At 37.4% G+C, this 72,089-nt stretch overlaps 1 protein-coding gene and 3 long non-coding RNA genes across 5 annotated transcripts; 3 read left to right on the top strand and 1 right to left on the bottom strand.

Moving 5' to 3' along the window:
* Window positions 1-18,843: 18,843 nt before the first annotated feature.
* Window positions 18,844-20,072, bottom strand: LOC126604505 (uncharacterized). Its single transcript, XR_007616673.1, has 2 exons — window positions 19,601-20,072; window positions 18,844-19,392 (listed from the first exon to the last, which is right to left on the bottom strand). It is a non-coding gene; the product is annotated as an uncharacterized LOC126604505 (long non-coding RNA).
* Window positions 20,073-42,916: 22,844 nt separating this feature from the next.
* On the top strand, window positions 42,917-48,013 carry LOC126604504 (uncharacterized). The gene is made up of 4 exons (XR_007616672.1): window positions 42,917-43,078; window positions 46,045-46,227; window positions 47,272-47,327; window positions 47,784-48,013. It is a non-coding gene; the product is annotated as an uncharacterized LOC126604504 (long non-coding RNA).
* A 13,193-nt stretch (window positions 48,014-61,206) lies between these two features.
* LOC126604500 (probable WRKY transcription factor 13) lies at window positions 61,207-66,433 on the top strand. Its single transcript, XM_050271775.1, has 3 exons — window positions 61,207-61,844; window positions 62,021-62,266; window positions 65,782-66,433. The coding sequence occupies exons 1-3, from the start codon at window positions 61,453-61,455 to the stop codon at window positions 65,957-65,959; spliced, it is 816 nt and encodes a 271-aa protein (XP_050127732.1). The 5' UTR covers window positions 61,207-61,452; the 3' UTR covers window positions 65,960-66,433.
* Window positions 66,434-66,766: 333 nt separating this feature from the next.
* Window positions 66,767-68,981, top strand: LOC126604503 (uncharacterized). Of its 2 annotated transcripts, XR_007616671.1 has the most exons (3): window positions 67,018-67,426; window positions 67,839-67,997; window positions 68,305-68,981. It is a non-coding gene; the product is annotated as an uncharacterized LOC126604503 (long non-coding RNA). The 2 variants fall into 2 exon arrangements; XR_007616670.1 differs by having other exon boundaries at window positions 66,767-67,426; window positions 67,839-68,981.
* Window positions 68,982-72,089: the final 3,108 nt, after the last annotated feature.

The raw sequence follows: 72,089 nt of genomic DNA, 5'->3' as shown, positions 1-72,089 counted from the left end.
AAGCTAAGCGAGCAAGAAAGAACGAGGTACGGAATGCCAACTATGATGGGAGAAACCAGCGGAAATGAGGGCTCCACTACTTCAGATAAACCCCCACCTTATAGGCCACCCCCGTTGATGAATAAAAGTGGAGGAACTAGTTGGAGGAAGCCCGAACCAAGGAGGGAAGCAAGTACGGGCAACGATCGGAGCCCAAAAATCGAATCTGCTCTCCTCGGGCATAATGATATTCTAGCTACTCAGCAGCTGAGGGAGGAATTAGCTGAGTTGAGAAGGACGGTTGCTCAAAATGCTCAACCGCGAGCTTGCCTAGTGTTCAGGATCACTTACCAAAAACCTTATCCTGAATATATTGACGAGCTAAATCCATTCCCTCTCAACTTCAAGATGCCCGCATTCCCAACATTCACGGGTGAAGACAGCAATGTGTCCTCTAGGGACCACATTTTCAAATTCTCCAATCATTGTGTGGCATATGAGGACAACCCGAATTACAAATTGAGATTGTTTGGGAATTCCTTGGCAGGGTTAGCATCTCAGTGGTATTCTCTATTGCCCCCTAACTCTATCGCCAACTGGGGGCAAATGGAGATGGCTTTCCATGAACAGTTCTACAGAATAGAACCAGAATTGACTATCAAGGACCTAGTTGAAGTCAAACAATACGATCATGAGTCTACTGAGGACTTCATGATGAGGTTCAGGAAAACAAGGATGAGATGCCAATTTCCCGTCAACCAAGCGCAGCTTATATCGATTGCTCAAAGGGCTTTGAAATTACCTTTGAGGAAAAGATTTTATGATGCACAGTTTAATGAGCTGCAAGAATTGGTAATTGCTGCCACGAAGTATGAGAGGCTGTTGCAAGAAGAGCAACAGGTGAAGCACACTTCCAAAGTTCCTCCTTTTTACAAAAATAAGGCTGCAATTCATCGGGTGGAAGTGGGAGAAACCAGGCCAGAGCATGAGGGTGGCCGTGATGAAGAGGACGTGGACGTGTGTGCCGCTGAGATGACCACACCTTTCAAGCCATTGACGGTAAAGGGGCTAGTCCAACCTGTCAAGGATCAGAAGGTCGTAATGAACGATGGTGGTTTTGTCCCCATGAAACCACCCAAGTATCAGAGTTATTCATTCGATCTATCCAAGGCACCTGAGATCTACGAAGAACTGGTATGGGCAAGAGTAATCTTGCCCGACAATGCCAAAAAAATGCCTAAGCCGGAAGAACTCAGGGGGAAAAAGTATTGTAAGGTGCACTATACCTTCAACCATTCCATAGTTAATTGTGTCCAGTTTAGAGATTGGATACAAGATCTTATAGTGAAGGGGAAGCTGTTACTCGACTCGCCCCAAGCCAGTATGATGGTAGATACTAACCCTTTCCCTGAGGCTCCTATCAATATGATCAACCTCATTTTACCAGAGCCAGGGTCACCATTTGGTACTGCAGGGAAAGGAAAGGGCCCAGGGTGTCCCAGCACCTCTACATAAATAAAGTGCCATGAAGGGGATCAAGGGACCAAGATCAGGTCCTCAGATTGGTATTATCAGGGGAAGGAGAAGAAAGCAAATAAGGGGGGCAAAGAGCTGCTCAAAGTCAATTCAAAACAATACCAAAGAGCAGAGCAGGAAGCAGATTACATAGTCATTCCAATAAGAAAAGAGTTACAAATCATCCTATTCTAAAAAATTTACATCTTCACATAGGGTGATTATTCGAGAATGATATGTTTTCATAATGGCAAATATCCTACTGGGTTCGGCCAAAACAGTATGGTTATTTACAAGTTGAGACCGGGCACGCTCTAGCTCCGAATTTAACTTCTCCACTCCCTCAATTTGATTTTCAAGGGTATCCAGAAGAGTCGCTTGTTCTGCTTTAAGAGCAACCAATTGCTCCTCCAGCTGTTGGATTTTAGAAGTAACAACTCTGACCCTTTCTTTTGTCTGCAAGCTTTCTTCCATCAACCGATCAACTTGGGTAAAGGTGCTTGATTCTTTCTCCATGAAGCATTTTGCCTGATTAGCCTGTCTGTCCACTCTCTGGTATTGTTCCCTAAGGGCTCTCAGGTTCTCAAAGAAAGATAGAAAAGAATCATGTTGAGGTTTTGATAGCCGACCGGCTTTGAAAGACTCAGTTATGATCTTTTCAAAATCACAAAGAGCCTTGAGGCTGAAGGACTCGCTGTTGCTCTGAAGAAATGGGGGTAACTGAAGATTGTTTTGAAGATTTCAACCGTGTCTCAAGCCGTCCAAGTGCTTCGAACAGTCTAGGCAACTTAGCAGGGCTTGGAGATGCGAAAGAATGAGGATCCTGCACTGCAGCTTTCTCTGATGAAGGAATGCCCATTGAGGGGGCAATCTCTGCCTGCCCGATCTGCTCAATTCCAGAAGGGGGAATCGCAGTACCTCCAGAAGATGAGTGAGGATGGGAGCACTTTGATTTACGGACCAGATGGGGGGAGGGAGTTTCTCTTGGAGCTTGCTGCAGAAAGCCAAAAGACCAGGTCAAGACAATTTGAATATAGTTTGAGGCAAAAGAAGATTTGGAAAAATGAAACGTACCTGACTCAGCCCTGGGGTTTCACCAGGAAGAGGACTAATTCCTGGTTGGCGGGAAGATTCCTCACCACCAGCAGGAGAGTGATGAGCTGCACCTGAACCTATACCATTGCCCTAGAGGTACCCAGAGATAGCAATAATTGTCAAAAAATAGAGCATAAGAGAGAGAACAAGAAGAGAATACTCCCATACCTGAGTTTGGTCTTGAGGAGGAGAAAGAGGTTTATCAACTGTCGGGCAAGCAAATACCCGCGAAATTGCTACCTCTGAAGCTACAGGGATCTCAGGAACTATGGGTTCATTATCTAAAATCACTATTGAAGGGGGTGGTTTATATACTGGAGAAGGCTGTGGAGAACGTGAGTAAAAGTTAGTTAGGAAGCAATGTGCAGAAGTTCAATATGGAATATGTGACTCACCAAGTTACTGTCCTCATCCACGAAGTGCAGCATAACTCCTGTGGATGGATCGAATTGTGAAGAAGGGGAAGAGGTCATAGACCTCAGAAGAGGGTCGTGACAAGGCAAGGAAGCAGATGCTCCAGCCTAAAAATATTCAGACATTAGGTCCAGAAATTGGAAAGTTATTTAAGAATTAGAAGAGAAGAAAAATCACCTCTGAAGGGTCGACCTGGGAAGGAGGTAGGCTTGTCTCTCGGGCAAATTGTGGAGAGGCTTCGGGCGGAGAGAGCTTTTCTTTTCTTGCGACCTGAGTCAAATAATCAGATTTAGAGTTATATGAGAGCAAGAAGAGGCCTAAAGAAAAATATATAAATCATACCTCAAGTTCTCTGAGGGCAATATTTTGCAGTTCTTCAGCCTTTTTGAGCATTGCAGCTCTTAGTGGTTCCTCCTTAGAAGCAAGGATTGGTCTTTTAGATGCTTGGGGTCCTGTTTGCCGGTAAATGAGACAATTAGATAAAGGGGAAAGGTAACAGTTTGATGAAGAAAAACAGAAACTCACTTGAGGATTGTTGCTTCTTTCTGACTGCCTCAGGAACTGGAGCAGATAGGGCTGATGACTTAGGAGGAGCAATAGTTCTTGCTCTCTTACTTTTTCTAGTAAGAGTTTGTCGGGTGGTTTTGGGTAGAGGTACTGGATCAGGATCTGAAGTCTTAGTCACGGCCGCTTTCTTTCGCTTAGGCGCTTTAATAAGTACCTCGAGTGTTTCTCCAGCTCCTGAATCCCTAAAGGATTCTGAAGCATCTGCACCCTCCCCAGCTTCTCGTCTCCCAGCCTCTACGGCAGCTCCATGAAGAATTGCAGCATCAGCAGAGTCATCCTCGGATTCAATGACCTCCGATTCAACATCCACTGGAGCTGCAGAACTCAGCAAAAGTAAGGATAGAAGGATTCCAGAAAGGAAGCAAAATCAGATTAAAAGAGAAGTACCTATCAGAAGTGATCGATTCTTCTCTTGGATCATCTCCTTCCAATTCTCAAGTTCGCCCGAGCCAGGGTATGACTTAAGTGAAAGTTGGCTGAAAAGGCGATCGTGAGTTTCTTTCAAATCTCCTCCATACTTCTTAGTCCATTTGTCTTCCCACCAAGAAGAGAAGAGCGAGGTGCACTCAAAATTGAGAATGATGGACTTTCGGGCCGCTTGACTCATTACGTCAAGACTACGTCGGGCAGCTCGGAATGTCACTTCAGATGGAGTTGGTAACCGGAATGAAGTGCCACAATGGACAGAGTCGAAGAACGGGACAGGAATGGCCTGTCTAAATCCTAACTGCCTGCTGCAAAAATTAGGATGGTACACTTCCAAGCCTCGGTCATATCTATTGCCTCGAACTCCCCAGGCCAGATCTCTCGATTGAATGCAACTAATAAATTTCTCCCTGCAAAAGGGGGTAGCATCCTCGCCAGGGGCATCTTGAAAGACTTGGTCAGAAAACCAAGGATATCTTCTCAAGACCGACACACCCCATTCTAAATCTGATCGAGTCCTACAAACTCTGAAGAAATAGAAGCAGGCAAAAGTGGAATGATCTATAGGGGCAGCTTCAGCCAGGATTCGGGCAGGGGCCACTCCCTCAGGGAACTCCAGATTAGCAGCCCGAAATTCTGGAAAGTACCATTGAAGCCAAGTTTGTATCATCCATATAGGTCCATTCAAGTTGGTCTCAAATGGCTCACCTTGAGTCATTTCGAAAAGAAGATGATAAAGATGGGAAAGAAGGAATGGACCTGTAGCTATATCATCAAAGTTGTGGAGAGCTTCTACTAAGGGGATCCATTCAACCCTCACCCCTTTAGATTTGTTGGGGAAGATGTGCTATTTGAGCCAGTACAAGAGGAAATACATGTGCTCCTGATCTTTATCAACCCGAGGTGAGCCCACTCCAAAATTCTCTTTTACGAAGGGGATGAATCCTTTGAAGAAGGTCCCATAACTCTTGAAAGTTGCAGAGTTATAGTTCAAAGAGAGGAAGGCAGCAGATGAACTGGAGCTTCCAGTAGAAGAGGACTGAACCCAGTCTTGAGTGACGTCCACTATCCTGCCCGAGGGCCTTAAACCGAAAACTTGAGCCATGTCAAGAATGGTGGGAGACATGGGGCCCAAACGAAAGTCAAAGGTATTCGTGCCCGAATTCCAGAAGAGGAGGGCAGAAACAAGCAGTTCGGTCTTGGGAATAATAAAGGTCTTCGAAAGCATGATTAACTCATAAATCCCATTATTCATCCATTTCCTCTTAAAAGTAGGCTCTAAATCATCAATCCATTGAGCCCAGGCAGGATCATTCATCAGAGGAAAGCCTCGACGATATGATGACCATTTGGAGGAAGAGATGCCCGACCTAGCTGAGTAGGGATTTGGGGAAAACCAATTATCTCTAGGCATGTTGCTCTCCACCACTGGAGGGACCCGAGAAATCCAGGCGGGACCCAATGATTGTACCCCATGCGCCTCAAAGAAAAGCTCGGAATGCAGACCTGCCCGAGGGCGATGCAGCCCATTGAGTAGACGACGCAGAGTGGCGATTCCTTCGCCAGATTCGTAAGAGGGTTGGGATTGGCTAGATTCCGCAGTCATTTGAGGAAGTTCGAGAAGGGAATACCAGGGAAGATGACGAGGGCGAAACCTTAGAGAATGATTTCTTGCTGTGAATACAGGGGATCGAGGAGTTCAACCGCAAGGTGTTCGTGGGTTTTATAAAGAGCTTTTTCAATCAATATTGGCACCTGGAATTCTAGGCTAAATATTGATTTAAGGGGGCACTGTTTGGATTAAAAGTTAAATTTGGGCTCAAGAAAGGAGCTGGCCCGAAAGGAGGCCCAAAGGGAAGATAGTCGAAGCCCAGTCGAAGCCCAGAAGGCAGAAAGGGCCTTTTCTGACTTGGTGCAGCTCATGAAGACCACTTGCTTACCTACCCAAAGGCCAAGTGGTATAGACTGATCAGCTACACAGCCCATAAAGTACTTTATGATGGCAGTCCATGTAAAAAAGCCGATGAGTCATCACCCTCAAACCGCATTCGGGCAAGGCCGCTGCTACATAAAGCCAAGCCAAGTTGTCTATATAAGAAGAAGGAGAAACCAGGAATAAGGACACTCAAACAAACAAACAAACAAAAGCAAAAACTCTGCTCAAAACCAGATTTGCCTTCAAAACAAAGCTGTAGCCAGCCTTCATCCATTTCGGGACAAGCCTTCATCCCCCTCGGGATAACCCTCTCTTCAACCCTTTGTAATAGCTCTGCTACCTTGTTCAACCTTGCTGTAGTATCGATTCATTTTTTTTGTAATCTCTATCTCTCTCTCTAAGCTTTCAGACCTTTGACAAAACTACAAAGATAGGAACCTGCAAGACGAGAAACCTTACCCGATAAGGTTTAACCTTGCCCGACCTTCTTTGCTTTGTTTTTGTCTTTTCAATATGTTGTATACTTCCAGTTATATGCAAGTTATTTCTAGCAATATGACTATTAAAAGGCTTTCTCAGTACTTGAATCCGATTTGAATATATCGTCAGTGTTCAAACCATATCCAAGTCCTAAGCCCTCGGGCATGTAAATCTGATCAGTTAAAAGTCCTTGGCCTCAAGGCATAAAAAAGAACCTTATGTGGACTTAACCCATCCACGACAATCCTTGATAAACGAGAAGTCCGAAGTTACTTGGGGCGCAAGTAATCAACCTACCCTCTAGTTTTCCTTCTATTATATCATGATTACTATAGAAAGCTTGAGCATGGAATGGATTCTAATGGAAAGCCTCAAGGCCTACACCTAAGGCCCCATAAAGGCATCCATTTGGATTCATTCCGTTCAGCGATCTAAAGAGTCTAAGTATAGGAATGAACTCTGATAGGAAGCCTCAAGGCCTACATCTAAGGCCCCACAAAGGCACCTATTTGGGTTCATTCTACTTCTTGGACTCGGGTAATCAGAAGTATAATAGTTAGAAAACTCTGGCAATCACGAGAACAAATATGATGTGTTCAAGCACCGGTTTAGTTATTGATGGGAAGCCTCAAGGCCTACACCTAAGGCCCCATAAAGGCATCTGTTATAACTAACACGGTTTCTTGGATACATACATACATGAAACTAAAGCGATATCCATTTTACATCTACCATGCTAAAGATGGCAGTGGCACGCCTGAGCACCTAAATGTTAACCTTGATAGGAAGCCTCAAGGCCTACACCTAAGGCCCCACAAAGGCACCTCTTAAAGTTAACGCTGTCCTTCGCTTTCAGCCTTGCCCGAAGAGCCTTGCCCGAAGAGTCTTGCCCGATGAGACTTGCCCGACAATGCCCGACAGCGAAGCAGAAACCCGACAGCAGCCCTCAAACCGACGCCAACCTCCAGGGGAGCTGTGTGCTCGTCGGCCAGGAGACATCCCCGACGGAAATTCCTGACGCGAACAGATATGCCCCTAGACATACTTGGACCTATTAAGCAAATTTCATCTCCTCCTCATCAGTAAACTCAATAGCATACCACCTATGCCCGAAGTGATCCACGTAAAATATGGGTTCTTAACTTTAGCTCCCCAAGTTAATCCCAACTTCCACTTAATGGTCCTAGCATTTAAATGCTTTCCCACCAGCTTACCCATAAGAACTCTAATCTCTATATACTCTATATTAAGATTGGAATAAAGGTTGGTGGACACTCTAGTAACACCATTTTCCAGAGTGAAAGTGCCACAAGCACGTTCAACAACCACAAGGGGCTCACCAGGGACAGGGTTGGCAACTTGTTAGCCCAATAGGGGATTCTCGGACTGGTTGGGATATGGGCATGCCTAGAGGAAAAGGCTTCCTATTGGGAAATGACCATCATGGTTAAAAAGGAGAAGTTCAAGGAAAAGATTGAATTAGCTTAATGAAACTTAAGCTAAAAGACCAGAGTGTTGGAAATGTGCCCTAAAGCCAATCATATGATGATACTTTACGGACATTTTACATGTTAAACTAATCTAGTTTAACTATAAAGGGCAAAGATTATTGTTTGAGCCGTCTCATATAAATGTTATATGCTTAAACGATAAAGTCCAAGGAATATGTGATTGGAAGAATGTAATCTAATGAAGTTAGATTCATGAGACCATTCTTTCGTATACACATCCTAAATGTTCCTGATCATAGGATTGCCAATTGGGCATTGACAGTCCGTCAAGATCGGTACGTGCTATGTCTTCTCTCAGGGAGAGTGACTAGTCTTGAGTCATTGGTGTGTGTGACATCAAGACAAGTACGTAGGTGCTCAGTAGAGAATGAGTTCACTGAACGCGATCAACGAAAAGTTCTCATACTCATGTCACATGAGAACTCATGTTTGGGATAATGCAAATTAGTCCTTTGACCTGAGGCATCACAGTTGTCTTGTGGTTAAGTCCTTGATCTTTGATTATGTCAAAGTCACCCCATCGGGGTGTCCACGGCATCGTTGGGGTTAAGCCACTTAGTCATGGAGGCAAGTGAATGCGCAACAAGGGATCTCTAACCTTCAAACCGTTTGAGGGAGAATACTCTATGATATGATTTAGAATCTCTGGCCAGAGTATGAATGAGATTTAGAAAAGTCGTTCTAAATCACATTCAAGGAAATCATATAAGCACACGAATCACATTGGATAGTAGACATGAATAAATAAACTATCAAACCAAACAATGTGGTCAGGAGTATTAGATTAGAGAAAGACCGTATTACATTTGTAATCCCAAACTGAATAGGTTTTCTCTACCTCTTCTGATTAGCTTGGGTAACCATGATATGCTGCAAGGTGTCACTCATGGTTTGTGGAAGCCCTAAACGTGTGTAATCACTAAAGGGAGAATTGAAGTAAGTTTCAATTCACAATCGATGTAAAATGGTTTTAATCGCCCACTGCCTCGCTAAAAGGAACCTAATGGATCGCACACCGTGTAAGGAGGAGATTGAAGAAACAATGGAGATGAGTGAGAATGATTAAATGGTTTAATCATTTATTTATGGCAAGGATTAATTAATATGTTAATTAATCAAACGAATAAGTTCGTTAAAGCCCTCGGGATAGTTTTGGACCTTAAGGCCCAATGGGCTTCGAACGTCAAGCCCATTAACTTAAGTTGTATGACAACTTAATGAATAATGATTCACAAAGGCCCAATTAGTCCAAAATATCCTAATGGCCGGCCATATTGTTTAGGGTAGTGAACTTGGACTTATTTACAAGTTTGCCACTCAAATGAATAAAGGTATAAATATGACTTTATAGCCAAAATTCATTAAGGGTTTGTTTTGGAGAAAATTGGTGAGAACTTGTCTCTCCATTTCTCTCTAAAGAGGCCGGCCACCTTGGGGGGTGCATCTTGCAATCCCACTACTCCAAGGTCACTCATTTCTTCTTCAATCTCTCCTTGGTGAAGAGACTTAGAGGTTCTCAATTTTGGGAACTTGGAGAAACCTATTCTTCCATCCAAATCCATAGATTTAAGATGCAAGGAATGAAGGCCCTCTCTTTGGGTGATTAGCCTTTGCTTATGCAAAGAGGAATCTACAAAGGTAAAAATTTCAACTCACTATGTTTTGAGTTGAGTTTTGGTTCACCAATCTACTAGGCTTTGAATTTCATGGTTAATGTTTTGTTTTTAAGTGCATGCAAGCATGATTCCGCCTTTAATTGTTAATTGCATGCTTATCCTTCACAGAGCCTACAAATACTGAACAAGAAGTTGCTCAAGCTACCCCAAAAGTAGTAAGAAAACAAGAACTAAAGATATACAGTCACACACAAGCACCAAAGCATAATAAATAGCAAGTAGCTAAATCCAATCTAGCAATTAAACTTAGCTTGCTCAACCTCGAAAATCAAAAAATAGAACCGCAAAAACACGAAAAACCTATCTATCGCATCCAAGAAATCATGATTAAATCTAGAATCTATAAACCCAAACAAGAACTAGAGACTAGGGATGGGCACAGTTTGGTTCGGTGCGGTTTTGAGTGAAACCGAAACCAAAACTAAAACCCTTTGCCGTTCGGTGCGGTGCGGTTTTGAAGCCAAAACTGAAATGAAACCAAACCGTTTGGTTCGGTTCAGTACGGTTTCAAACGGTTTTGGTTCGGTTTTTTAAAAAATAATTTATAATTTAAAATTTACACATATCTATACATAAAACGATCTTCTTTTCTCATGATACATTAATTAATGAACTTGCAGCAAAACAGCAAAATATTTGCACCAAACTGTAGTAAGAATATAAGAAGAAAAACAACATTTTTTAAGATTATACGAAGTTGTTATAAGAAAAGAGAAGGCCTTAAAAGTGGCAATGGCCTAACATTCATTTTTTAACAAGAATTCATGGCAGTTTGTGATGCAGGACAAACCAAGGGAGTCTCAGGGAGACGGGGGATGATAACCTGGGATTCACTCAACCAGGGGTAACGAAGCTCGCTCATGTCGCTAATCGTGGATTCACTCACATAACCAAGCGAAATGCTTGATTAGGGAAGGAGAAATCACTCACTTCAATTGCACAAAGCAAAATATATTTGAATTCATTCAAGTCTGCCATTCAAGGCTCTCTAGTACAATATTTATAAGCATTTACAAATTAATAGACCTCAAGTTTCCATGACACCCTTACAACTCCCAAAATAACTTAACAAATTCCTAAGTAATTAAAATACAAAACCTTTGTTATTCCAAAGCATATTAATGGTTTGAAATTGTTTTCTCTAAGTCTTCCTCCCGCATCAGTTTGCCCCCTTCCCACCTTCAATGTGAGAGATTTCAAAGTTCTCAGAGGTTTTCATGGAGAAAAGTGAAAGTGATTGTTGACTCTCTCTCTCCCTCTCTTAAAAAACGAATCAGCAATGTATGGACATTGATATAATTAAGCATTTTGTACCAATACAAATTGAGGTTCCCACTTCCTCTTATTGTATCAATACAAACCCTTTCTCTGTCTCTCCAGAAAGTTGATGTATTGATAATAGTTAAGCATTTTGTATCCTAGGGTTGGAAAGGAATGACATTTTAGTGTGATTGAGTCCATACTAGATGTATGGACTCTAAAAAACAATCAATTAAAACATGACACTTAATTTTAGGTGGGGTTTTCAAAAGCCAAAACCGAAACCAAACCGTTTCACTACATTGCGGTTCGGTTTCAAAACCACAAAACCGAACTATTCGGTGCGGTCTGATTTGGTTCGTGTTTTGGTTTCGGTTTTTGGTTCCAAGTGCCCACCTCTGATAGAGACCATTTAGTTTCCCACTAGCTCTATAATTAACACAGCCAAATTTGTACAAATAAAAACCAGGACTTACCTCGAACGCCCATCCTAGGGAGTCACCCAACTCACGGCAACGGACGAGGAATTGCATCAACATCAACTAATAACTTCTTGGGTATTCCTCCAGCCTCTTCAGATTCACAATTCTTTATTTCATGCAATTGCTCATTCTTCTTCCATAATGATGCGAGTTATCCACCCTAGAAATCTCTTCACACAAAAGGAATCGATTATGTGCAAAAGTCGAACCATCTAGCCCTAATTTTCTACTGCAACCAACACTAAGTGAAACTTTCACCCACCCTATTTATCAAACTAGTTAACTGATGCGAAAATTACTTGACACACAAATTAAACCCTCTTTTTGACAATTGTAGTATAGATGTAAGTAGGGTATCGTTCTAGGCCGGGGATTAGGAGGGATTGCTAATCTATTAAATTAACTTAAAAATATTAAATAAGACTCAAGGACACAAAACTAGGCTAAAAACTCTAATAACTCGAAACACACTTAAAATAACTCAAAATAATGAAAACAATTAAATTAAACACTAGGAACTGAAATGGACGGAAATTAAATTAAAAGACTAACAATAAAGAAAACTAACTAAATAATATAATTTAATAATGGATGGGTGTTTGGTTTTGATGAAAAGTAAATTAAACTTAATTAAATTACAGAATTGATAAAAACATAAAATTAAGGTAAAATGATAAATGACGGACTAGTTAGAGGGTTCTTCTCCACACATGACACATAAGCAACCTAAATTGATTTTCAGTTGTTCTTTCAATAAATTGTGAATCTCAATACTCCAGATTAACCGTGAACAGCACTTTTTTAATCTTCAAGTTTTCCTTAAGTTATTGAATTGGACGGGAAAACGCATACAACAATTCAAAACATTCTTCAAAAGTCCCCTACGTGAAAAGCACAATAGAGATACAATCAAAGATCATTAAATTTTGTGAAAACTATAAGCATTGACGAGGCATTCGTAACTATGAAAAGCATGATACTCTTGCCAAGAATTTACTTAACGTGATTGTGACTAGCAACCTTTACTACTTGTGAAAATAAGTTCATAACGATTAGGTGAAATTCACTTATATTCTAGCATCAAATTCATGCATGTAAATTAAGCGTGCACTCTCAACCAACATACACAAATCAGTTTTTATACGAACGGATAAGTAAATTGAAATCACAACTTATGAAATCACAACCGAAGGTAATCAATTCATATTACAAATATATTCATGGTTTCGAATTAACCTCTAGCCAAAATAAATTTAATTACACATTATTAAAATAGAAATAAAATAGAAGTTTGGAAAGATTAAACCGAAAGAAGGTGATCTGTTGCGTTCGTGCCCGTGTGAACTGCGTCCCTGTTGACCTTCTCTCCTTCCTGCGTCTCTGCGAGCTGCCCAAAGGGCAGCCCCTTTCTCCTTCCCGCTGCTCCCTGGACTCTCCCGCCTTCTGCTATTCCACGCTGCCCAAAGGCAGCCCTTTCACTCACCTCTGCACGTCAACTCATGCTCAAGCTGCCAAATGGCAGCTTTCTTTCTTAACCTCTCTCTTCAGTCACGCTGCCAAGGCAGCGTCTCTTCTCCCGCCTCTGTCTCTCTGACCTCGCTGCCCAAGGGCAGCGATCTCCCCAATCCCGTGCGCACTCTGCGCTTATTCCCCCGCAGCTTCTTGCTGCTCTCTTTTCACGCTGCCCCAAAGGGCAGCTCTCCCCCCTCCTTTCTTCACGGATTTCCACTCTTCTCTGTCTCCTCCTCCCAGCTGCCAAGGGCAGCTGTTTTTATTCTTCTTCTTTCCAGCTGCCAAGGCAACCTTTTTCTTTCTTCTTTCTAAAATTATTCCCCCAGCTGCAAAGCAGCTCTCTTTCCTTCGCTGGCCCTGTGCTGCACGTCCTCACTCCTTATTTTATGCGCCCCCGCTGCTGCCAAAGCAGCATCTGCCTTTTTGTTTTCTGTTTTTCTATTCCATCTTTTCCCGCATACTCCTGCCTTCCACTCCTCACGTTTCCACCTTGGATTCCTTTCTTTCCAGCTGCAAAGCAACTTCCTGTTGTTTTCAGAAGTGAAGAATATGGGAGTCAACGAGGTAAAAAAAATATAAATCATGATGCTCTCTTGCTCCCTCATTGACCGACTCTCTCCATTTCTTTTGTTTATGCCGTGACATAATTCTACCAATAATCCATGACAGAATGAGAACGACTAGAGCAATTTTTGACGAATTTATTATTTAAAACTCATTTGTGCTATTTTTATTTTCTTTGCATAACAAATCCTATAAACACAAAAATAACGTAAATAGCTCAAAAATGTAAGGAACTAACTAAGAAAAGACGAGTGAATTTAAAGTAAAAATATATATAAATATGATCCGATCAAATACCCCCACACTTAACTTTTGCTAGTCCTCGAGCAAAACAAAGAAAACAAGAACAAGAAGTAACAAGAAAAACATTAGCTTCCCCCTATGTGACCCTCATGAATTTCATTTAAGAAAACAAATCATCAAGAACCATAGCTAGCACCAAACACATTAATCCAAGTTCATCTTCCTAATTCAAATATTAGCAGTAATCTTTGAATCATCCTTGAAGTGTAGTGTGTGAGATAGCCATGCTAATGCAATTTCAAGTTTTTATTTTTAAAATCATCATATGCAAACTAGCGACCTTCTCACTGAATATTCACTCAATCACACATGTGTTTAGTTTTAATGTGTTTCGCTCAAAGAATCAAATGTGAAATTTCTACTATAAGCTTGCATAAAGATCTCATCTCCACAATCATAATTGCAAAACTTAAATCAAGAGGACTTTTATTGGATGTAATGAGGTTTAGGGAGAGGGTTATTGAAATGAAAGAATAGGAAAACACAAGTTCCAAGCTACATTGCAAGCAATTCTTTTCTTTAGATTCATAAAAACTCAAGCTCTCCAACGATTCTTCTAACACCTCCAACCACACCCTTAACTGAAACTTTAAAAACTTTTTATTTTCTTTTTATACAATCTTTATCTTTTCTTTTTTTTTTTTTTTTTTTTTTTTTTAATTCACAAACATGAAATACCCCCACACTTATTCTTTTGCCAAACATCTTCACAGTATTTCACAAACGTTTCTCATAAGACAATCTCGCATTGCTCGCTTGGAAAGGGTAAGGAAAAATGTTTCAGGTATAAGGGTAGACATATCTGGTGATAAGAAATAAAAGGCTCAACAAACACGGCTCAAATTGGCAAACTAATGATATCATTTTTCTTTGGGAAACATGGTTATTTGGGCCATAGTGGTAAACCTAATGCCTCTATCATTTCCAAGTTCATGCAATCAATGACAAACATTTCGAAAGATCGTTACGCAAGTTCTAGAGATGTATCTCACATAAGTTCATCACACATGAAAGAATAGGAGTGTATGAAAAAAAATGCACACACTTTCAATCGGCTCAAAAACTCACATAGGATGTATATGGTCACTAAATTCACATATGAAGCTTTAAGTTATACTTTAGTTTCACATTAACAAGGCTATGTGCATTTGGTTTTTCAAAGATGGTCAAACATGTACAAAACTAACAAGAGAATTAGGAATTTCATAAAACACATGTTAACTAAGTTCTTGATAATCGTGATTCAAATTTGATCTAATTATATCATTGGGTAGGGAAACTAACAAAAAATCTAATTCAAAACAATAAGGGAAACAAGACAATATTTTTGGATTTTTTTAAATTTTCCGATTTTTTTTTTTTTTTTTTTTTAAGAAAACAAAAACTAACAACACAGAAACAAATGAAATTCTGGAGATTTCTACCCCCACACTTAAACTTGACATTGTCCCCAATGTCAGAAAACACTATAATGCAAATAAAAAAAATAAATAAATAAAAAATAAATAAATAAATAATAAGAAACAAAATAACGCAATTGGACTGAAAACTTCCCTAATTTGCAGTAAAATCAAGCGATGACCCCCAAGCTAAAATTCTGCAATCAACTTCAAGGGTGGAAAGAACCAAAAGTTCCTGCAAAGAAAAGAAATAATTCAGTTAAGTACGCAAGAAAATTAATTAAAAAAAAAATTGCAAACGAAAAATTGAAAATTACGATAAAAGATAATGAATAAAACTAATAAGTAATCATTGGTCGTGCTTGTTGACTTTCCACAGCTTTCCTCTTGAACGGGGTGACACTTAGCTTTTTACTATTTGATGATATTGTACGGCGGAGCTTTGCTCTTTGGTGATTTTGCAGTTCCTTATTTGTTCTCCAAACAGATGTGGCAGCTTCTCTTGTTCTTCATCTCAGACTTCTTCCGCTGGGATGATTGCGCAAGCTGCATTCTTCTCTGCTTGTTTCCTCTGCATGGCGGGCAGGCACGAGGTAGAGGTATTGGTCTGTTTCTTTCTTCAATCTTTCCAAGTGCCCACCTCTTGCTCTCTTTCTCCTTGTCCTTAGTTGAGGATGAATCAGCACGTTGTCTCCACATGCTTCGAGGTATCATCTTCACTTCCCTTATAAGTGAGAAACAAAGCGAAAGCACAAGATGATGAGTACTCGAGAGCAGGTGCTGGCTGGAGAAAGGACAGGGAGAAAGCATGATATGAGATACTCTTGCTTTCAACCTTCATGATATGAAATACTTTTGCTTTGAATGGGTTGTTCGCAGAAGTATCCCAAGGAATGAGGAACACAGAGTAACTTAGGAGGATTCTTTGGGAATGCATTTTCGGAGATGAAGAAGTGTTGAGAGGGTGTGCTGAGAGAGTGTGCTTTTGCTGTGGAAGGCGAAGGTAGAAACTTATAGGACTTGTCTTCACAACCGGAACTGTTCTCTCACTCATTGTCGGCAGCCGGTAGATGGATGAATAGTACAAATTACGCGCTTTCTGACAAATCTGCCCGTAATTTCCGCAAAGCAGATTCCTCATTGATATCTAGAATCGGCGCTTTGAGCTCTGAGCATCGTCGATTGTAGAGGTAGCATGTGACACGTGCGGATAAATCTGGAAAAGAAGATTTGCCCGTGGGTTGAAGCCCAGCTTTTGAGAAAGCTAGCGTGTCTTTGACTGTTGAATTTCCCTCTTCGATTTCTGAATTGGTGCTTCGACAAACTGCCCGAGAATTTCGCAAAGCAATTTTGCGTGTGACAAGTGACGACACGTCTGGACAAATTGATCTTTTGAAATCCGGGGTTCGGCTCGTGGTTTCTGAGCAAGCCCAGCCTTTAAGAAATGAAACGCCTCTTTTGAGAAAAGAATCCGGCTTTTGAGAAAGGAGCCCCGACTCTTCGATTTGCGAGAGGACGCTTCATCGACTTCTGAGGAGCGCCTCTTTGATTTCTTCCTTTTTATAGAGGCGTTAATCTTGCTCCACAACACACTTATCCCTCCAGTAAACACTCCCTTCTTGCACTTCCGAAATCTTAACCTGTCCGATCTCTTCTTTCTCAACACCACCTCTGAAAAATGTCTGGCCCTTCTGATCGTCGTTTTGACTTGAACATTGGTGAAGAGGCAGCTCCGCCTTCACCAGACAACATATGGCGGCCATCCTTCATATCCCCTACCGGTCCTCTTACCGTGGGGGATTCGATGATGAAAAATGACATGACTGCTGCGGTGGTGGCCCGGAACCTTGTCACCCCTAGAGATAACAGACTGCTCGCTAGGCGGTCTGATGAATTGGCGGTTAAGGAGTCTCTGGCTCTTAGCGTGCAGTGTGCCGGTTCCGTGTCCAACATGGCCCAACGCCTATTTGCCCGAACCCGTCATGTTGAATCGTTGGTGGCTGAAATACAGAGTCTCAAAGAGGAGATTAAAGGACTCAAGCATGAAAATAAACAATTGCACAAGCTTGCACACAATTATGCCACCAGCATGAAGAGAAAGATTGACCAGATGCAGGACACCGATGGTCAAATTTTACTTGATCATCGGAGGTTTGTGGGTTTGTTCCAACCGCATCTGCCTTCGTCTTCTGGAGCGGCACCGCGTAGTGAAGCTCCAACTGATCAACCTCTGCCGCCTCCTCCTTCTGTGGCCCCGCCGACTGCTGAAGCCCCGCCTACTACCGAAGCACCACCCGACCAATGAATACTATTAGTTTACATTATTGTAAAATATTTGTACTTTTTTTTTTTTTTTTTTTTATGTATTTTTTTTTTATTTTTTTTTATTTTTTAATATTTTTTTTTTTTTTTATGTATTATTTTTTTTTTTTTCATTAATTTTAAATTTTATCTTCTTTTTTTTTTTTTTTTTTTTTTTATATAAGTAAATTAATGTAAAGAGACTTTGGTTAACCTTCCCCCACACTTAAACTAAATAACACAAACTCACAGAAATCAACCAAATAACACAACTAACTAAACAAAACAAAATGAAAGCAGTAAAGATAAGGGTGGAAGAATGCAAAGCTGATTGGGTTAGTGATTCCAAAGTCTCCCTTCGTTGAATGCTTGGGTTGCCTCCCAAGAAGCGCTTGTTTTAACGTCTTTAGCCGGACGCATCTTTCCTTTAAATTTCCCTCGGCTCCATTTGAACCTAAAATCAAAGAAAGAAAAATAAATCAAATATCAAAAGTAAAATACACAAACACCAATATAAACATAAACAAAAACAAAAATAAAAGGATTAGCAAAGTTGCTAATCCCCGGCAACGGCGCCAAAATTTGATGCGAAAATTACTTGACACACAAATTAAACCCTCTTTTTGACAATTGTAGTATAGATGTAAGTAGGGTATCGTTCTAGGCCGGGGATTAGGAGGGATTGCTAATCTATTAAATTAACTTAAAAATATTAAATAAGACTCAAGGACACAAAACTAGGCTAAAAACTCTAATAACTCGAAACACACTTAAAATAACTCAAAATAATGAAAACAATTAAATTAAACACTAGGAACTGAAATGGACGGAAATTAAATTAAAAGACTAACAATAAAGAAAACTAACTAAATAATATAATTTAATAATGGATGGGTGTTTGGTTTTGATGAAAAGTAAATTAAACTTAATTAAATTACAGAATTGATAAAAACATAAAATTAAGGTAAAATGATAAATGACGGACTAGTTAGAGGGTTCTTCTCCACACATGACACATAAGCAACCTAAATTGATTTTCAGTTGTTCTTTCAATAAATTGTGAATCTCAATACTCCAGATTAACCGTGAACAGCACTTTTTTAATCTTCAAGTTTTCCTTAAGTTATTGAATTGGACGGGAAAACGCATACAACAATTCAAAACATTCTTCAAAAGTCCCCTACGTGAAAAGCACAATAGAGATACAATCAAAGATCATTAAATTTTGTGAAAACTATAAGCATTGACGAGGCATTCGTAACTATGAAAAGCATGATACTCTTGCCAAGAATTTACTTAACGTGATTGTGACTAGCAACCTTTACTACTTGTGAAAATAAGTTCATAACGATTAGGTGAAATTCACTTATATTCTAGCATCAAATTCATGCATGTAAATTAAGCGTGCACTCTCAACCAACATACACAAATCAGTTTTTATACGAACGGATAAGTAAATTGAAATCACAACTTATGAAATCACAACCGAAGGTAATCAATTCATATTACAAATATATTCATGGTTTCGAATTAACCTCTAGCCAAAATAAATTTAATTACACATTATTAAAATAGAAATAAAATAGAAGTTTGGAAAGATTAAACCGAAAGAAGGTGATCTGTTGCGTTCGTGCCCGTGTGAACTGCGTCCCTGCTGACCTTCTCTCCTTCCTGCGTCTCTGCGAGCTGCCCAAAGGGCAGCCCCTTTCTCCTTCCCGCTGCTCCCTGGACTCTCCCGCCTTCTGCTATTCCACGCTGCCCAAAGGCAGCCCTTTCACTCACCTCTGCACGTCAACTCATGCTCAAGCTGCCAAATGGCAGCTTTCTTTCTTAACCTCTCTCTTCAGTCACGCTGCCAAGGCAGCGTCTCTTCTCCCGCCTCTGTCTCTCTGACCTCGCTGCCCAAGGGCAGCGATCTCCCCAATCCCGTGCGCACTCTGCGCTTATTCCCCCGCAGCTTCTTGCTGCTCTCTTTTCACGCTGCCCCAAAGGGCAGCTCTCCCCCCTCCTTTCTTCACGGATTTCCACTCTTCTCTGTCTCCTCCTCCCAGCTGCCAAGGGCAGCTGTTTTTATTCTTCTTCTTTCCAGCTGCCAAGGCAACCTTTTTCTTTCTTCTTTCTAAAATTATTCCCCCAGCTGCAAAGCAGCTCTCTTTCCTTCGCTGGCCCTGTGCTGCACGTCCTCACTCCTTATTTTATGCGCCCCCGCTGCTGCCAAAGCAGCATCTGCCTTTTTGTTTTCTGTTTTTCTATTCCATCTTTTCCCGCATACTCCTGCCTTCCACTCCTCACGTTTCCACCTTGGATTCCTTTCTTTCCAGCTGCAAAGCAACTTCCTGTTGTTTTCAGAAGTGAAGAATATGGGAGTCAACGAGGTAAAAAAAATATAAATCATGATGCTCTCTTGCTCCCTCATTGACCGACTCTCTCCATTTCTTTTGTTTATGCCGTGACATAATTCTACCAATAATCCATGACAGAATGAGAACGACTAGAGCAATTTTTGACGAATTTATTATTTAAAACTCATTTGTGCTATTTTTATTTTCTTTGCATAACAAATCCTATAAACACAAAAATAACGTAAATAGCTCAAAAATGTAAGGAACTAACTAAGAAAAGACGAGTGAATTTAAAGTAAAAATATATATAAATATGATCCGATCATTAACCAAGGAACAACTAATAAGTTAGAATTTGCAAGAAAACACCAAATGGCTATGAGAATTGAACGAATTGGAGTAAACCCTAACCCTAGAAGTTTTCCGCTTTTCCACTCTCATTCTTTTTTTTTTCTTTTTTTTAATATAATTATTATATAACCGTCGTACATAATTTATGTGATTATATAAATTGAGTAAATTGTAGCTATAATTCTTTAACTTTAACTCAATTGGAGCAATAGTCCCTCAACTAAAAATATATTACCATTAGTCCCTCAACTCTCAAAACGTGTAGCTATGGTCTCTCAACTAAAAATTTATTACCATTGGTCCCTCAACTTTAATTCAACTAGAGAAATGGTCCCTTAACTTTAACCAAATTGTAGCAATGATCCTTCCAACATAACTCGTTTTGACCAATTTTTTGACGTAGTTGACGAAAATAACTATAATTACACACTTTAATGAGTTGAGGGACCCTAATTATATAAATGGTTATTCCAACATAACTTATTTTGACAAAATTTTGACGAAATTGATGAAAATGACTATAGCTACACATTTTGATAAGCTGAGGGACCAATAATAATGGATTTTTAGTTGAGGGACCATTGCTCCAATTTGATTAAAATTGAGGGACAATTGCTACAATTTACTCATATAAATTTAATATAAATATTATAAATGTCTAGTTAATAATTGTATTAAATATATATAAGTTCATATTTATATCAAAAGGTAAGAAAGTGAATATATATATATATATATACACACATATTCATATCAATATAAACGTCAAGATTATACTTGTATTGAATATGTATAAGTTCAAATGTATATCAAAAGGTAAAAAAATGAATTAAATATATATAAGTTCATATCTATATCACTAGTACAGAAACATGTTTGCGCGACGGAGCAAATTTCGTCGCGCAAAGTATGTGTCATATCTCGACCCGGGCCCCCACCACATCCAGGGTTCGACTCCGCCGTAGCACGATATTGTCCACTTTAGGCCCCGACCACGCCCTCATGGTTTTGTTTCTGGGTACTCACACGAGAACTTCCCAGTGTGTCACCCATCATGGGATTGCTCTCGCGCGAACTCGCTTAACTTCGAAGTTCTGATGGAACCCGAAGCCAGTGAGCTTCCAAAAAACCTCGTACTAGGTAAAGATGGGAATATACATATAAGGCTTACATGATCCTCACCCCTGGGCGATGTGGGATCTTACAATCCACCCCCCTTAGGGGCTCGACGTCCTCGTCGGCACACTTCCAGCAAGGGATTGACTCTAATACCAAATTGTCACATTCCGGCCCGGGCTCTCACCACATCCCAAGCTCAACTCCGCCATAGCACGATATTGTCCGCTTTAGGCCCCGACCACGCCCTCACGGTTTTGTTTTTGGGAACTCACATTAGAACTTCCTACTGGTCACCCATCATAGGATTGCTCTCGCGCAAACTTGCTTAACTTTGAAATTCCAATCGAACCCGAAGCTAGTGAGCTCCCAAAAGGCCTCGTCTTAGGTAGAGATGAGAATATACATATAAGGCTTACATGATCCTCACCCCTAGGCAATGTGGGATCTTACAGTATGTTTGTTCAACGCTAAACACAAAACATCGCGTAAACAGTCTTTGCGACGAAGATTAGCGTCGTGCAAGATTTTGGCTCCAAACCAAGAATGCTTTACATTTTTTCCCCAACATTGCGTGACGTAGGTACACCTTCGTCGCGCAAAACAACATAGTCGCGCAAAGCTGTTTTGCTATAGGGGAATTGTCAAGCTGAAATTATGATTTAATACAGTTTTTAAATTAAAATGTTGTTACCTCTTGGTCAGATTGGTTTATTTATGCATTGTGACGCCGCGCAAGGTATTTTTTTTATAAAAAAAATTATTATAAAATTTATTGAAAATGTTACCTTACTCCTTCAAATTCAATTTTTTTTACATAAAACCCACAATAATATATTTTTATAACAAAAACCTGACCCGAACTACAATAAATTTAAAGCAACTTAATAAATATACATACCATTCAATTTCTTAAGTGTTATACGTACAAAATAAATAAATTTGAATGTACTTAATAAATATATATACCATTGAAATTTAAATATACTTAATAAATATATATACGTGCAAAACAACTTTGTGTGACGTAGGTGGCGTTGCGCAAAGCTGTTTTACTATAGGGGAATTGTGAAGCTGAAATTATGATTTAATGTAGTTTTAAATTAAAATGTTGTTACCTCTTGCTCAGATTGGTTTATTTATGCATCTTTGAGTTATGAATTTTATTGAGATCCATTTAATTAATATTTACATTCACGTAAACCAGTCTACATATGTTGTTGATACTTGGTGGGGGAGGATCACTATCTTCATTTACTTTTCATTGATTCATTTTTTTTTTTTTTTTTTAAAGCTTTCATTGATTCATTTATGTTTGAGGCGACGTGAACGATGTACCGGAAGTGAGGCATTTATGAAAAATAGTATTCATATGTTAAATAGCCACTTTGGCAAGCAAAGTTTTCAGATGTTAGGTTTTGAACACAATTATTTTTAGAACTCATTGCCTCTAAGTTGTTTATTTGAATGGGTTTTAACTTTTTCCTAAGTAACTGTTGGCAACTAGCAGATATTAACATCCACAATTTGATTTATTTTTCATAAATTAACGATTGAATTAGTTCATTGTATTCATATAGGATCAAGGAGTGTAGCTGTAAAAAATCATCAAAATCGGAGTTAAAACTACGGTTAAATCATGATTTTTCATTTATAACTGTCGAAAAGGATTGTTCCGTTACTTAATCTCTAAATGTTTGTTTTTTGCGATTTTTTTGAATATGCGATCTCGAAGTATATACAAACAAGTTTGATGGTTGAATTGTTGAAATTAGTTTGTACAATGCATATTCTATCAAAACGATAGATTCATGAACACTTGGAGTTTATTTATACTTTCATTAAGTATAGCATAAGATTTTGTGGTATCCACTAGTGTAAATATTTTAAATTCAAGATCGAAATAGTTCATTGTATTCATATAGGGTCAAAGAGTGTAGCTGTAAAAAATCATCAAAATCGGAGTTAAAATAACAGTTAAATCGTGATTTTTCATTTATAACCGTCGAAAGGTTTGTCTCGTTACTTGATCTCTAAATGTTTGTTTTCTGCGATTTTTTGCATAAGCGATCTCGAAGCATGTGCAAACAAGTTTGACGATTCGATCGTTGAAATTAGTTTTGTACAATATGTATCCTATCAAAACAATAGATTCACTAACAATTGAAGTTTATTTATACTTTCATTAAGTATAACATAAGATTTTGTGGTATCCACTAGTGTAAATATTTTAAATTGAAGATTGAATTATATCATTGTATTCATATAGGGTAAAGGAGTGTAGCTGTAAACAATCTTAAAAATCAGAGTTAAAATAATCGTTAGATTGTGACTTTTAAGTTTATAACCGTCGAAAAGGTTTGTCTCGTTACTTGATCTCTAAATGTTTGTTTTTGGTGATTTTTTGTATATGCGATCTCGAAGCATATACAAACAAGTTTGACGGTTGGATCGTTGACATTAGTTTCGTACAATGCGTATCCTATCAAAACAATAGATTCACTAACACTTGGAGTTTATTTATAGTTGTATTAAGTATAACATAAGATTTTGTGGTATTCACTAGTGTAAATATTTTAAATTGAAGATCGAATTATATCATTGTATTCATATAGGGTAAAGGAGTGTAGCTGTAAAAAATCATCAAAATCGGAAAATAACAGTTAAATCGTGATTTTTCGTTTATAACCGTCGAAAAGGTTTGTCTTGATACTTGATCTATAAATGTTTGTTGTTTACGATTTTTTGCGTAAGCAATCTCGAAGCATATACAAATAAGTTTTACGGTTGGATTGTTGAAATTAGTTCCATACAATGTGTATCCTATCAAAACGATAGACTCACTAACACTTAGAGTTTATGTATACTTTCACTAAGTATAACATAATATTTTGTGGTATCCACTAGTGTAAATATTTTAAATTGAAAATCGAATTAGTTTATTGTATTCATATAGGGTCAAGGAGTGTAGCTGTAAAAAATCATCAAAATCAGAGTTAAAACAATTGTTAAATCGTGATTTTTCATTTATAACCGTTGAAAGATCTCTAAATGTTTTTTTTTTTTTTGCGTATGCGATCTCGAAGTATATACAAACAAGTTTGACGGTTGGATCGTTGAAACTAGTTTCGTACAATGCGTATCCCATCAATTTCAATGGTATATATATTTATTAAGTAGATTTAAATTTATTTATTTTGTACATATATGACACACCCCGATCCTAGAATCAAGGCATGATGGCCGTCACATGGGCGTGACGTAACCAAAAGTGCAACGCAGAAGCAATAGGTAAGAGAATTACGAAGAAAGAAAAACCAAATACTAGCAATAATATCCAATTAGCATGCTAAAGTGAATTTAAGTGTGAAACACACATATTCAGAGCATAAGTAGTAGGTGCAGTAAGTAGGACCATAACTAAATTACAACACCCGAAGGTGAGTCCTACATTTATGTAGTCTGTCAGTACGCCGTAGAAATCCTCATGGGCCACCAACGCTGCTAACTAGAACCTGGAGGGGCGCAAAACAAAATTGAGTGGGTCAGTAAAACAAAGCCTTTTGAAAACATTTCAATTAATAATATTCTAACCCCTCGCTGTAAAACCTGTATACTTTCCCAGAAAATAACATAATATACATATAAATCTTCATATATCTCAAATCACCAATCTATATCAAAACCAGAAAGTATGCCATGTTATAAATGTCAATAACAGAATAAGGATGCATCAATATAACAGGTGAAATAATGAATCAACCGGAGACCCTGCAGCTGGTCCTGTACGGTTAATTCTAAAGCTCAATATCCAATCCAACCAGAGTCATTGCAGTGACCTGTACGGCGCTACTCTGCACATAAATCGGAACTACCTAAAGTAGTCTGTACGATAAGAAAGGTGTAAGAATACGCTCTAGTGCTTCTCTCATCAACAACTGTATAATAATCTAAAATCACCTACAGTCGGAACCACTCTATAGTCTGTACGACATGTCGGAACCCTCTCATGGTCTGTACGACATGCACCTACTTCGATCCAAGCTGAGCGTGTGGTGCGGGGTGAATAATATAAGCACTAACACCAGGGGTGCATGTTTGAGCTCTCAACACAATTCACATCATCAATAAACCATATGAATAACATAAAACTCACCTGTGCGTCCACAACACCAATTCACATATATGCATCAAATACTAATTCATATATTTCATATAATATGCATGCATGGCATTTTAAAACATACTTTCATTTATTTTCAATTTATGGGAAAAATCAATAGTATATAGGTAAATACAGAAAATACTGCCCACTCACTGGTAAGTCGAAGGGTCGTAACCCCGTGATGTCCTTGAATGTGCTCGTCCTCGGGATAGGTATCACCTATATGCGAAACAACTATAAAAACGTTTATTAAAGCACATAACCAACAATTCGAAATAACTTCTCATATGATGCTCAATTTGGGTATATGAATATACCACAGTGACCTACTTGACGTCACGGACGTCGAGGTATTTTTATAAAAAAATTTTGAGGCCGCACGCGCCGGGAGGGGCACGGACCCATACGCGTCACCTTTTTCCTCCAGTCGCCGGACTGGTTTTGCCGGTCGCCGGAAAACTGGAGATTTTTCAATCTCCTTGTTCTCTGTCATTTCTCAACCATTTTTCACGCATTTTATATCAAAATGAAGCTCTAAGCATGAAGAATCACGTTGTACTAGTTTAAGGTTCAAAAACATACGAAATCTCACCAGAGAAATTCCAAGAAAACCGGCCAACTTCGAACCCGGCGATCCTTTCGTCCAAAACTTTCAAACTAAACACTCCGAGCTTCATTGGGACCTCACTAAGCTCCCTGTAAGCTTAGAATTCCCTGAAAGTCAACAATTCACGTGTGAATGAATAGTGACATCAAACTGGGATTCGGATTTCACGTGATTTCGAAGGTTCTAAGTTCCAAAAATGGTACCATTCAACTCAGGAGGTTGCAAGGATGAAGAAACTCACCTTATTGGCGTCGATCTGTGATGTTTTGAGGGATTTTGGGTTCTTGTCCGTACGGTTCGAGAGAGAGAGAGAAACTGAGAGGGAAGAGAGAGAGCACGGGATATGAGAGAGAGAGGAGTCTGATAGTGAGGGTATATGGTCCACCTAAGTCCCTAACCACATAAAAATAATGCATACAATTTTAATCCAATTAAATTTCTAAAACTTAGAAAAGTATGCCCTATTTAAATAATATGTTGTTGGAAATGTGCCCTAAATCCAATCATATAATGATACTTTACGGACATTTCACATGTTAAACTAATCTAGTTTAACTATAAAAGGCAAAGATTATTGTTTGAGCCGTCTCATATAAATGTTATATGCTTAAACGATAAAGTCCAAGGAATATGTGATTGGGAGAATGTAATCTAATGAAGTTAGATTCATGAGACCATTCTTTCGTAGACACATCCTAAATGTTCCTGATCATAGGATTGCCAATTGGGCATTGACAGTCCGTCAAGATCGGTACGTGCTATGTCTTCTCTCAGGGAGAGTGACTAGTCTCGAGTCATTGGTGTGTGTGACATCAAGACAAGTACGTAGGTGCTCAGTAGAGAATGAGTTCACTGAACGCGATCAACGAAGAGTTCTCATACTCATGTCACATGAGAACTCATGGTTGGGATAATGCAAAGTAGTCCTTTGACCTGAGGCATCACAGTTGTCTTGTGGTTAAGTCCTTGATCTTTGATTATGTCAAACGTCATTCCATTGGAGTGTCCACGGCATCGTTGGGGTTAAGCCACTTAGTCATGGAGGCAAGTGAATGCGCAACAAGGGATCTCTAACCTTCAAACTGTTTGAGGGAGAATACTCTATGATATGATTAAGAATCTTTGGCCAAAGTATGAATGAGATTTAGGAAAACGTTCCAAATCACATTCAAGGTAATCATATAAGCACACGAATCACATTGGATAGTAGACATGAATAAATAAACTATCAAACCAAACAATTTGGTCAAGAGTATTGTATTAGAGAAAGACCGTATTGCATTTGTAATCCCAAACTGAATAGGTTTTCTCTACCTCTTCTGATTAGCTTGGGTAACCATGATATGCTGCAAGGTGTCACTCATGGTTTGTGGAAGCCTTAAATGTGTGTAATCACTAAAGGGAGAATTGAAAGTAAGTTACAATTCACAATCGATGTAAAATGGTTTTAATCGCCCACTGCCTCGCTAAAAGGAACCTAATGGATCGCACACCGTGTAAGGAGGAGATTGAAGAAACAATGGAGATGAGTAAGAATGATTAAATGGTTTAATCATTTATTTATGGCAAGGATTAATTAATATGTTAATTAATCAAACGAATAAGTTCGTTAAAGACCTCGGGATAGTTTTGGACCTTAAGGCCCAATGGGCTTCGAACGTCAAGCCCATTAACTTAAGTTGTATGACAACTTAATGAATAATGATTCACAAAGGCCCAAACAACCCAAAAATACCCCAAGGCCGGCCATGATGTTTAGGGTAGTGAACTTGGACTTATTTACAAGTTTGCCACTCAAATGAATAAAGGTATAAATATGACTTTATAGCCAAAATTCATTAGGGTTTGTTTTGGAGAAAATTGGAGAGAACATGTCTCTCCATTTCTCTCTAAAGAGGCCGGCCACCTTGGGGGGTGCATCTTGCAATCCCACTACTCCAAGGTCACTTATTTCTTCTCCAATCTCTCCTTGGTGAAAAGACTTAGAGGTTCTCAATTTTGGGAACTTGGAGAAACCTATTCTTCCATCCAAATCCATAGATTTTAGATGCAAGGAATGAAGGCCCTCTCTTTGGGTGATTAGCCTTTGCTTATGCAAAGAGGAATCTACAAAGGTATAAATTTCAACTCACTTTGTTTTGAGTTGAGTTTTGGTTCACCAATCTACTAGGCTTTGAATTTATTGGTTAATGTTTTGTTTTTAAGTGTTGGAAATGTGCCCTAAAGCCAATCATATGATGATACTTTACGGACATTTCGCATGTTAAACTAATCTAGTTTAACTATAAAGGGCAAAGATTATTGTTTGAGCCGTCTCATATAAATGTTATATGCTTAAACGATAAAGTCCAAGGAATATGTGATTGGGAGAATGTAATCTAATGAAGTTAGATTCATGAGACCATTCTTTCGTAGACACATCCTAAATGTTCCTGATCATAGGATTGTCAATTGGGCATTGACAGTCCGTCAAGATCGGTACGTGCTATGTCTTCTCTCAGGGAGAGTGACTAGTCTCGAGTCATTGGTGTGTGTGACATCAAGACAAGTACGTAGGTGCTCAGTAGAGAATGAGTTCACTGAACGCGATCAACGAAGAGTTCTCATACTCATGTCACATGAGAACTCATGGTTGGGATAATGCAAATTAGTCCTTTGACCTGAGGCATCACAGTTGTCTTGTGGTTAAGTCCTTGATCTTTGATTATGTCAATGTCACCCCATCGGGGTGTCCACGACATCGTTGGGGTTAAGCCACTTAGTCATGGAGGCAAGTGAATGCGCAACAAGGGATCTCTAACCTTCAAACCGTTTGAGGGAGAATACTCTATGATATGATTTAGAATCTCTGGCCAGAGTATGAATGAGATTTAGGAATGCGTTCCAAATCACATTCAAAGTAATCATATATGCACAAGATTCACATTGGATAGTAGACATGAATAAACTATCAAACCAAACAATGTGGTCAAGAGTATTGTATTAGAGAAGGATCGTATTGCATTTGTAATCCTAAACTGAATAGGTTCTTAACCTCTTCTGATTAGCTTGGGTAACCATGACATACGGCTAGGTGTCACTCATGGTTTGTGGAAGCCCTAAAAGTGTATTATCACTAAAGGGAGAATTGAAAGTAAGTTTCAATTCATAATCGATTTGAAAGAGTTTTGATCGCCCACTGCCTCGCTAAAAGGAACCTAATGGATCGTACACCGTATAAGGTGGAGATGGATGAAACAAACTAAATGAGTAAGAATAATTGAATAGTTTAATTATTTATGGCAAGGATTAATTAATATGTTAATTAATCAAACGAATAAGTTCGTTAAAGACCTCGGGATAGGTTTTGGACCTTAAGGCCCAATGGGCTTCGAACGTCAAGCCCATTGACTTAAGTTGTATGACAACTTAATGAATAATGATTCACTAAGACCCAAAAGCCCAAACAACCCCCCATGGCCGGCCATATAGAGAAAGGGTAGTGAACTTGCTTTAATTACAAGTTTGCCACTCAAATGAATAAAGGTATAAATATGACTTTATAGCCTTTTATTCATTAAGGGTTTGTTTTGGGGAAAATTGGTGAGAATTGTCTCTCCATTTCTCTCTAGAAAGGCCGGCCACCATGGAAGTTGTAGCTAGCCATCTATTCTTCCATGGTCACTCATTTATCATCCATGCTCTCCTTGGTGTAGATCCATCCAAATCCATGGATCTAAGATGCAAGGAATGAAGGCCCTATCTCTTGGGTGATTAGCCTTTGTTTAAATACAAAGAGGAATCTACAAAGGTATATATTTCAACTCACTTTGTTTTGAGTTGTTTATTGGTTCACCAATCTACTAGGCTTTGAATTTCTTGGTTAATGTTTTGTTTTTAAGTGCATGCTAGCATGATTCCGCCTTTAATTGTTAATTGCATGCTATATGATGTTGCTTAAATGAACATGTTTTCACAAAATTTTCCTTCAAGTGGTATCAGAGCCTAGGTCTAGTAGTTGGTGAATCCTTTTGGGTTTTGTAGTTCATAGTTTGTTATTTAAAAGTTGTAATATGTTACAAGCTTTATTCTTGTTTTTTGAATGTAAATTTTGCTAGAAAATTTGCCATCTCAAATGTTGTAGATGTAGTTCATATGAGCATGAATATTGGAGCTAAAATTTGGTGCCATGACTTTGGGGATTTTCGGCCAAATCCAAAGGGTGGATTTTTGGGTTCTTGTTTGACTTGTTAAATGTGTTTTCAAGTGACTTTTGGAACCCTTATGTACCCTAGTTTGGTTAGATGTTATTTCCCTAAAGTTTGAATGGTTTTGGAATGTTTTTGGGTGAAAAAAGTTCATGGAAAAATTTTGGGTTTTTCATGAATGTTCTTCATTGTTCTTGACATTTTTGCCAAGAACAAAAAGGTTTGTGTTTTGATTCAAAGTTTTGATTTATTACATAAAGTTTATGTTTTATGTTTTTCAAATGTTTTAATGCATAAGATATTTATTTGAAGGGTGATGGAAATGGTGATGGGTGTGTAAGGATTAATTTCCTTTCACACACACCACTTGCACCACTTGTTGCTTTATGTCAAACTACAAATCAACACACACATCACTCCATTTCTTCTTCCAAAACCGGGCCTCCCTCAAGTGGGAGTACTTTTGGGGCTTTTATGCAATTACATAAAGTTTTGATACTTTTGTGTATTTGCACTTTGGCCCAAAAGTTTACGTTTTTACGTTTAGGTCCAAAAACGCTAAAGGACAAATTGTTTTGATCCTTTAATGAAGTTTTTGCATTGATTAAATTTTGGGTTCTAATGTAATTACATGAAGTAGTGGACTTTTGTGTCTTTACAAAGTGACCCCAAAAGTTTTGCAATATAGCCCAAAAGTTGAGGTTAATTGCTTTATAGCCCAAATAAGTTGTGGTTATTGCATGATGGCCCAAATTAGGTTGAGAACAAAATTGTTTTGTCTCTTTAAATGAGAATTGGATTTTCATTTTGTTTAGCTCCATTTAAATCAATTTTATGGATACAAAAACCAAATGAAAATGTTGCATTCAATTTAATTAGTTAAAGTGTTAATTAATTAAAGGGTGATTATGAACCTAAGCCTAATATAATTGAGCTATGTGATAGGCCGTTTCAAATTTGTTTGAACCATGGGAATGTGTAGATTAATTTTGGTTGTAATTTGATTTGATCAAATGTTGTAAAAGGGCTTAAGCTCTTCTTTACTTTAAAGTAATTTGTTTTATGCAAATGTTGTAATGAGCATAAGCTCACCTTTACTTTGAAGTACTTCTTTCTTGCTTTATTTGATATGCATGAAAATGAAGTAGTTGGGTCCAACGCCCCTAAGACAACACGCCTTAATGTGATTAAACGCGTAACTAAAATCAATCACCATCCCTAGACCGAGATTCAACACAAGGCTCGTGTTGAAACTAAACCAAGGTTCATAATCATCCTAAGGCCCTAAGGCAACTATATAGTCCATCAAATGAATGCAAAGTTTATGTTAGTAGTATCATATACTCTTGCTTTAAAAACCGTTTTATAAGCATAGTGGGAGTATTATATACAACTAAAAACAATCACATGGACCAATAGTTGTAATAGGACCAAAATAGTTTTAATAGAGATTAAAATGTATGTTTATATGTGATGAGACCTAAAACCCTCAACCAAACCAATATTAAGTTGAAAAGCGTGAGAGTGCTTTGAACACTCTTTCGTGGCCTTCCACCGTGGTAGGCTTCAATCGTTTGTGACTCATACAATGTATTCGTCTAGTTCTGGGGTTGCAAAGTATGTGCTTACATTCAGGAGAAGCCTATAAACATATGATGAAGTGAAAGTAGGCAACGAGTATGGCCAATATGGAGTTCTTCTGAGGCCATTCTTGAACCCCTACTTGAACTAGCATGGTGGGAATGACTTAACTAAGTGCAATGGTGCCAATATGGAGTTCTTCTGAGGCATCATTCTCTAGAGGCCAAATAAGATGGGTACTTGCATTAGTTGCAAATGAGTAAGCGTACTATCTCATTATTATTGTTGCTAGCCAATATGGAGTTCTTCTGAGGTGGGCTTGGTAATAGTGAGCCTCCCATAACCTACTAAGAGTTTCATCCAAAACTCTCGAATTCCAATGAGGGATATGGAATTTGCCAAAAATAGTGGGTGGTGCTATTTGATTTAAAGACCCGAATCAAATGGCTTAAAATCAATCAATTTATATTCGTTATGTATTTGTTTACCAATATATTTGCAAACGCTATCCAAAACTTGACAAAGAAAAGCCGAATGCTTTAGTTTCCGGACTTGGTAACACAATCCCAAAGATTGTCTTAAATGGATTGTATATGTACCTAAGTAGTCTCATCCTCAAAATTGTTCTATTGGTAATGTATCATTGAAAGAACATGTTAGATAAGTCTATCATGAAGAGGACAACACAAACAACCAATTCTTAATCCTTTGTTAAATGAACAAAGGAACTTACGAAGATTAGCATAATGACAATGACACTTTTAGTGTTATTAGTTCTTCACTTATAAATTGTTGTATGAAGAAATAATAGTTGCTTTGAACAACTCTTAGTCAATGCAAACACTAGTGCTTGTTTCTTTGTTAAATGAACAAAGAACTTGAGAAGAAAGCACAAAGGCATGGACACTTTATGTGCCATGATTCTTCACTTACAAATTGTTGTATGAAGAAATGAGAGTTGCTTTGAACAACTCTTGAAAGTTTGTAATTATGTTTAGAACATAATGGTTGGTTGACAAAAATAGTCCATTAACATGGACTTATAATGATTTTGAATCATTAAGTGTTGAAGTGATAAACCACTTAATGAGACGGAAACTAGGCAAGGACTTCACCTAAGTGCCCCTATCCTAATGGTTCACTAAGTTTATTGTAAACTATGTAGTGAACAATAACCACATGCTCTCCAAAATGTTTGATGTGTATAACACAATTGAAATAAGTTTCAAGAGAGATAGTGGGAGTTTAGGGACCATGACTATTGTAGTCAAAGGAGAAGTCAAATGAAGAAGATAAAATTAACTCCAAGGGAACAAACTTTCTTTATGAAAGGATGGACATTGGAAGGGGTATTTGCAAGAAATGTCTTGCAAATGTCAAGAACACACCTTTCGAAGGTGTTGTAAATTGTTCTTGAAAAGTTCAAAACAGTTGGTTCTTCTACTTGAATGCTTGATTCCGTATTAGTAACTATGTTTTACAATCGTTGTAAAAGTGTGACTAATAAGAAGTAGAAGATATATGAGAGAAGGAAAAGGTGCTTCACATTCGGAAAGTGAATCAAATATAGATCTCTGCGAAAGCAGATGGTACTTACTTCCTCATATGAACTACCAAAGAAATTGGAAAAACATAGATTGTCTTTATATTCCAATTTTAAGGAACTAAATTCCGTCACTATGTGAAATGGATAAATGTTTTGTTTGACAAAACATTGTTCTTTATTAATCAATGATTGGATTATGGTAATCTAATTGATTGTCTCTATAGTAGAGATAATATGGTGGTGTTAACTGTTTAGAACATAATGATGCTTAAAACCCAAAAGGTTGCAAGGTAGTGACTAATCCCAACTAAGTTGTGATTCCTCTAAAAACATAAATTACGAGTTGGTAATAAATGGATGCTTTGGATTGTTAGATCCGGATCCAATACCTTCTTGTTAAAATTGTATAGAGGCGAAATGTTCGAATCTTTATTCGTTTGGAAAGAAGAAAGAATCACAAAGTTGTTGAGGTTAATTCACTTAGATGTTAGTGGCACTTGACCACAAACATAATACTACTCATGTTGGATGACATTCACCGAAGATCACCCTCGGTTGGACTATAGTTTATTTTAAATAAACATAAGTCCGAATACTTTGCAAAAGGTTTCAAAGAATTCAAGTAATGTAAGTTGATGAGTAAGACGTCTAAAGTATTTACCTCCTTAGATTTGATCCAAGATAAGGTAACACTTTAGAACAGTTTCCTTGAAAGATATTAAGGAAATAAGCATCATAAGATAATGTATTTCTCCATTAGGAGAAGAACGAACTCGAATGAGATTTAGTTCGTTAGATGTTATCTATTACCCATATATAGGATATATACTTCTAAAACAATATGATTGTAAATTAGAAGGTCTTCCAATATTTTCATGACTCCATAAGATGTAGTTGGAAAGAAAGACAAAATCTTAAAACATGTTAAGATTTGGGGTTGTGTGCTAATAAGCAATATTTGTTTGATAACAATCTTGTGGGATATCCTTAAATTAACTTTTGGATATCGCTTCTATATACCAACTAACAAATGTTGTTTTGTTGGGTAGTTCATTGTAATCCTACAATGTGATTTGCCTAAGAGCAAATGAACGAGGGATAGAACTCAAAGAATGGTTCTTTGAGAGACAAGATAATAATCAACAAATATAACAACCTAGTTCTTATACCAAAAGCTCCAAGGTAGTCGAGAAGGATTTATAAACCGTCTCAGTTGAATGGTTTGAACTTTATGACTATGTCATAGAGTTGCACCTCTTAATTCGAAAGAAATAAGAATGAAAATCCTTATGACTACATTGAGTGCATATACGATATATACTCAAGGAAATGGTAAAGTACCATTTGACCCGAAATAATGAAACCTTCATTAGCTAATTGGTAGCTTAAGGTGACTACAATCAAAGAGAATGGTTGACTTTGAAGGAACCATTTTTGACGTAGTCTTAGTTTCAATTAATTCGAAGATAGCTAGCGACAACTAAATGGTGATTCAATGTTTGGACATTATATGGGTTTCCGAAACCATTATTAAGATAGTCTTAATAATATATATGTCTAAAACTATGAATCACAAGACATATAAGTTGTAGAGATCCATCCATCATGGATCTTAGCAAGCTAGTGGGAGCTATAAGCGTCTTATGAGAGAAAGGTCAAATCGTTTGATTTCTCATAAAGATGTAAATGAATCTTTTGTTTACTAGGTTTACAAAAGATTAGTGGGAGTTAATCATATTCCTAAATTTATATATATATATATATAAATATATATGTGATATATATGAATATATATATGATATATTAATTTTGGAAATGAAAAGAATACTTCTTCGTTAAAGTTATGACTTTAAACATTCTATAACGATAGAATATATATGGGAGACATAGTCTAAATACATGGGATGGAAATCTATATTGATAGATTTCAAGATATAATTTGATTATATCAATCCCTAATAATAGACAAAAGTTGCTAGGAAGTTTCTCATATGATGATAAACTTCAATTAGAAGGATGACTCTAGTGTGACTAGCAAGTTGCCATTCTCAAAGGGAACGTACCCTTTGACTCCCAAAGAAATAATGCGTAAATAAGAATCCTTTATGCATACGCATAAAGGTGATTTATGTATTTCATATTATATGAAAAACATTGATATGATTTATGTATTTCATATTGTATGAAAAACATTGATATGTGTTGTACCTAGAACGGTACAAGACGATATCAGTGCAAGCCCAGGATCAGAACCATGGCAATTGTCAAGTGAGTCCTTAAGTATTTAAGAAATACTAAAGGATAGATTCCTCAAAGAATGAGGAAGAATTAGAGTAACGTAATGGAAGCGTAAATGTATTAGATTATGAATCTAATCCATCATTGGATGTTTCTTCATTATGAATGAAGAGATAAACGAATGTCTCTTTATTATGACTAAAGAGATTTTTGGATGGAAACATTAAAGTAATGACTGTAGTGTGTTCCATTATGAATGCAAAATATATTGCCATATAGAAGTTTACAACAATGTTGTTTGGATGGGAAAGTTCATTTATGAACTCTCTATTCGGTTCCAACCAGAAAGTGTATCTAGTGTACTGACACTATGACACTAATGGGGCGATAGCTCAAGCCAGGGAATCAAGGTCTCATCAAGATCCGAACTCATATGAGAGACTGAACCACATGATTGAGAATCATGTATAATGGTGACGTCGTTATTCTCAAGGTTGCTTCTATGGATAACATATAGATATCCATTGCCTAGGCCTACTACTCAGCCATTTATGAAATGACTACAGAAGAGGTATCATCACTGATGACCAAGCTGATTGGCTCTAGTGCAAGTGGGAGATTGTTGGAAATGTGCCCTAAAGCCAATCATATGATGATACTTTACGGACATTTCGCATGTTAAACTAATCTAGTTTAACTATAAAGGGCAAAGATTATTGTTTGAGCCGTCTCATATAAATGTTATATGCTTAAACGATAAAGTCCAAGGAATATGTGATTGGGAGAATGTAATCTAATGAAGTTAGATTCATGAGACCATTCTTTCGTAGACACATCCTAAATGTTCCTGATCATAGGATTGTCAATTGGGCATTGACAGTCCGTCAAGATCGGTACGTGCTATGTCTTCTCTCAGGGAGAGTGACTAGTCTCGAGTCATTGGTGTGTGTGACATCAAGACAAGTACGTAGGTGCTCAGTAGAGAATGAGTTCACTGAACGCGATCAACGAAGAGTTCTCATACTCATGTCACATGAGAACTCATGGTTGGGATAATGCAAATTAGTCCTTTGACCTGAGGCATCACAGTTGTCTTGTGGTTAAGTCCTTGATCTTTGATTATGTCAATGTCACCCCATCGGGGTGTCCACGGCATCGTTGGGGTTAAGCCACTTAGTCATGGAGGCAAGTGAATGCGCAACAAGGGATCTCTAACCTTCAAACCGTTTGAGGGAGAATACTCTATGATATGATTTAGAATCTCTGGCCAGAGTATGAATGAGATTTAGGAATGCGTTCCAAATCACATTCAAAGTAATCATATATGCACAAGATTCACATTGGATAGTAGACATGAATAAACTATCAAACCAAACAATGTGGTCAAGAGTATTGTATTAGAGAAGGACCGTATTGCATTTGTAATCCTAAACTGAATAGGTTCTTAACCTCTTCTGATTAGCTTGGGTAACCATGACATACGGCTAGGTGTCACTCATGGTTTGTGGAAGCCCTAAAAGTGTATTATCACTAAAGGGAGAATTGAAAGTAAGTTTCAATTCATAATCGATTTGAAAGAGTTTTGATCGCCCACTGCCTCGCTAAAAGGAACCTAATGGATCGTACACCGTATAAGGTGGAGATGGATGAAACAAACTAAATGAGTAAGAATAATTGAATAGTTTAATTATTTATGGCAAGGATTAATTAATATGTTAATTAATCAAACGAATAAGTTCGTTAAAGACCTCGGGATAGGTTTTGGACCTTAAGGCCCAATGGGCTTCGAACGTCAAGCCCATTGACTTAAGTTGTATGACAACTTAATGAATAATGATTCACTAAGACCCAAAAGCCCAAACAACCCCCCATGGCCGGCCATATAGAGAAAGGGTAGTGAACTTGCTTTAATTACAAGTTTGCCACTCAAATGAATAAAGGTATAAATATGACTTTATAGCCTTTTATTCATTAAGGGTTTGTTTTGGGGAAAATTGGTGAGAATTGTCTCTCCATTTCTCTCTAGAAAGGCCGGCCACCATGGAAGTTGTAGCTAGCCATCTATTCTTCCATGGTCACTCATTTATCATCCATGCTCTCCTTGGTGTAGATCCATCCAAATCCATGGATCTAAGATGCAAGGAATGAAGGCCCTATCTCTTGGGTGATTAGCCTTTGTTTAAATACAAAGAGGAATCTACAAAGGTATATATTTCAACTCACTTTGTTTTGAGTTGTTTATTGGTTCACCAATCTACTAGGCTTTGAATTTCTTGGTTAATGTTTTGTTTTTAAGTGCATGCTAGCATGATTCCGCCTTTAATTGTTAATTGCATGCTATATGATGTTGCTTAAATGAACATGTTTTCACAAAATTTTCCTTCATTAAGTGCATGCTAACATGATTCCGCCTTTAATTGTTAATTGCATGCTTATTGATGTTGCTTAAATGAACATGTTTTCCCTAAAATATTCCTTCATATGTCACACATACCTTAGCAACCGCTAAGGGAAATTCTGTCATTTCACACCCACGATAACTGAATTTTTAGGACGGGCTGTGACATATAACACTTAAGAAATTGAATGATATGTATATTTATTAAGTAGCTTTAATTTAGGGAGTTTTAACAAAACACTCCCGGTACTGTTTACTTTTAACGAAAAACCACATTTAGACCTTTCTCTGGTACTATTCACTATACCTTTAAAAATGGCTTTTCATTAAAAACAAAATTGTTTTGGAGTTTTCGTTAGTTTTCCTTTAAATTTATTGTAGTTTGGGTTGGATTTTTGTTATAAAAATATATTATTGTGGGTTTTATGTAAAAAAAAGTTGAATTTGAAGGAGTTAAGTCACAATTCCAGTAAATTTTATAATAATATTTTTTGGGACACTTTGGATGCAGTCCCTAGCTATCAATATTCTTTGATTGAAACCTTCTTAGTTTTTAGTTTTTGATTGAGGTCCCTGACATTAATGTAATAATGTAAGTTACTATATTTTTTTAATTAAAAATTAAAAACTGAAATGCAGTCCCTAGCTATCAATATTCTTTGATTGAAACCTTCTTAGTTTTTAGTTTTTGATTGAGGTCCCTGACATTAATGTAATAATGTAAGTTACTATATTTTTTTAATTAAAAATTAAAAACTGAAATGCAGTCCCTAGCTATCAATATTCTTTGATTGAAACCTTCTTAGTTTTTAGTTTTTTATTGAGGTCCCTGACATTAATGTAATAATGTAAGTTACTATATTTTTTTAATTAAAAATTAAAAACTGAAATTTGTAATTGTTTATATTAATGAGATTTTAAATAAAACCCATAATTTCTGGGATTAAAAATAATAAAATATAAATTATACTCTCTATTATATTGTGTGTGTGTGTGTGTGTGTGTGTGTGTGTGTGTGTGTATACATATATGTATGGGTACATTAACCAAAATTAACAAAAAAAGTTATTGTACCAAAACATGGATACATTCTCAAATCAACGAAAAAGAATGTACCCATATAAGTTTAAACATGGATTAAAAAATTTGAATGGATTTTATATTAAAAAAAGGGTACATTTTACATATAACAAATTGATATATTTGAGAATGGGTACATTTAAGATTAAAAAAAATGAAAAATTATATGAATGTGTGACAGCCTGTCCCTGATTTTAAGAGTTTTAAAGTTTTAATAAAGGATTTTACAAAAATGCCCTTTGAGGCACGCGCATTATTCGAGGTTAATTGTTGTCTCATGCCATCTAATATTTGTTTTCTTGACATATCCTCGTAGTACTCGTCACTACGGACGCGTGGGCACAGACGGTGCGTGATTTGGAATTATATCGAAGAATTTATTAACGTATGAAATTTGGGCATTTTAGAAATTATAATTTAGTAAAATCTGGAATTTCTTTTATGAAAATGGACGGCCCAGATTTAATGAAGAATTAAATGGATGGTTGGGATGAGAGAAAGAAGGTTTTGTGTGTGTGTGTGCGTGTGTGAAAGAAGAAGTCGTCGGGGAGGAAGGAAATCAGAGGCAGAAACGGGATTGGGCAAGGCTGCCCAATCTGGAAGAAAAGATGAGGCCAAATGGGGAGAAGAAAGAGGAAGATGAGTGACGAATCAAGGAAGAGAACAGGAGGGAAAAGAGAGAAGAAGAAAATGAGGGAACCCAGCCGGGTTAACCCGTTCCTCCCGCGGACCCGCATGACCCAGAAGGATTTCCGGCCAAATTAGGCCATTTTTCAGGCCATTTTTATCTAGTTTTCACTTGGTATCATCATGGCGTCATCCCAGCTTCCATTTCCACTTGAGTTTGATGGTTATTGGTCGTGATTTCACGACAAAAGTTCATGTCGAGCCCCGAGGGCACCCACGATGGAATCCGCCAATTCTAAAGCAATTTCTTCCAATTGACACTACACCTACACTTCCCTTGAGGCCTAGAACAATGCCCAATTGTTGTTTGGGACGACGGAGTTGATTTGAAGACGAATTGGAACTCACCCAATTCTAGGGTTCCGCACAGATTTTGGTGAAATTGAAGTGTTTCCAGGCCAAATTGGCCTTGGCCTCAGGTATAAAGTTTACTCTACTCATCGAGATTTTGGAAATAGTTGGATTTTTCGGCGAGCCGGGGCGGCCGACCGCCACCCGCGGCGGGCCATGCGGCGGCGCGTGGCCAATGGCCCGCCAATGTCATTCTTAGCATGTGTTTAAGGTTCTAGTTTTAGTTTTGATAATTGATGGACGTAAATTGAGTAATTGAACCTAAGTTCGTTATGATTCGTGGTTAGGCCAAAAGGTGAATCGACGATCCAACCGTCGGATCGTCACCAAACTTTGATACATTGTAATACGTAATATTTGAGGATTATAGGAACTTACAGATCGGGAATCCGATTTACGGATCTTTCGGAATTGGAGTTGTAAGTTCATAAAATAGAATGTTAACCGTCACTGGTTTTGGAAATTGACGGAGATCCGACCGTTGGATGGTAATGAAATTTTAGGATGTTGTCCTAGAGGTATATTGTGGACCTCTGGAAGTTATGGATTTGAAATCTGAGTTGCAGATCTTCCGGATCGAACTACGTAGTGACGTGTTTTATATAAGTTATATATTCTATCGATATGATTTCTAAGGTTGGATTTGATTATTGTTTTAGGCGCCGATCGTCATGATGCCTTGATGTGTTGTGCTAGGGAGTTGTTGGGCGAACTCCAGGTGAGTGGGCAGTTATTTTCTGTATTTACCTATATACTATTGATTTTTCCCAGAAATTGAATTTAAATGAAGTATGTTTTAAAATGTCATGCATGCATATCATGAGATATATGAATTGATAATTGATGCATATATATATGTGAATTGGTGCTGTGGACGCACAGGTGAGTATCAGGTGAGTTTTATGTTATTCATGTGAATCATTGATGATGTGAATTGTGTTGAGAGCTCATAACCTGCATCCCTAGTGTTAGTGCTTATATTATTCACCGTACCGCACGTTCACCTTGGATCCAAGTAGGTGCATGTCGTACAGACCGATAGAGGGTTTCGACATGCTAGTCGTACAAACCACTAGAGGTGGTTCCGACTGGTAGGTGACCTTAGATTATGTGCACAAATGATTGATGAGAGAAGCACTAGAGCGTATTATTACATCATTCTTGTCGTACAGACTACTTCAGGTAGTTCTGACTTATGTGCAGAGTAGCGCCGTATAGTTCATCGTGGTGACTCCGGTTGGATTAGATATTGAGCTATAGAATTAACTGTACAGGACCAACTGCAGGGTTTCCGGTTGATTCCTTATTTCACCTGTTATATTGATCCATCCATATTCTGTTTTTGACATTATGACATGGCATACTTTCTGGTTTTGATAAAGATTGATGATTTGAGATATTTGAAGATATATGCTATTATGTTATTTTCTGGGAAAGTATACAGGTTTTACATCAAGGGGTTAGAAATGTTTTAAATGAAATGTTTTCGAAAAACTTTGTTTTACTGACCCACTCAATTTTGTTTTGCGCCCCTACAGGTTCTAGATAGCAGAGCTTTGGTGGCCACGAGGAATCCAACGGTGTTCTGACAGAATTCATAAAAGTAGGACTCACCCTCGGGTGTTTCATCTTAGTAATTGTATTTTTAAAGCTTCCGAACTGTGTAAATGGTTAAGTCACTCTCACGTGACGGCTAGCACGCCCTCCTTTGGGACGGGGTGTGTCAGTTGTCACATCCCGGCCCGGGGCGGACCACTTCCCGGGTGCGCTCCACCACCGTAGCACGATATTGTCCGCTTTGGGCCCCGACTACGCCTTCACGGTTTTGTTTCTGGGAACTCACCAGTAACTTCCCAGTGGGTCACCCATCTTAGAAGTGCTCTGGCCTCATTCTCGCTTAACTTCGGAGTTCCTACGGAACCCGAAGCCAGTGAGCTCCCAAAAGGCCTCGTGTTAGGTAGGAATGGGAATATACATTGAAGGATCACTCCCCTGGGCAATGTGGGATGTTACAATCCACCCCCTTAGGGGCCCGACGTCCTCGTCGGCACACACGCGGCCAGGGTTAGGCTCTGATACCAAATTGTCACATCCTGGCCCGGGGCGGACCACTTCCTGAGCGCGCTTCACCACCGTAGCACGATATCGTCCGCTTTGGGCCCCGACTACGCCCTCACGGTTTTGTTTCTAGGAACTCACCAGCAACTTCCCAGTGGGTCATCCATCTTGGGAGTGCTCTGGCCTCCTTCTCGCTTAACTTCGGAGTTCCTACGGAACCCGAAGCCAGTGAGCTCCCAAAAGGCCTCGTGCTAGGTAGGGATGGGAATATACATTTAAGGATCACTCCCCTGGGCGATGTGGGATGTTACAAATGGGTACATTTAAGATTAAAAAATTGAGAATCTTTTTATATATAAAAAAAACTAATAGGTACAAACTTAATTTAATTTAATTTTTTATTATTTTGGAAATGTTTGAATTGAAAATTAATTAGAAGTTTAATAGAGGTGTGAGTATTAAACCCTAAAATAATTACTAATTTTTATATTAAAAAAATTATATAATAAACATGTAAATTCATTATCAAATTAATGCTAAGAACTTAAATCAAAATTTGAGAACTAATAAGGTCTTAGTCAATAAACAGTAAAAACTAGGGATCGCATACTAATTTTTTCATATATTTTTTTTTAAAATACCTTGTTCGACGTGACAAAGTTGTCGTCGCTCAAAAACACTTTGTGCGACAGTCAAAATGTATCCGTCGCGCCATTTGTAATAATTTTGGCGGTGCAGTTGTTAAAATTAGGCGTTGTTTTTAAAAGTTTCACAACTCGATACTAGTCTCTCTTCACTCTCGCTCATATCGCCCTCTCTCTTCCCTCTCGCTCATATCGCCTTACTCCTCATCGTTCATCCGCATCCTCTCCTCATCTTCTCTCGACTGCACTACTGGATGTCAGAATCAAGCTTAATTCTTTTCCCGTAGCTAGCAGGTATAGACCCAGGTCAGAATCAAGCTTAATTCTTTATTTTTCTTCTTTCGAAGGTCAGAATCAAGCTTTAATGCCTTAATTTGAAGATTTGTGGTATTGTAATTAGATTCAATTTGGAAAATTAAATTAGAAATTGGGGGTTTTAGTGTTAAATCGAATTTTAGGGTGGTGGGTTTCTGTGTGTGTGTGTGTGTTAGGGAAGGAGGGGTAGATGATTTGTAGCTCACCATAACCAATTATGATTACATTATTCATGCTATTGAGAGACCAAGGTTTGTATTGTGTTGAAACTGTAAAAACAATTGCAAGTAGCAATTATGTATCGCGTGCGAATGGCCATTTCTAGTGCTGCCTTATCATGTTTTATTCTCAATTAGGGGAGATGAAGGACTCTTAGGTGGTCATGGTGCTAAGGCGCGGCATGACAGGTAGTGAGAAATGGTAATCTAAGAGATCTTGAATAGGCGAAATAAGGTTAAGTTATTTATGATAATCTAAAATTGTCAGCTGTGATAACTTGTTTTCTCAATTCAAGTAGTCCAAGCTCATTGAGCAAGATTTGACCAAAAAGAAAAAACTCATTGTGGGAGATGATTTTTTGCTGTTGACCCAGTACCCTCATGCAAAGCTGCTAAACCAAAGTATGTTAAAATTTTGTGCACTTGACTGTCCTTTCAATGGACTATTACGTAGTGTCCTGTGTAGTGGTTATAGTGTCACCCAATCCGACTTTACAAAAAGAAGATTTCTTTCTGTTCATTTTATGCATGTATAGAGTTGATAGTAGATCTATTACAAGCTTGTCGAATTTCAAACCTCTTCTTCTTTTCGGAATACCATCATATTGAAGAATAATTACAGGCATCGACGTTTGTAAACCAATTCATGAATACATATTACTTTATATATCTTGGTGTTATGAGCAATAGGATTGAGGATACAGTAGGATTCATAAGCTGTTTTTCTGCTAATGCATGGGGGACAACCTTCACCTTAATCTTAATCATCTTTGTTACTTGGATTTTGTTTGCCTTCATAATTTCATGCAAGAACATATGAATCATTGAACTGAAGGAAATTTTGTGAAAAACATGTTCATTTGAGCAACATCTATAGCATGCAATTAACAATTAAAAGGCAGAATCATGCTTGCATGCACTCAAAAACAAAACATCAACCATGAAATTCAAAGCCTAGTAGATTGGTGAACCTTGACTCAACTTAAAACAACATTTGTTAGTTGAGAAATTATACCTTTGTAGATTCCTCTTTGCATAAGCAAAGGCTAATCACCCAAAGAGAGGGCCTTCATTCCTTCCATCTTAGATCTATGGATTTGGATGGATGAAATGGTTCTCCAAGTTCCCAAAATTGAGAACCTCTAAGTCTCTTCACTAAGGTTAGATTGGAGAAGAAATGAGTGACCTTGGAGTAGTAGGATTGCTAGCTAAACCCTCCAAGGAGGCCGGCCACTTTAGAGAGAAAGGAGAGCTTATGTTCTCATCCTTTCCCCAAAAGAAAACCCTAAATGAATTTTGGCTATAAAGTCATATTTATACCTTAATTCATTGGAGTGGCAAACTTGTAAATTAGTCCAAAACTCACTCCATCTCTAAATGGCCGGCCTTAGGGTATTATTGGGCTAATTGGGCCTTTGTGAATCATTATTCATTAAGTTGTCATACAACTTAAGTCAATGGGCTTGACGTTCGAAGCCCATTGGGCCTTAAGGTCCAAAACTATCCCGAGGTCTTTAACGAACTTATTCGTTTGATTAATTAACATATTAATTAATCCTTGCCATAAATAATTAAACCATTTAATTATTCTTACTCATCTCCATTGTTTCTTCAATCTCCACCTTACACGATGTACGATCCATTAGGTTCCTTTTAGCTAGGCAGTGGGCGATTAAAACCATTTCAAATCGATTGTGAATTGAAACTTACTTTCAATTCTCCCCTTAGTGATTATACACGTTTAGGGCTTCCACAAACCATGAGTGACACCTAGCAGCATATCATGGTTACCCAAGCTAATCAGAAGAGGTGGAGAACCTATTCAGTTTAGGATTACAAATGCAATACGGTATTTCTCTAATACAATACTCTTGACCACATTGTTTGGTTTGATAGTTTATTCATGTTTACTATCCAATGTGATTCGTGTGCTTATATGATTACCTTGAATGTGATTTAGAACGACTTCCTAAATCTCATTCATACTCTGGCCAGAGATTCTTAATCATATCATAGAGTATTCTCCCTCAAACGGTTTGAAGGTTAAAGATCCCTTGTTGCGCATTCACTTGCCTCCATGGCTAAGTGGCTTAACCCTAACTATGCCGTGGACACCCTCGGACGGGGTGACTTTGACATAATCAAAGATCAAGGACCTAACCACAAGACAACTATGATGCCTCAGGTCAAATGACTACTTTGCATTATCCTAACCATGAGTTCTCATGTGACATGAGTATGAGAACTCTTCGTTGATCGTGTTCAGTGAACTCATTCGCTATTGAGCACCTACATGCTTGTCTTGGTGTCAATCACACCAATGACTCGAGACTAGTCACTCTCCCTAAGAGAAGACATAGCATGTACTGATCTTAACGGATTGTCAATGCCCAATTGGCAATCCTATGATCAGGAACGTTTAGGATATGTATACGAAAGAGAATGGTCTCATAAATCTAACTTGTTTAAATTACATTCTCCTAATTACATATTCCTTGGACTTATCGTTTAAGCATATAACATTTATATGAGACGGCTTAAAACAATAATCTTTGCCCTTGATATTAAACTGAATTAGTTTAACATGTGAAATGTCCGTAAAGTATCATCACATGATTGGTTTTAGGGCACATTTCCAACATGAACTTTGTACATAATTGTGTTATTTATACATCTCAATTTGGTATGCATTGACTTTAGATGATTGATTCCCTTAATCAAAATTATGTAAATCCACAGGAAAAGGGTGTACCGTTGCCAAAATTTGGTGAATGGGATGTCAATGATCCAGTATCAGCTGAGGGATTCACTGTAATCTTCAACAAGGCTAGGATTGAGAAGAAGACAAGTGGCAGACCTGACTCACCATTAAAGCAGGATCGTACATATAATCATGAAGCAATTCTCAGAAAGCCTCAATCTGTAAGTTGGATTCGCTGACCTTATAGTTCTCCGCACTTTGGAACACCTTTATCTCTTTTATACTTGACACTGTGTGTATTACATAGTCATATCTTTCCCTAAAGCCTAGAGGGTGGTTCAGGTTGAGAACATAGAAGAATTACTTGAACCATTACGAGCTTTGGATGCACAGTACATTGGAATCTTTACATCTTTAGCATCACATTTTGCATGTGACTAAGTTTGCATTTAATCCTTTAATTTCAAAATTAGATTACTGAAACTCAAAATATGATTAACTACCCTTTTTTATCCTCCCAGGAAATTGCATTTTTATCACTTCCAACTTCATATTCAGATTTCTCTGAACTCTTCTCAACGTGTTTTGTTTCTCTCTTAAATTTGGATTTTTTGGGTGCTGAGTAGTTCGTATTTTCCCAATCAATCTATATGCAACTGGGAAATTATCCCTTTGTGGTTTCACAACATACATAATAATAATATTCTTCATTCATAGTAGTGAACTGCAAGTGACCTCAAAATGACTTGACAATTTCCTAATCCAAGCTTAGGGCTAGTTATAAATCTTTATTATACATGCCCCTGTGGATACTGCATATTACTTCGCTATCAGATCACTAAATCACCTTAGCACTTACTCTTTTCCTGTCTCATTAGTTTTTGTTACGTGCAACTTTTATTCTCTCAATTTTGAAAATGTCTGCATCCACCCTCACTGAACCATATTAAACAAATTTCTCTTTTGATGTCCTCACTCTGGTGGCACCCATTGATTTTATATACGTATCTGTTTCATATTTTTATCTTTTCGCTTGCAAAATTTTAACATCCTGATTTTGGTAAAGCACGAATCTTGCCTTGCCGTTCCTTGCATTTTCTTGGGTCAAAACTAAAGTATGCAGATTCCTTTCATACTGAAATTTCCTATGTCCATTCATGGATGGGGTATCACTTTCTTGGCAGCCAAACACATCTCTAGGACCCTGAACTCTTTATAATAATGAAATTTTTTCTAATATTTGATTTGGGGTTATCGAATTTCAGGGTATCAGAAGGTAGCTAAAGGGAAATCTAGTCTCTAAGCTCTTATTTTTACTCAGGTACTCAATTTCTCTCCTCCTCTCTATCTCTCTTCAATGTTGTCTCTGTAATTTCTTGAAGTATGGGTTCTTTAAATAATCTTGTATTGAAATATCATTGCTCTAATTAAACGGGTTTAGTTATTTTCTGAACATTGTATTTAACTGGGTTAATGTGCATGAACTTTTCAAGAATTTATTAGTGAATTTTGTTGTGTAAGAAAACCTAATTGTGGTTGGTAATAGAGTTAAATAGTTTGAGAATTTCAAGCAGAAATGAACAATCAATAGACAACCCGAGGCAATTTATACGGTTCCTCCATTGTTCTATGTTCATAGGCAAAAAAAATGGCATAAGCTAATTGTTGTTGAACTGTATAGGTTGGTTTAGTGGGTTTTTCTGTCCCTCAAAATGTAGGAGATGATGCACAAGATATAGTTGGACTGGTACTCTGATATATTCCGGTTATGTTGCAGAAATAGATGCCCTGAATGAGGAAGTGACAACCCTAGAAGGTCAGCTTGCGACCCAGGGCGAGCAGATGAGTATGATTGTACGGGCCTTACAGATGTCCGGCCTCCAAATCCTGATGCTAGCATCTGATCTTGCTCCACCTTCGACCTTCCAGCAATTTTGCCCAGCCGATACCTAGTAGCAGGATGTATAAAACCTAGAAGACTACTTGTTGTAACTTTTTCTTTTTTGTTCGGACATCTTGTATGTACATTTTTATATATTTTATATTAAATACTTTTTTTGGTTTATTAATTATTGTTTAGAATTTAATTACAATATTTATTTAAAATTAAATAAAAAATATTTTTGCCAAAAAATGAAAAATAAACACAAGGGTTTGCAGGACGAAGAAGTTGATAACCAGACCAAAGGAATTAAATGAAGTACTAAGGTTAGAGAGAAACATGAAAGCTCGAGAGAAAGAAAGAAAGAGAGAGAGAGAGAGAGGAATATGATCTTTGTATTATTTTCCAGAATACTACAAATGAATCACAATCTGTTCTTTTATATCCCAAGTCAGTCGGCTACAATGCTAACTAACTCTTTAACAACCTTCTAACAATTCTAACAACTACTGCTGACATGGCTGTGCTGATGTTGTTGATGTGTCATCCCAACATCCCCCCTCAATCTCAACTGGGATTCCCAAGCTTGAGATTGTAACGGTGTCGAATAAACGTAGGATTGTGAAGGCCTTTTGTTAAAATGTCTGCAGTTTGGTCATCAGTAGGAATGTATACCACTTCCAAATCTCCGTTTTGAACTCGCTCTCGAACAAAGTGATAATCCGTGTCTAAGTGTTTAATTCTTGAATGGAAGACATGATTGGCACTTAAGGCTATAGCTGACATGTTATCACAGTGTATAACCAGAGGTGTAAGCAACTTAACACCTAAATCTTTCAAAATATTTCGCACCTAGGCAACATCCGCTGCAGTGTGAGCTAATGCTTTATACTCAGCTTCTGTAGAACTTCTGGAAACTAAGTTCTGTCGTTTTGACTGCCAAGATATCATATTGTTTCCCAAGTATACAACATAGCCAGTAACTGATCGTTTAGTATTGAGATCATATGCCCAATCCGAGTCTGAAAATGCATTACGATCAGGCACCGTGTCTAAGGAATATAGAATGCCATTGTGCATTGTACCGTGAAGATATCGCAATATTCGTTTGACAGCTGCAAAATGTGTTTTTGTTGGCGAAGAAATAAACTGACAGACTGTATTAACTGCATATGCAATATCTGGCCTTGTGAAGGTCAAATACTGCAATGAACCAACCAGACTCCTATACAATGTGGGATTGGTCAAAACAGTGCCTTCTGCATCAATTAATTGCTAATGTGGCTTACATGGAGTTGTTGCAGGTTTACAGGAATCCATTCCTGCCTTGTGAATCAAATCTTTAATGTATTTAGACTGATTTAGAAATATGTCTCCATTGGTTTTGTAGTCAACTTGCAATCCCAAGAAATAAGTCAGTTTGCCCATATCTTTGAGCTCAAACACAACAGACAATTCTTGAATAACTTCTTGAACCTTTGAAGAATTTGACCATGTGAGAACGATGTCATCCATATAAAGTAATAGGATTATCATATCTGCGCCATCTGTCTTGACAAACAAACTCGTATCAGATGCTGAAGCAACAAATTGTAGAGTTGTCAAATAACTAGTGAACTTGGAATTCCATACCCGTGGGGCTTGCTTTAATCCATATAAGGACTTTATTAACTGACACACATATGTAGGATGAGAAGCATCGACAAATCCCTGAGGTTGTTTCATAAACACCTCATCTTGTAAATCACCATGCAAGAATGCATTTTTGATATCAAGTTGTCTAAAATCCCAATGCTTGATTGTTGCCAAAGTTAGAATCATTTGAACAGTTGTATGCCTTACCACAGGGCTAAAAGTGTTCGAATAATCAATACCATGCTCTTGTGAGAACCCCTGAGCCACTAATCGTGCCTTATATCTTGCAATACTCCTATCTGGATTCTTTTTAACCTTGTATACCCATTTACTCCCAACAATTGCCTTATTCTCTGGAGGTGGTACAAAGTCCAAGTTCCTTGTGCTCTAAGTGAATCATACTCCTCTTGCATTGCTACCTGCCATCAAGGCAATGTTGCAGCTTTTCTAAATGATGAGGGCTCTGAAGCATCAACAATCTCATATATGAAGGAAAAACCACCAACAAATGGTTCATCCTCAGTTAATTGAAGAGAATGTAGTTCAGGACATGACGCAATTAATGTTGCATAATTCTTTCTAAATATAGTACCACTCTTTAATCTTGTGGTCATAGAGTGTGTAGATAACCCATTGTCTGTAGATGAATTAGATTGCATAGAGACAAGAAGAATTGCCTCGAGTTGTGTGGAGGAATGGACAGGCAACATTGATGATGTACCAGAGTGATGATGGAGTGAATGATGGTGCTGTTGTAATTCTGGAGACACTGCATTAATATCTGAATTATACTGCTGTGAATCTGAAATCCCCTCATTACCATTAGAACACACATTTGTATTGTTTGAATCATTGGTGGCAACTATATGAATTTCCTGTGAATTTTGATCAGTGCTTGTTGAGGTTCCAAGTGTATCAGGTAAATGAATCACAACATGAGACTGCTGTGCTGATGTATGATTCGATATACCTTTGGAACCAGACTGATGTAAAATCTGAAATGGATACACATCTTCATCATGTATTACATGCCTAGAGACAATAAACTTTATGGATTTAATATCATACAGATGGCCCCTTTATATCCCATAGCAAAACCCATAAACACACATTGAATGGCTCTAGGTTGTAGTTTATTTACCTTAAAAGGCCTGAGTAATGGATACACAGTAGATCCAAAGATTTTGAGATTATGTACTTCTGTATTCTATCCAAAAAGAACCTGATAAGGTGATTTCATCTCTAAACCTTTACAGGGCATTCTGTTAACTAGAAAAGCTGCATGTGAACATGAATGATACCAGAAAGAAATTGGAATGTTTGCTTCTATCATCAAAGTCAAAGCTGTCTCAACTTAGTGTCTATGTTTCCTCTCAACAACCCCATTTTGCTGAGGGGTATAAGGACAAGACACTTGATGAGTAATTCTTTTATCTGCCAGAAAATTCTTGAACATGTTATTCAAATACTCCCCTGAAGGAAAATTTTTGTCCTAACTAAGAACATGTGAGAATATTTGAATACATATGCAAACTATTAACACATTAAAGTAGGCATACATTCAAAAACAATTCATAAAACCCATGACTTTCAAAGCCTAGTATATGGTGAACCAATAAACTTTTTAACAACATTAAAGAGAAGGAAAGATTTAGAGTTTCTTTACCCTTGAAGCTCATCCTTGATTACACAAGGGATTCACCCAAGTGGAGGGCCTTCAAGTCACCTCCTTGCTCCTTGGATCTTCCTTGTGATTTTCCTCCTTTTGTGCTCCTTTGCTTCTTTGAGGATTTGAGGATTTGTTCTCCAAAACATCAAAAGCTTGATGTCTTTAAGTCTCTTCACCAAGGATGTGATGTGAAGATGAAATGGATGACTTAGGGAAGAAGAGATTGCTAGCTATTCCTTCCCTAGGTGGCCGGCCTCTTTAGAGAAAATGAGAGAAAATTGTTTCACCTCATTTCACCAAGAAAAACCCTAAATGAAAATAAAGCTATAAAGTTGAATTTATACTTCATCACATGTGAGTGGCAAACTTGTAATTAATCCAAGTTTGACACTTCTCACCCTAATGGCCGGCCATATCAAATTGATTGGGCTAATTGCCCATTTTGTTTTAGTTGTCATACAACTTAAACATAATGGGCCTTGTGGACCAAAACGCTTTTGGGCCCCGAAACCCAAAACCAACATATAAGCCCAATACGAACATTTCGTATAATTAATTAACTAATTAATTAACCTTGGCCATTCTTCAATTAAACCATTTAATTGCTTATCCATTTCATTTAATTTCTTCACCAACATCCTTACTCGGTGTACGATCCATTAGGTTCCATTTAGCGAGGTAGTGGGCGATTGTTACTCTTAACGATCGATTGTGAATTGAAACCACATTTCAATTCTCCCTTAAAATTAGTGTTTGCTAATCTTTAGGGCTTCCACAAACCATGAGTGACACCTAGCAGCATATCATGGTTACCCAAGCTAAGTAGAAGTGGTTGGAGAACCTATCCTGTTACAACTACAATGCAATACGGTCCTTCCCTAATACAATACTCTTAATCACATTGTTTCAGGTGAAAGTTTGTTTCATGTCTACTATCCAATGTGATACTTATCTATATGATTCAATTGAATATGATTTGGAACAAACTTCCTAAGTCATATTCATATGCTTTGGCCAAAGACTCTCGAATCATATCTTAGAGTATTCTCCTTCCACCATGGAAGGTTAGAGATTCCTTGTTGTGCATTCATATGCCTACATGACTAGGTAGCTTGACCACAACAATGATGTGGATACTCCAATGGAATGCCTTTGAAATGATCAAAGATCAAGGACCTAACCATTAGACATCAATGATGCCTCAGGTAAAGGACTACTTTGCATATTGCAACTTTCGAGTTCTTACATGACATGTATGTTCGAACTCTCTTTTGATCATTGTTCAGTGTACTCGATCACTCTTTCGAGCACCTATGTGTTTGCCTTAGTGTCCAACACTAAATGACATGAGACTAGTCATACTCACGCTTGAGTCGACATAACACATACTAACCTTAGCGGATTGTCAATGCCCAATTGGCAATCCTATGGCTAGGAACGTTTTAGGAATGAACATAAGAGAAAGGTCTCGATAATCTAACTTACTTAAATCACTTATCTCTTAGATCAAATACATTCCTTGGATTCCCTTATTGCTTAAACACATGATACAATAAATAGTGATTAACAATAAGTTTTGCCCTTCATTAAACATATAAAAGTTTAATACAATAAGTATTCCAAAAGCTATTACATCAAATGAGTGGCTTTGTGGGCATACTTCCAACATCCCCTTCACCATCAGATTGAATACATTTAATAATGGTATTAAACTGATTCAACACAAAATTGTAGAACTTGACAAATACTGAGAAGGTTTCTGATTTATTCATCATAGGGTAAATCCATACAAACCTAGAGAAATCATCTACAAAACTGATGTAATATGTATAACCTTTTATAGATTTTTAAGGTGAAGGACCCCAGACGTCTGAATGTATCTTTTGATATATAGATTTTGGTCTCTCTTGATTTACATGGAAAGGCAACTCATCTTGCCTTGAATACATGTTGAACATATAGAAGGAGATGAATCAACACTAACTGGTAATTGTGCACTCTGCAACATGGAACTTAATACTGCTTCTGCAGGATGGTCTAGTCTTCTATGTCATACTGATGTCTTTATTTTCTTCCTTAAGAACGCAGCACACCTTCCCAACTTTGCTGCAAATGAATGAGAAAACACACTGACTAGTATCTTGAACAGCTCACCATCATCACTATTTCCCTGGTACAAAATCACTCTTGTTGCCTTGTCCTGTACAAAGAATACCAAATCATCACAGACAAACCAATAACCATTATCTCTGCATAATTTTTTAACTGACAACAAATTCATAGTTATTTGGGGAACATGTAAAACATTATGTAGAATAAGATCATTAGATGGTGTTCGTATAATCGAAAACCCAATATGTTTAACTTGCAAACCTTCACCGTTACCAACAGTAATCTTAGCATCACCATTGTAAGGAGTAGCCTGATTGATGATATCAAGGTTAGCTGTCAAGGAGTGGCTCCTGTGTCCATTACCCATGTATCAACTATAGAAAAACCATGAACGCTTGAATTGGGATCAATATCATTTGATCTGTGAGCAGTCATACTAGCAAGTGATAGAGGTGGTGGAGGATTGCTTTGATAAGAGTAGTTGTTTCTGTGGTAGCAATCCAGTGCTATGTGCCCCATTTTCCCACAAATTTGACACACATTCACATGTCCAAATGATTGATTCTGATGCTGAGTACTTTTGTAATAGCAGGTATTAGCAGTGTGCTCTTTTCTAAAGCATATCTGACATTCTGGTGATACTGGTGACCTGTAATTTGTATTACCCTGCCAACCACTGCCTTGTCTTGAGCCATTTCCTGAAAAAAAACCCAGTTGAACCATTCCCACCAAAACTGGTTTGAGAGCCTTTAGTATTTGAGCCCTCACCTCTATCAAAAGTAAAGCTTCCTGTCTAATCCCCAAAATTAGAGTAGGATCTAAAACTGTTGTTGTGATGACCAGAGTACCTCCTATTATTGTAGTTTTGGTAATTATTTTGCTGCTGTGGCTGAAAGAACTTTCCCTCATTTCCAACATAACCAGATCTGCCACCAAAATAGACTTATCCTTGTGATCTGTTAGTATTAGAGCTCTCTCCTTGTACATACCCTTGAGAGCCTCCTTGATATCGCAATGAATTATTAGACTGATCTTGAACACATATAGCTGACATGGTTGATGACAGACTTGTAATCTTGGATTCTATGTAAGCCTCAGCATCAAGAAACTGTGCTCGAAAATCTTTTAGAGAAATTGGTGTATCTCTAGCCAGCAACACTGTTTTAATAACCTCAAAATCTGTTGGTAAGCCAGATAGCACTGCAATCATAAAATCATTATCTGTTATCTTTTCTCCAGCTGATACTAATTGATCTCGGAGCCCTTTCAACCTGAGTAGGAACTTATCCACAGAGTCAATTCCTTTTTGTGCAGTATGAAACTTTGTCTTTAATTGATTCACTCGCACCATTGAAACAGACGTAAACCTTTCTTGAAGGCACTCCCAAGCTTCTTGTGATGTCTTATAGCCAATAACATGATCCATGGCTTCATCAGAGAGTGTTGCAATTAGTAGACTTAACAAAGCTAAATCCTTCTTGACCCATTCCTTATAGGTAGTGGTAATTTCTTTAGTGACACCACATTCAGAAGTGATGCAGAACTTAGGTGGGCACTGAGATTCTCCAGTAAAGAAGTCGAACAAATCATACCCTCTGAGAACCGATTGAAATTGATAACTCCACTTGACAAAATTGTCATCTTAGAGCTTTACAGTTATCATTCCTAGCAAACTTTCGACCTTGACATTATTGGATGCCATAGTGACTCAAGAACTGCAACGTATCACTCTTCACATAGAACAATCTTCAACACAATTGCTACAGCAACAACCTTAACACCAAGCAATCTTCAATTCACAATCTTTAATTCACAATCTAAGCAACAACCTTAACACCAAGCAATCTTCAATTCACAATCTTCATTTCACAATCTTCATTTCACAATTTTTCAATTCACAATCTTTAATTTCACAATCTTCAATTCACAATCTTTAAGAAAATTCTTATGCTCTTGATACAAACTTTATGAAATTTCATTGACTTTCACACAATTTCTAAGAAAATTTGATAGAAAACTCAATGCGGCAATTTATCAAACACCGACGATGTATAAAAGTTCAAGAAACACCTGAGAACTCAACAACCATGAATCGAAACCCCAATCTTGAATCGATAAACTCAGATGAAGAAACCCAGATCAAGAAACTCAAAAAGATCTTCAGTCGTTATGCTTCAGCGGAAGAAAACGGCACCAAGGATCGTCCGGGCAATTGATACCATGATAACCAAACCAAAGGAATTGAATGAAGTACTAAGGTTAGAGAGAAAGATGAAAGCTCGAGAGAAAGAAAGAAAGAAAGAAAGAGAGAAAGAGAGAGAGAGAGAGAGGAATCTAATCTTTGTATTATTTTCCAGAATACCTCAAATGAATCACAATCTGTTCTTTTATATCCCAAGTCAGTCGGCTACAATGTTAACTAACTCTTTAACAACCTTCTAACAATTCTAACAACTACTGCTGACATGGTTGTGCTGATGTGGCTGGATGATGTGGCTGATGTGTCATCCCAATAGAAGTAACATGCGTCATGCAAAGAATCTTGCACGACGCAAGTCCCTATGTTGCGCAATGTGGTTTTGCGCGACGTAGGCCACTTCTTTGTCGTGCAAACCCTGCTTTCACTGCTTTGGCGCGACTTTTTTTTACTTTGCGCAACGAGAGACCTACGTCGCGTAAAGTGTTTTTTGTACTAGCATATAAACGTTGAGATAATAATTGTATTATACAATCTTGGACCAAAACAAAAAAATTGAAATAGACAAACTTAATGCTTTTTTGCCCAAAACAAGTTCCACACTTCATATTTATATTTCTTCTGCCCACCAGAAGTAACCGACAGTGTCATACTCGCAATTAAATTTTCTTGGACCTATTCATGAAGCTTGGAAATTTGAAATAAACATATACTTTGGCCACTAAGGACATGCAAATAACGGTCACAGTCTCGCGCTGTAATTGTATATTTTATTTCATCTTCCTTTGGCTTTTTGAGGGAAAGCAAAGAAAGAAATCGATATCCAGATTTTTTTATTTTTGTTTTTTAAACAAAAAGAAAGGTAAGAAAGAAATTGATGAATTAAATAATAAATAGGGGATGTGAATCTGAGTGGAATAATGACCACCTATAAACAGAGACAAAAAGAAATGATGTTTGTTTCCCACCACACTCTCCATCTCCAACTTTCACAGGGCCAAGCCAGCCCTAGATATTATTCCATTTTCCTACGTATTATGCTGACATCATAGGTACGTTAGCCTCACGCCAGCAATAGTTAACCTAATTATAAAACGTCTCACTCCCACAAATTATATGTACATTTCTACATCTCTTCCGTTCTCACTTTATTCTTAGAGCATTTCCACCCAGTCGATGTTTGCCATGACAAGGGGCCAAATCCACTCCAAAACCCTTTCACCCATCTTTCCAAGTCTGGGCAGTTTGGAGCCTTGACAGCAGCTCGGGCGGTCCTACCCCAAATCAACCCGTTTTGGTTGACGTCAGCCATATTTCTTGTTTTTGTCAAGAGTGTGTTGGAGGTGTTTGGTGGGACAAAAAACAGGGCACGTTGAAGGTAAGATAAGGGCACGTGACTCGATGATAATGACATCTTAACAAGATTTCTCATAGATATGAACACGTGGCGTAGCCATAGAAACATATTCTAAATTAACTTTGGCCGTTAAAGAATTATTAAATAATTGAATCATAGACGAAAATAAAAATAAACTATTGAGAATAGTAACTATTCACAATAGGTGGTGAGTGATAAAAGATTAGCTAAGGTAGTTCATTATTCACGTGAAAAAGAATTTCCCCAACCCTGCTCCTAGACCCAAATCCACCCAAATGAGAAACAGTTTGTTATTTTTTTAAAATTTTTTTTTACTTCCTTGGGAGAGACGAAACATCTTATATTAATAGATCCTATGACTATTAAAAGGGTGATGCAATATTGTATACAAAAGTATGACTTAGCATTACTCGACTCCTTAAGTAGTATACATTACAACCGTAGATCACAACATTCAAGAAATACCCAAATCCAAAACTTTACAACTCACAATAAACAAAACTAATGTAACTCATAAACTTAAACCTTAGCCGCCACAACTACGAAAGGAAGTCGCGTTGCTAGAGAACTCATTGCATCTTGCCATAAATTTATTTATTTTTATTTTTTTTACTTCTTTAGGAGAGACGAGACATCTTATATTAATAGATCCTATGACTATTAAAAGGGTGATAGTACACAAAAGTATGACATAGCATTACTCGACTCCTTAAGTAGTATACATTACAATCGCATATCACAACATTCAAGGAATACCCAAATCCAAAACTTTACAACTCACAATAAACAAAACCAATGTAACTCAAAAACTTAAACCTTGGTCACCACAACTACGAAAGGAAGTCGAGTTGCTAGAGAACTCATTGCATCTTGCCATAAAGAATAAGTCTTATTTTGACTTAGTAGGCAAAAAACATACATATCGTTACAAAGACTGATAGATCAAAGTTTAGCGAATATAAGATATATATCAAGGGTGGACTTCGCATGAAGGAGAAGCAGAAAAGCAGTGTTGGGGAGCTCAGTTATGGGCATGCATCAAATCAAACCACCACGAGAAAAATTAGTGTAATTCTATTTAGACACATAAAATTAACTCTATAATAGAGTTGATCTCTGTGTTGTATGTAGGATTCACCAATATTATAATACGTGTCAATAAATGTGTAAGTTTTACAAATCCAAATAACATTGCTAATAATCATCAAGTGATTAACAAATTTAATTATGAAGGTCAAAGCATTTGAAGTCCAACATTTCTAAGTCATTTCAAATAAGTAATTATGTAACCATAATCTTATCTTGCATGCTACATAATACATCATTAAAATGTGAGCGTTTGTTGCAATGAAATCATTTCTTCATATGGACTACAAATCTATATCCCTACATTTCCCTACATTTCTCTAATGATCACCTTCGTACCATGATACTGCTCGTCATATATGAATGAGTCACAATGTAATTGTATTCATTTGATGAGGCAATCTCCAAACTAAAATTTGGACTCAAATATTATATTTAAGTTAAAGTATAGCAATTGTTTCATGTACATACCCAATCCGGTGAAACTTTAACTTTGAGTCAAACTGAAACATAAATTCAACTATCTCTAATGAACATACTCAAATTATTAAACACAAATTTGAGTTTTTACTCCATCGAACATACCGAAATGTTTAAACTCAAAATGAAAAATACTTAAATCTCATACCCACCCTCTCCACATAACACCTAAAATTTGTACACTAAATACACATGTCTAACTGTAAATTGAAAACAAAATTGAAAACACAAACTCATCTTCACCGCAGATAATTTTGGTGAGTACTACTGAAAACTTGAACAATTTCGACTTGCAGTTGTTACTAACTTATTGAAGAATTTTCGGTGTGGACCTGCTGCCATAAAATTTCAGTAGATTCTAGTTGTAAAGTTGAATAGTTTTGTATAGACATACCAAAATATTTTCATGCTTTTGGTAGAGCACTGCTGAAAATTGTATCTTGATCACATTTTACGATCACCATATTATGAGCATCTTTAAAGTTAATACATAATAGAAATTATATAAAGAGAAACTTCTTGTGAAGCCTTCAACTAATCGATTCCGTGTTCCACTGGACAAATTAGATCTAAATTGTGGGGTGTTCAATAAAATCACCCATATGTAATATGTGAATCATTTTATCTTAAGTTTAACAAGAGGATGAAGTACAAAAAGGCCATTATTCTTAAATTATAGTTGGGAAAATAATTAATCAGCAGATTGCTAGTATTATGCCAATAAATCGATTAATAAGGCCCACCAAACATTTCTAACTTAGGAAGAAACCTCAAAGGCATTGAAAGATTACCAAGCCTAATTGAAGAGATGATAACAATATCATACGGTGGTTTGGAATTTGAGAAATTATGTGGTAGACGTGGGGGTTGGGTGAGGCATAAACAAAAGTAGATAGCAAAAGCGAGATTAGAAAGGTGAGAAGCTTTTTCTCTGCATAAAGTCAAATAGGGCCTCTTTCACAAAAATCGTAATGATACCTTCACGGCCGATGCAGAGGAGGTAGATTTGCACCCAAGATTCATCATCATTACCTCTAATATTTCTTTCTTTTTGGTGCCCCCAAATAAACCCTACAAAAATAATCCAGAGAAATTGATTAGTTAGACATATGAATTATAACCCCTCACTTTACTTTTTCCTTTCTTTTTGAAAGCTTTTGCAGCGAGTGATTATTTTCAATTGTAGTTGTATGCACACTTATATTTCAGATCTTTTGTTCTATTATTGTGTACTCATCTATATGTCCACTGTCGGTTCTCTCCAGTCAAAATAAAAATAAAAATAAAAACAACCCTTCATTTTTATGCTTGAGGGAGTTTCCACATGCTCTCCATGCAACCAAATTAAACGACAAACTTTGGTAATTAAGCAGGCAAATAAACCTTGTAACAACGTGAAATTTTGGTGATTAAGCATACTAGTCCTATATTGTTGACCTCCACAAAACAGTGAAACTCCACTAACAAGGACTTGTGAGACATGTATTTTCCATGCTTTTGAGGTCAAATGGCAACATGTGTTGCACTATTTACTTATTTAGTACTCTATGTGAGCGGGACATGTTTAGTTTGAACTGATTGTAGGAACTGGTTTGGATATATTTGACCTATTAACAGTTAACTTTATTTAATATAACGTAAAAATAACCCTTGTTGGTGAAGATGTAATGCTAATTAATTCAGTTTTTAAATAGTACTAAGGACCTTTATCCCACTGTGTTCCTGTTCAAACTCTGCATCTCCCTTAATAAAGTTTCATCTTTAAATTTGAAAATATTTCTTTTGGGTCGAAATTGAAAGGGTCTTTAGAGACACAAAAAACAAAACAGAACGAGAACAAAAAAAAGGGTGTCAATAAGACACTCCACACAAATACACCTTACTTAAAATTTACGATTTATGGACTTATATATCCTAATATGAAATGCTTATTTAGGCCCTAGATATTTTATGAATACACCCCAAGGCATTTCTAACGTTAGATAACTTGCATCCTAAGGTTCTTTTTCTTTAAGTTCTCCAACCTACTCCATTCTTCATTGTAGAACAAAACCATATAACTATTAAAGGACAACACGTTCATGAAAAAAAACTTGTTTTAATGAATAAAACATGAAATCGATTGTATGGAGGCTCCACACAAGTTATGAATTCATATATATATATATAAAAATATAAAGATGACTTCATATATATATATATATAAAAGGACAACACGTTCATGAGAAAAAAAACTTGTTTTAATGAATAAAACATGAAATCAATTGTTTGGAGGCTCCACACAAGTTATGAATTCATATATATATAAAATATAAAATATAAAGATGACTTCATATATATATAACTCCCAGTACAGGTTTTCGGTAGGTCTCTACTGTAAACACGATGATATTTTGGTAGGTTTCCACTGAAGAGGTGAAGATAATTTCTGAGAATACTAGCTGAAAATTGAACTGTTTCATGCGTTACTTACTCTTAGTTTAGAGCATACTGACAACATACACAGCTACTTCTCTAAGCATTTACTGGAATTTTATATTATTTCGGCAAACATCTATTGCAGTTTCGGTGGATACTTGTTGAAATTTGTTTAGTAAGTGTAGTGTGAGTGTAATTTGGATAAGTAATTAAAGTGAGAGGAGGATAATATTTAATTTAAAAAGAGATGTTGGTAATTCTAGTACGTATGATGTATTAATACAATGCGGGGTGTGAATAAAACAGTCCAAAAACAAAAGAGGGGAAAAGTAACAAGGGGAAAGTGGTAGTCATGTGTTATTTATAGGTGATTCCTTTTCCATGTATATATCCTTGAAGTTTGAGTGAGACCCTCCTGCCTCCCTGGTGCTTTTAATCTAAACTTTGCGTATGGTTGTTTCCCAGATAGATTTACTTGGATTATCATCTCCCTACAAGGCTAATAACCTTAATTATATTTCTTATTGATCCTCTACACCATATATACAAGAAGAGAGAGAGAGAGAGAGAGAGAGAGAGAGAGAGAGAGATGGCATCTAGAACGTCCCACGCAGCCATTCTCAACCACCACCACCACCAGCAGCCGCTGGGTTTGTTTGAGAATCAAGAGGGAGAGGGCTGTAATACACAGACGGATTTCTTTCCTTTCCCACAAAACTTGACCTTTTCATCGTTGCCCTTGGTAGGTCACCAATCTCTCAAAGGCGGCTTGAGCACGGCTAGCATAGCTTCTGATGATGCACCTTCAACTACCACTCTCTCTGAAACCCTAGTCCCCCGGCCATCACTTACTCCTCCTCTGAGGCATAAACAAGATCATAACATCACTACTAGTTCTGAATTTGGCGGAGGAGGAGGAGGAGGAGGAGGAGGACCCCATGGCCATCTCCTTTCTCTGCAAAGATCCACCGCAAATCTCTGGTAAACTAATATATAGTATGTCACACTTAATTATTTCCCCTTCTAATTAATCTCCATGCACTCTTCTTGAACATTTTCTTTAATTTAACACCTTATAATTATACTTTTGCATAACATGCACTACTATTAATCATGTAAATATGTGTTGAAACCATTTCTGTGTATTTATATTCTAGGGCATGGGGAGACGTGAGTGATGAGTACTGCCTGAGCAGCAAGAGATCAAGCGGCGGAGACGACAGCCATCATCCTTATTTAGGAGGGCTTTCGGCAATGAAGATGAAGAAGATGAAGGCAATTAGGAGGAAGGTAAGGGAGCCTAGGTTTTGCTTCAAAACCCTGAGCGATGTCGATGTGCTTGATGATGGTTACAAGTGGAGAAAGTACGGACAGAAAGTGGTAAAGAACACACAGCATCCAAGGTATAATTGCAAAAATTCAGATTCTACTGATCATTTTCCTCACCCTTTTCCTTCCTTTTTTTCTTTAATCAGTCCAAAAAAAAATTTAGTTGCATGTCTCGTTGGAAATATTAGCTCTACCGCTTGTACCCATTACACATGATGTGTTCCCTCTTTTCTCCTTTTTCTCTCTTTCTTTCTCTCTCTTTTATTATTGTCATTGGTATCATTGTCTGTCATCATTAGGCTTTTACAGGCTAGGCTTGGTGCTGGAGATTGATGGTAAATGTAGCCATTGCAAAAGCAATTCCAAAAAGAGCTATAATTATTACTACTCTTCAAAGATGAATTCATATGATATAAAATTCATTATAGTGTGCAAAGATTGATCAATTATACAAAGTTTACCAGTTAATCATCATATATATGCCAAAGCAGAATAATTAAGGGGGTGGATAATATTGGGGTACCGGAAATGACTCTTTTTCATGAAATATTGAATTAATGTACCTTCCACAAATTAGATTCCATTGAAGAAATCTGTTCAGTATAACTGAGTAAACAAATTTCTCTAGGATACCCAATGAATGACATACTAACTTGTGTTAATAATGAGTGATACGGCTTAGGCTTATTACTTAGGATGAATTACCTTAAAATATATAAAGATATATGTATTATATTTTTATTTTTAAAAAAAAAAAAGGCTACCCGGGTTATTGCTCATTGTAGCCCTCATGCTGGTGGAAAGAGGTGGAGAAAATAGAGCATGAGTCAAAAACATAATAAGAAAGAAAGAGATCAATGTGAAATGATTTTAGTTTGCATGCATGTCTCCTTTTACGCACCACCACTGCATATACTTCTTCTTCAAGATCCTCCCATTTGTTATATTTTTCTTTCTCACTATCTTGCTTTTTCAAAGTTTGAGACAAAAATATTACCAAATGGCCCAAAGTTACATCGAAATTTCGGAATCTATATACGTATTGCTTGAATGGAAAAGTTCTCGTTCTCTGAAAACATTGCATGGCTCTAGTGCATGCCTGTGTACAGACATTCTACTGATTCACTGCAGCTTCAAATGTCAAAATATATGCATATATATAAATTTCTCCTGCAAGTGTCAATCGAGATTGTTGATCTTAGTTAGGTATAATCTTGTTTAAATCTGTGCATTGCACACAGTTCAACAGTCTGTCAACTTATAACTTGTCAAATTATTAGAGAAGAGAATATTACCTTAATTACGTATATTATATGACATTTTCTGAAGCAGTTTGTTTTATTGCTTTTATATTGGCATTGAGATTCATGCCCCACTTTATCACCATAGTGTTGCAATTAAGTGCAGCAAAATTCTACAGATATGATTTGAAGTTTGAATGTGTCTATATATAGCCTGCATAATCATATGTACATAGGCCTCATTTGTTGAATTGTATGGTCTCCTGTTTTCTTCAGGAATGATTAATTGTGGTGTTCAATTATATTGTATGCAATGTCTTTTATTTTTTGGAAAGAAATGTATACAATGTCAAAAGTAGGAATAATGATTGACATCTATTTAGAATATCTTACAAATATTGAAAAACCCTACCCGAAGCTGAACTTGACAAGGATTTTTTACTGTTGATGAACAATGAGTCAATAAATCCAACTTTAAAATGGTCTGTCCAAGTACTTAAACTTTTCCATAAGAATTAGGTGTGTTAAGTTAGATAGAGCAGTTTGGCTAAAAAAAAAAAAAAAAAAAAAAAAAGGAGATCATTTTGTCGAACTCGACGACGGATCAGAGTAAAACTTAAGGCCTTACACTTATAAGTGCAAAAGAATATTATTGATTCATAGTACTTAGTGGTTCAAACCGTCTAAGTTTTAGGAATAGCAAGAATTGGGGGGATGTAGAAAGAGAGTTTTAACTTTTATTTGACGTGTTACAATATTAGTGGACCATTTAAGAACACAATATACTTGGATATTGATTGATTAGTACGCACATGTTGTCCTCTTTGAAATACAATGTTAAGTTGGCCCTATAAAAGTGTCCCTCAAATAAGTTTATGTGAGAGATCCGTAGACTGAAGCTCACTATATATTCAAAAAAGATATCCCATTCAAAAAAATAACCCAAGTCATGGTGATATAAGATTCTTATGCTATGGGTTGACTGACGACTTAGAACTCAATTAGAAGTGATTTTAAAATGATTGAAAACATTTTTTTGAAAAAATATTTTTGAAACTAATATTTAGTAAAAATCCAAATAGATCTTGAAAAAGCACTTTAAGTCCTGTTTTCAATTAGAAATTAGTTAGTTTGCTGCCAGGGTTAGAGAGCTCATAAATAAAAGTTAGCTGTCTATAATCTGCTTGTTATGTAACACAGAAACATAGAGAGCACTTCTTCCATTTCCTCTCAAGGTTCTAAAAGGTACTATTCGGGCGACAGGTATAGAGACCTAGTACTAGACATTTAGGCATGATGTACGCCTTTTTTTTTAAACCCTATTTTGAATTTATTATATAACATATAAATAAATGTCTACTTATATTAAAAAAAAATACATAAATGTATTAGAATACAAAAATTGCAAAATAGAATGACACATAAATTTTAAAAGTACTACAGAACATGGGGAACTAGCATATATAATAAGTGTTCATCCAATATATCCAACAAGTCTTTTACTATTTATTTAAAACATAAAATGCAAAGTGGAAGTTATCTATCTTTTGTTTAAGTTAGAGTTGCGACTTAGGCGGGCTAGGCCTATTTTCTGTCTAAGTTACAGTCGCGACCCAGGCGGTCGAGGCGGGTATGTAAGCGGGTGCTTAGGCAAGCATAGACGTCCTTTCTTATCTTTTTAAATGCCGAGAGATTAATCGTGATGGTGGGTAGCCCCTTAGCCAGGGCTTTTAAAACGCTGTCTCTATCCTTTGATCTTTCTAGATATATATTCTCTCCATTTCACTACCAACTTTAATTAAATTTGTATCATTGATTATTGCTTAAATGTGTGGTTTACTAGTTACTAATATCATTGATCAGATTAATTCTTTCCCGAATGTGTAGTTCAAATTCGTATTCTAGCCATATGGGCATCTATTTTCAAATACAAGTCCGGCTAGAGATGACTTTCCATAGGAGATCAATTAATAGATGAAGATTTTGAGTAAGAGTTTGTAGGGAAGAAAAATTAAGATTTTGTAAAAGCTGATAGTCAATAAATTGAATCATAAGCATACATGTGCAACTTTAGCCTTCAGGTGAGTGCTGCATGTATTTAATTAAAGGGAAATCGTTTTTATTTTGCTAAAGTAACCAGGAATCATATTTTGACTTGGAATTTCGAGGTTAAATAGGTCCCATAAGTAGGTCCCCTGAAAATTTTAAACCTAACGTACTACTAACTAGGGCAGTTGAAGAGCTTTTGACATTTCCCAGACCTGAAGTTCAATTAGTCTATAGCACCAATTATTATGAGAATTTCAATTGTTACTGAACTAAGTACGTTTTTGTTTACTGAATTGCAGGAGTTATTATCGTTGTACGATGGATAACTGCCGCGTAAAGAAACGAGTAGAGCGATTAGCCGAGGACCCGAGGATGGTGATCACAACGTATGAAGGGAGACACGTACATTCTCCATCTCATGATCTTGATGATCAAGATTCACGATCTCCGTCGCACCTGAACAACTTCTTCTGGTAGCTACCCAGACTGCTACCTACTACTGTATATTAACTCATAATAGCCTCATGAGCTCTCGTTTTCGTTTTTGTTTTCAGTTCTAGTTTTTGTTTGGTGTTTTTTTTTTTTTTTTTGGTTATGGATTCAAACGATCACCCTCATATTATACCTAGCTTGCTGCACTCTGGTTGTGTATGCATGTGTCTTTGACTGCATGTATTTGAGAAATTTTATGTGTATCTGGAATATAAGGTGGTATATGAAGTGGAGGGACATCGAAAAATATACTCTAGATGTATCAATCATGTCGTTCACTTGTATTATAATAATACATCGTATATCACTTTATGTTCGGATTACACTAAAAAGTTCTCAATGCATTGGAGATCCATAATTAACATGCATCGGCTTTGATAACCGGTTTTGTTCGATAACCGGTTTTGTTAAGCCTCCTATTCTAATACGCTAATGAAAATAACATTATTGTTTCTTTTACTCCCAACTTTTCCACAGCTTTCACCGTTTAATTAATATCGTTCTGAGTCTTCATTCATGGATTTTACTCTGTAAAATATTCATTTGGGATTAAGATTTCTTCTAAGAGCGATTGTGGAAATTGAAGAAAGTTAAGGTCATATTTGACAATGTAAGAAATGACTCAACTTTTTATAAATCTATCATTTGTTTTCGTGATCCAAAATAATTGTAACTACATGTCATTCTATCTTAATTCAACGGTACATGAGAAAGCGAAACAATAAACTGTTTCTGCATTAAGATTAAATTGTGAGTGATCACAATTTTCTTTTGACTTTAGGGTCTCGTAGAGGGGACTAGGTTAAACATACTTAAGGTCATATCAAATGGAGTGGCTACATGGCCGGAATATGGCCCGATTTGGACAAAAATCAACTCCAACTAAATTCTGGGCTAAAAATCAATGGAAGCCGAGCCATCATGCCAAAACATGATGACCAAAGGGGCATTGGGCTGTTCAAGCTAAGCCTGATACCCAGCTCGTTTGCGGGGGACCAGTCGCTGCTAATCCAATCCACCATGGATCCAATGGCCAGATATGTACACATCAGCAAAGGATAGTTTTGTCAGATTGGCTACACGTCAACTAAGATTGTTAGGATTGTGGTTACACAGCTAAAAGGATAAGAAAAGTTAGTTTCTGGTGACTTAGCTATGAAACTAAGGTTGTAGCATAAATAATAGTCTCTCTATAATTCTCATTCAATCAATACATTCATAGCAGTTCATTCTTCGTTCTCTCTCTCTTCTTTCTTTCTTTCTTTCACTACATTCTTCTAAGAAGGTTTTCTTTGCTTTCTTCTTCCTTTCGAGATACTTAGCTTAGTGTTAATATGGTATCATCGGCGGTGGTCGTTCCCTGGTGGTTCTGTGTTTTCCGATTGATTACAAGTTTTTTGCTGTTCGTGGAGAAGTTTTGGGGTTTGAATTCTGCAATTTCAACAACGAAAGGTCTGTGCACTCTCACTGTTCGATGTTTTGTGTCAGTGGGTTTTCTTTCTACTAGATGAATTGTTTGCTTATAAGGTCGATTGCCATTATATTGTTTGACATTGTGATGGATTATAAAGTTGATAGCTATTATTTCTGGATTTGTGTGTGATAATATACTCCATTGAAGGCCAATTGCCGGAGTATGCAATCTTGAATGAAGGCTGATAGCCAAAATCTTTGTTTCCTATAAATTGTCTCTTTGAAGGTCGATTGCCGAATAGGGTTTATGGTTCTTGGAAGTGTTTTATATAATCTTGATCTTTGTGAGTGTTTTGGAAGTGGTTTGATAATTCTTGGTTGTGCAAGAGGAAGAATCTGGTGCATGTAGTCAAAATGTCTGATCATATAGTGGAATATGTGAAAATTGAAGGTCTTCTGGGAATGCCAACTGTGGAGCAAAAAATAATCCCAAAAATTCTAGAGGCGGCATATGAACTTTTAATCAAGAAGGACAAGATTGCCCTCACTTCTCAGATTCTCCCACACGCAGCTCACATTCCTGAAGGACTTAAAGATTGACTCCAATAAAGTAAGTAATACTAATTTAAATCAATTAAGGATTATTACCCTATTATCTCAAGATATTATCTCATATTAAATATCTTGGGAATATTTAGAGAATATTTCTCCATTAAACCCTATAAGGCAGGCCCTTGCCCTATAAATACCCCATATTCTACCAATTTTATGGGGCTTTTGCAACCCTAAAAAGTCTTAAACACTTTATTCTTTCAGAGAAACTAACTTAGGCATCGGAGATCCGTTGACCTAACCCCCCCCACCTTGTGGGCGCGTGAGGCTTAGGTCTTTGATTAAAGGTGTTGATTGTTTTACAGGTGCATTTTTGTCCAAACTGAAGACAATGAAAATTCATTGACAAATTGGTGCTTTCATTGAGAGATAATTCAAGATACTCGAAGAAGCCTCTCGCATTAGTTTCTTGAATTTTCCGTTACGTTGAATTTCTCACACGTTGTATGAATTAATTTTTCCTAGAAAAGTTTCTTGATCAATCCCTGGAGAAGGGATACAATGGTAGGAAATTCAGAAACTACGACGAACGGAACCCCATACGTGGCAGGATTTGGACCGGAGAATGGAGACGAGGGCATAGCCCCACCACGGAGATCCTCAAGGCTCAACACGATGGCAGGAGGAGCCCTATTGCCGCGGAGCTGCACCACCACTATCACCATTGTGACCTAGCATCCCACTAGACATGACATTCGTGTCGAGTTTCTCGTGTTCGTGTTATTTTCGTGTCATACTCGATAGCTTAACGGGTTGTGTCGTGTAATACCTGTTAAAGTAAACGGGTAATATGATCTGACCCGTTAAGAAAAATATATTTTAAATCAATAAAAATGAAAATGAAAAACATAATTTGACCCAAAAAAATGTAAAACATAATACTAAATTAGTATATACATGCTACATTTCGGAGTTGACCCTTTTATGAAAGTTGTAAAGCTTTTCATTATGAGTGATTACATTTTTCACACTTCTACAATAATTATTATTAATTTTGCACTCAAATAAAAAACACTGTTCATGAGATTTGGAGGGTTTTAAAAATCTAAATGACCATGTAACCATTGTCTAAGCGTTGAGGATGCAATTATGAACGTTTATTATGCTTTCGCATCTTTCAGACTTATACATTAATGATTATGAATTTTGTTTATTTTGAACTCTCTTAAAAATACTATTCATGAGAGTTTGTATGGTTTTAAAAATTCAAACGATACCTATCCTCAAAGTGTAGAGGATGTGACTACAAGCATTTGCATATTTTTTTCATATTTTTCGCACATGTAAATTAATTATTATAATTTTTTAATGTGTTTGGTATTTTTAAATTACTTGATTTTTTTATTTTTAATGTATTTTATGATTTTTAATCTCAATCCTTGCTTATAATATACTATAAAAATATATAAATAAATAAAACTTAAATTTTAAAATTTATATAGAATAATAATTAATAAACAAGATATATACATATTCATTGTGGATGCAAATTTCTTCCTCCTTGATCTTGGACAATTTTGCACCTACCAAACAATTAACACCTTAGGTTAAGGCCAAGAGCCTCACGCGCCCACGATGAATGGGGGGGGCTTTGGCCGAAGAACCTCCGATGCCAAAGTTAGAATTTAGAGAGAAAGAGTGTTTAGAGAATTTTGGGATTTTTGCCAAAGTGTTCGAATTAGCTTTTTGGTGAGAATGAGAGTATATTTATAGGGATAGGAGGTGGCTAGGGTTTTTTGGGTTTTGTTCATGATTGATGGTAATTTTAGGAGTTATGTAGTTAATTGACTAATTAATTTGGCTAAATATAATTATTGCCAAATTAATTAGCTAATTAGTGGGATGAAATGGGAAAATATGGGGAGATCCACTAGGATGGCCGGCCATTTGGGAGTTTTGGGGTTAAATGGATGACTTTCAATTAACAATTAATATATTATTTATAAATATATTAATTGGCTAATTAACATTACAAAAAGGAATGAATATATGATTTTTTTGGCATGATTAACTAATCAATAAAAAAGATTAGCTAATCAGATGTGAAAAAGGTAAGTCAAAGTGGGAAAATAAAGGAGATGGCCGGCCCCTCTTTTGGGAGAGAGATAACCGGCCTTTAGGGTGTTTTTTTGGTGTTATGGCTAATTTAATTGACAAATTAATGAGTAATAATCCCATTAATTTGTCAATTATCTCAATTTATGTAGGATAATTGGTAGGTTATGAAATAACTACCTAAAATGTGGATGGATGAGATAATTTGGAATTGGTTACCTTTTCTGGAGCATTTTTGACTTGGTTGAGGATGATTGCTTGCTACTCGCATGTAGGATCCTCGTTATACCTCAAGGGTATTTTTGTCTTCTTTTTCCCAAAATCCACGTGTCGCCTTGTGAATATTTTTGGCTCCACATTCATTATATCTATTGTATTTTACAGTAAGTTTTTTTTAGTAGTTTAAAAAAATTAAAAGCATCAAAATAACTTTTTTCTTATCATGTCAAAACAGGTTACCCGCGTGTTACTCTCGTGTAAACATGTTAAGGGCCTGTTATTAACGAGTTATTATCGTGTGACCCAATAATGACCCAATTAGCTATCATGTTGACCCGAAACTTGTTCTTTTCGTGTCGTGTTAACGGATCATGTAAGAAATTGCTAGGTCTAGCAGCCACGGTAAGGCTACCAGGCCACGACACCACTTCCACTAAATCTTAGACAACTAAACCCTAGGTAGGAGGCCCAGGTCCACTTCCAAACCCTTGGGCAGGAGGTCCTGAACTTGGCAGCTGCCACAGCAAGCCCTAGGCAGGAGGCCCTGCCCAATGCAATGGCAGGCCTTGTTGCACAGCAGGCCCGAACTCGAGCCCAGAATTCGGTAGCTGCTGCCAGTTAAGCAGCTCAGCTGGCCCAAGCCCCAGCCACTCAGCCAACAGGCCAAGATGTGGTAGCCGAACGGCTAGGAGGGCCCACAGCCATGCAGATTCAAGGCGAGCAAGCGCCGGTCCAACGCGTTCTGACGACCCGACCTGCAGCCCAATCCATTCCAAGGCTACTTCTAACGATCCAAATTCCAACCACAGGTCCCGCGATCGATTCAAGGTTTCTGTAGGATTGCCCGCTTTGTACTTGCAGTCCACTATACTTCTATCACTCATAGAGACACCTATCATCCAAGCTTTTCCAATCTAAATGGCGAGCACCCATTGACCCAGCAGATTACCAATTTGACGAACGCCCTTGCCCAGCAGACCACCTTGGTGAACCAACTTCTCAAGCGCATCGAGATGCAGGGCGCCCCAGATGAGATGTCTCGAAGCAAGATAAGGGCAGAAGAACATGACTCATTCCAGTGACGTCTTGGCAAAGAACCGCTCAGCCCGCCAAGAACCAAGTGTTCGGGTAGTGTACACTCTCGTTTGGGCCCTTGGGGAAATGTCTTCTCCTGTCTAGATGCATAGAGAAGTGTTCATTCCTGACTCGGCTCACAAGTCAATGTGCATTCGAGGTTGGGTTCACACTCTGATGAGCATTCAGGACATTCCAGGTGAAGCGTCCACATGAGGCTAGGCCCACAACGAGATCTTCCAATGAGGTAATAGAGTAGGCAACTGCATGACACCTAGAGAAGAGCACGTGAGCAGGCCAGCTCAAATTTCACTGGTAGCCCACGCCCAGAGTGACTGCAAGTAGCACAAGGAAAACCACGTGCATCGCAACCGTAGCACAGACCAGAAGGACGAGCCGAAGAACAACATGGACCAGCAGGTCAACACCAGGGGTAGCTGGAGGCTCCACTTTCTCACCAAGCACAAATCCACAATGAAGTACAAAGGCTCGTTGCAGAGCAACTGTGCGGATTCCAGTGCATTGACACTATCGACGATGCCCTCCGTAGAGACGTGGCCAGCCTAAGTAGGTCACCATTTATAGACGAGATCGAGCAGGCGGAGCCACCACGGAAGTTCAACCCGTCACATTTCACCTTGTTTAGGGGAGATGAATATTCGAACATACACTTGATGCACTACCGAAGTGCCATGACCCTTTACGCTACAATGACGCTCTCATGTGCAAGATCTTTGCCACA

This window comes from Malus sylvestris, chromosome 15, assembly GCF_916048215.2.
Source record: "Malus sylvestris chromosome 15, drMalSylv7.2, whole genome shotgun sequence".
Classification (NCBI taxonomy): domain Eukaryota; kingdom Viridiplantae; phylum Streptophyta; class Magnoliopsida; order Rosales; family Rosaceae; genus Malus; species Malus sylvestris.
This window is presented reverse-complemented; position numbering and strand designations above follow the sequence as displayed.

What these genes read in the sequence shown, in the direction of transcription:
- LOC126604500 (XM_050271775.1), top strand. Translation starts at nt 61,453, where the DNA reads ATGGCATCTAGAACGTCCCACGCAGCCATTCTCAACCACCACCACCAC. An exon ending in AGATCCACCGCAAATCTCTG is followed by an intron (nt 61,845 to 62,020) that starts GTAAACTAATAT and finishes TTTATATTCTAG; the next exon opens with GGCATGGGGAGACGTGAGTG. An exon ending in AAGAACACACAGCATCCAAG is followed by an intron (nt 62,267 to 65,781) that starts GTATAATTGCAA and finishes ACTGAATTGCAG; the next exon opens with GAGTTATTATCGTTGTACGA.